A 72089-nucleotide genomic window follows, 5' to 3' on the forward strand; every position below is an offset into this window, starting at 1 on the left:
TAGTGAAGTCATTTGCGCCCCTTGATTGGACAAGCTCGCAGCAGCAACGTACACCTAAGACAGCAGAAAACTCACAAGCTTTTGGTTGGAGAGTCAGTGTGTTTTACCTGCTGGAGTGAGCAGCTGATAAAGTTAGCCTGAAGAAGTGTCAAGGAAGGAGAGAAGACCACAACACAGCTTGTTTTCCAGAAAATCTTCAAAAGATCCTGAGAAGTCCAGTGTGTTAATTCATCTTATCGCATGTCTTTGAAGAAGGCCTGCTAAAATTAATTCTCAGTGCCTTCTGAAAAGAACTGTTCTGAAATACCCTAGTGACCTGTCTACGTATACTCAGAAGTTAGACTGTATTCCAATTTTGGAGCAACGTATCTCATCTGATGTTTTCTTCAAAAATGAGCAATTAACCAGCCCAAGAGTTTTTTTTTGTGTTTGCAACAAAATTTAAAAAATTTTAAAAAAACATCCCTTTTATCTTTTCTGTTAACCGTTGTATGTGTGTGTGCGCATGTGGCTCGAAGATTTTTTAAAAAGACTTTAAAAGCAAAGGTGAAAAGGGAACTTTTAAAATTTCCACCTGTGTGTTTATGCTTTCCTTCATGACCAGTTAAAACTTGTTCTACAATAAATGAATCATTTTGTTGTTCATTATAGAAATCTGGTCAGTGTCTTCTATTCTGGGAAAAATAGAGTATATGATTGACTGTTTCAGTAAGTGGGAAAAGTTGAAATCGATGTTGTGACCTGTGGAGAAGTGGGATGAGAATAAAGAGTGCCCTCCTCTGCCCTTAGTTGTCACAGCATTTGTGATCTGGCTCAGTAGCTTCGTTGGCTCGAGTGTTTGTCCAATAATCAGAAAATCTTGGATTCATATCCTTGCTTCAAAAGTTTAGCTATCAATCGTTTACATCTGTTTTCTTGTGAACTTTAATTTTTCTTATGAATTTTATTCACACAAGAAAACAGCTCAGTGGTTGCCTTTGTGAAGGATGTCAGTTTGAAATGGCTGTTCCTCCTTGTACAAATGTTCAATGCTAATATTTCAACGGCAACTCAATCCCCTACAATTTCTTTGAGAGCAATGTGTTTGCAGTTGCATTGAACCTGGAAAACAGCTCAACATTAATCTCACTGAAGGAAAGTGTGACCGTGTTGTATGTTTCAGACTGTTCGTGCCGTTTTGTGTCTTTTTTAACCAAGACTATAACACGACGCAAAGGGGAGGGTTGATCCGAGGTTTAGAATATATTATTCAGTCAGGAGCAAGAAAAATCAAAAGGAACAAAATAAGAAAACCCAGTCCACAGATTTGAGAATCTGTAGATCCGCTTTGGGAAAGTGAATCAGAGCAGAATGAAGGGTGAACTGTCCGACTGCCCAGAAGAGATGAAGACACAGCTCAGTCAGCATGTTCCCCTGGTTTATGATGCTGGAACATTCCTCACACAGAAATTATTCAATCAATACTCATCTGCCAAGTCGGTCTGAGGCTGTGCCTCTCTGATCATGTGGAATTAAAGCAATTCTTCCAGTCAGTTAGTTCAGTTGTCATTTCATGAGAAATTCTGTCATCATGACTTCGTCAGTGACCTCATGGTTCAGGTGTCTGAGTGATGTTAATCATGATGTGATGAAACGATTGTATGTTCCAGTCTTTCCATGGTGGATTTTCACATTGAGTCGAAACGTGTTGGACTTGGTCTGGAAATGTTTCACACCGCTCCATTCCCAACAGGCCATGACCTGATGTGATGGAAATTGCATTTACTTACAGAAGCTGCATTTCCATCATTGCACATCTGGCTGCACAGCCAGGATCTGCACTGTCCAAACAGCTGGCCAGGTGGTCGAGAGGTTAAGACGGTGGTGTGTTAATGCATTTTGCTTTGCATGTGTGGGTTCGGATCCCAATTTTGTCATTAGTTTATGAAGTGTCTAGTACATTGTTGTGGGGGAGCTTTTGTGGAAAGTTGGCCTGGAAACATGTTCTTGTCAATATCTCGCTGGTGATTCCAGAATTGTTTATACTTTATTTAAATTGAGACAGACAATCGGAATTCTTCACCCAAACTGCACTGGAATGAAGATCAAATAGGGATCACGAAAAGGAGGAAGATTTTTCCCTCCCTCCTTCCTTCCATCTTTACTTTCTCTGGATTTACACCGAATGAAAGACTAACGGGAAAAGCAAATGGCGAGGGAGCAGAAGCAGAACATTATCCTTTGGCAAGAAATTTATTTTCAAATCTTCTTGATAGATTAAGTGAGTGAGCAATGCTTTGGCAGATGGAGCTTAAAATGAGGGGTCATCTAGGACCTACGAAAGATAGATCAGAGTGTTTTTTATCAGTGGTGAGATGTTAGAAACTGGAGAAGCAGAGACCCGAGTGCTGAATCACTAAAAGCTAGTGGACTGGGAGAAAATAATGTGAAAGGCTAATGGAATCTGAAGATTGGAACTCATGTTGTAGTTATATAAAGCTCTGTGCTCCTGAAGTAAATGTCCAAGCCCGGATTGTGGGGAATCTGTGGAGAATAATTTGTTTTTTATTCATTCTTGGGTGTGAGTATCGCTGGCAAGGCTGGCATTTATTGCCCATCCCTAATTGCCCTTGAGAATGTGGTGGGGAGCTGCCTTCTTGAACTGCTGCAGTCAATGTGGTGTAGGAACACCCACAGTGCTATTGCGGAGAGAGTTCCAGGATTTTGACCCAACAACAGTGAAGAAATGGTGATATAGTTCCAAGTCATGATGGTGAGTGACTTGGAGGTGAACCTGCAGGTGGTGGTGTTCCCATGCATCTGCTGCCCTTGTCCTTCGAGGTGGTAGTGATCACGGGTTTGGATGGTGCTGTCGAACGTTACTTAGCGAGTTACTGCAGTGCATCTTGTAGGTGGTACACACTGCTGCCACTGTGCTCTGGTGGTGGAGGGAGTGAATGTTTAAAGTGGTGGGTGAGGTACCGATGAAGAGGACTGCTTTGTCCTGGGTGGTATTGAGCTTTTTATGTGTTGTTGGAGCTGCAGCTATCCAGAAAAGTGGAGAGTATTCCATCACACTCCTGACCTGTGCCTTGTAGACAATGGACAGGCTTTGGCATGTCAGGAGGTGAGATACTTGCTGCAGAATTCCCAATTTCTGACCTACGCTAAAAGCCGCAGCATAGATGTGACTGGTCCAGTTTAGTTTATTATCAATGGTAACCCCCAAGATGTTGCTGGTGAGGGATTCAGTGATGATAATGCTGCTGAGTATTAAAAGGTAGATGGTTTGATTCTCTCTCATTGGAGATGTTCACTGCATGGCACGTTTGTGGCAATCAAGTCGCTTGTCACTTATCAGCTCAAGCCTGAATGTTGTTCAGGTCTCGCTGCTTGCAGACATGGACTGCTTCAGTATCTGAGGAGTTGTGAATCATCAACTAGCATTCCCACTTCTGACTTAAGTTGAGGGGAAACTCATTAATAAAACAGCTGAGGATGGTTGAGCCTAGGACACTACCCTGAGAAACTCCTGAGGCAATGTCCTGGGCTGAGATGATCGGCCTCCACCAACCATAATCATCTTGCTTTGTGCTAGGTAGGACTCCAACAAGTGGACAGTTTTCCCCTGATTCCCATTGATTTCAATTTTTCTTGGGATCCTTGATGCCACACTCACTCAAGGGTAATTACTCTCACCTCTCCTCTGGAATTCCACTCTTTTGTCTCTATTTGGAACAAGCTGCAATGAGATCATAAGAACAGAAATAGTAGCAGGAGTAGACCATTTGGCCCCTCGAGCCTTCTCTGCCATTCAAAAGGATCATGGCTGATCTGATCATGGCATCAACCCCACTTTCTTGCCTGCCCCCCAGAACCCTTGACTTCCTTGTAGATAAAAATCAAAGATGAATGACTGTCTGAGTGAAGAAATACCTCCTCATTTCCTTCTTAAATGGAAAATCCGTAATTCTGAAACTGTGTCCCCAAGTTCTAGATTCCACCACGAGGGGAAACATCCTCTCAGCATCTACCCTGTCAAGACCCTTCAGAATCTTAGATGTCTCAATACGATCACCTCTCATGTTTCTAAACTCCAATCAGTATAGATCCAACCTGCTCAATCCTCCTCAAAAGACAACCCCTTCATCACAGGAATAAATCCAGTGAACCTTCTCTGAACTTTTTTTTTTTCAAAATATACTTTATTCGTCAAAAAAACTATAAAAAGATACATTACAAAACAGTTCAAAAACAGCACCAAGTCAAAAATACAAAGATTGCAAAGGAGATCAGTTTTCTTCAGTACAGGAGTGAATTGCCTCACAACCCTTCCATTTCATTTTACCTGCCATGTACTTTTTGCAGCAAACAAATATTTTTTGGAATAAAAACAAGAAATGCTGGAACCACTCAGCAGGTCTGGCAGCTTCTGTGGAAAGAGAAGCAGAGTTAACGTTTCGGGTCACTGACCCTTCTTCGGAACTGACAAATATTAAAAATGTCACAGGTTATAAGCAAGTGAGGTGTGGGTGGGGCAAGAGATAACAAAGGAGAAGGTGCAGGTTGGACAAGGCCACATAGCTGACCAAAAGGTCATGGAGCAAAGGCAAACAATATGTTAATGGTGTGTTGAAAGACAAAGCATTAGTACAGAATAGGTGTTAACGGACTGAATATTGAACAGCAGCAAGTGCAAACCTGAAAAAAAACAGTGGGTAAGCAAACTGAATAAACTAAGATGAAATGAAATAAATGCAATATAAAAGGTTGTAAAAAATGTAAAAGAGCAAAAAAGAAGAAAGAAGAAAAAACAACTAAAAATGAAAGTAAAATCGGGGGCTGTCATGCTCTGAAATTATTGAACTCAATGTTCAGTCCGGCAGGCTGTCGTGTGCCTAATCGGTAAATGAGATACTGTTCCTCGAGCTTGCGTTGACGTTCACTGGAACACTGCAGCAATCCCAGGACAGAGATGTGAGCATGAGAGCAGGGGGGAGTGTTGAAATGGCAAGAAACCGGAAGCTCAGGGTCCTGCTTGCGGACCGAACGGAGGTGTTCCGCAAAACGGTCACCCAGTCTGCGCTTGGTCTCCCCAATATAGAAGAGACCACATTGTGAGCAGCGAATACAGTATACTACATCGAAAGAAGTACAAGTAAATCGCTGCTTCACCTGAAAGGAGCATTTGGGGCCTGGGATAGTGAGGAGAGAGGAGGTAAATGGGCAGGTATTACACCTCCTGCGATTGCAGGGGAAGGTGCCATGGGATGGGGACGAGGTGGTGGGGGTAATGGAGGAGTGGACCAGGGTGTCGCAGAGGGAATGATCACTTCGGAATGCTGACAGGGGAAGGGAGGGGAAGATGCGTTTGGTAGTGGCATCACGCTGGAGGTGGCGGAAATGGCAGAGGATGATCCTTTGGATATGGAGGCTGATGGGGTGGAAAGTGAGGACAAGGGGAACCCTGTCACCGTTCTGGGAGGGAGGGGAAGGGTTGAGGGCAGAAGTACGGGAAATGGGCTGGACACGGTTGAGGGCTCTGTCAACAACAGTGGGGGGGATTCCTCGGTTGAGGAAAAAGGAGGTCATACCAGAAGCACCGTCATGGAAGGTAGCATCATCAGAGCAGATGCGTCGAAGACGGAGAAACTGGGAGAATGGAATGGAGTCCTTACAGGAGGTAGGGTGTGAAGAAGTGTGGTCGAGGTAGCTGTGCGAGTCGGTGGGCTTGTTATGGATATTAGTAGACAACCTATCCCCAGAGATGGAGACAGACAAGTCGAGGAAGGGAAGGGTCAGAGATGGACCATGTAAGGGTGAGAGAAGAGTGGTAATTGGAAGCAAAGTTGATAAACTTTTCCAGTTCGGGGCGGGAGCAGGAAACGGCACCGATACAGTCATCAATGTACCGGAAAAAGAGTTGGGGGAGGGGGCCTGAGTAGGACTGGAACAAAGAATGCTCGACATATCCCCCAAAAAGACAGGCATAACTAGGACCCATGCGGGTACCCATAGCGACACCTTTGACTTGAAGGAAGTGCGTGGAGTTGAAGGAGAAGTTGTTCAATGTGAGAACAAGTTCAGCCAGGCGGAGGAGAGTGGTGGTGGATGGGGACTGGTTGGGCCTCTGTTCCAGGAAGAAGCGGAGAGCCCTCAAACCATCCTGGTGGGGGATGGAGGTGCAGAGCGATTGGTCGTCCATAGTGAAGAGGAGGCGGTTGGGACCAGGAAACTGGAAATTGTCAAAATGACGTAAGGCGTCAGAAGAGTCACGGATGTAGGTGGGAAGAGACTGGACCAGCGGAGAAAAGATAGAGTCAAGATAGGAAGAAATAAGTTCAGTGGGGCAGGAGCAGGCTGACACAATGGGTCTGCTGGGACGTACCCGTTTGTGGATTTTGGGAAGGAGGTAGAAGCGGGCTGTCCAGGGTTGCGGGACTCTGAGGTTGGAAGCTGTAGAGGGAAGATCTCCAGAGGAGATGAGGTCAGTGACAGTCCTTTGGATGGTGGTTTGATTTTCGGCGATGGGGTCATGGTCCAGTGGGAGGAAGGAAGAAGTGTCTCTGAGTTGGCGCTGAGCCTCTGCAAGGTAGAGGTCAGTATGCCATACAACAACAGCACCACCCTTGTCTGCAGGTTTAGTTTAGTTTCGAGATACAGCACTGAAACAGGCCCTTCGGCCCAGCGAGTCTGTGCCAACCATCAGCCACCCATTTATACTAATCCTACACTAATCCCATATTCCTACCACATCCCCACCTGTCCCTATATATTTCCCTACCACCTACCTATACTAGGGGCAATTTATAATGGCCAATTAACCTGTCAACCTGCAAGTCTTTGGCATGTGGGAGGAAACCGGAGCACCCGGAGGAAACCCACGCAGACACAGGGAGAACTTGCAAACTCCGCACATGCAGTACCCAGAATCGAACCCGGGTGCCTGGAGCTATGAGGCTGCAGTGCTAACCACTGCGCCACTGTGCCGCCCATGGTTTGATGACCATGTCGGGGTTAGACCTGAGAGAACGGAGTGCCTCAAGTTCAGAGGGGGACAGGTTAGAGTGAGTGAGGGGGGCAGAGAAATTGAGATGACAAATGTCTGGCCGACAGTTTTCAATGAAGAGATCAAGAGTGGGTAAGTGGCCAGGGGGAGGGGTCCAGGTAGAGGGAGAATGCTGGAGGTGGGTGAATGGGTCTGCTGGTCGGGAGGAGGACTCCTGGTCAAAGAAGTGAGCCTGGAGGCGGAGAAATATTTTCTGAATTCAGCCCGAGGGGATTTCCATGGATGCAGTCCCTCAGTTCACCTTGGTGGGGGTGCCTTACACAGTGGTCTTCCCCAGTGAACCTTTGCAGCGGCTGCCCCAAGCTGTAGTGCGTCCCTCAGCACGTAGTCTTGGACCTTGGAATGTGCCAGTCTGCAACATTAGGTCGTGGACAACTCTTTGCGCTGGAAGACCAGCAAGTTTCGGGCAGACCAAAGGGCGTCTTTCACCCAATTGATAGTCCTCCTGCAGCAATTGATGTTTATCTCGGTGTGCATCCCTGAGAACAGCCTGTGGAGCACAGACTCCTGTGTTCCACAGCTGCTTGGGATGAACCACGATAAAAACCACTGTATCTTTTTCTACACATGCTTTGCAAAGACAGACAGGGCAGTCCTCTCTCCTCTGTCTTGTTTGTTTGCTGTATTGAACCCTTTGCTGAGTCTATTAGGAAGGATGCAAGCATAAGGGGGTGTTACAATCCGAGGCAGTGGAGTCACTCAGGTTAAAACTTCCCTGTACCTGGATGACGTCGCCGTCTTTTGCTCGGATCCGCTGTCCGTTCGCAGACTGATCAGCATCTGCGACCAGTTCGAACTCGCCTCGGGAGCCAAAGTTAACCACGGCAAGTGCGAGTCCATGTTCTTTGGGAACTGGGCTGACCGATCCTTTGTCCCCTTCACCGTCAGGTCAGACTACCTGAAGGTGCTGTGGATATGGTTTGGAAGGGCTGGGACGTGCACCAAAACCTGGAAGTAGCGAGTAGCCAGGATACACCAAAAGCTGAGCATGTGGGAGCAGCGATCTCTCTCCATTGTGGGTAAGAACCTGGTCATCAGGTGCGAGGCGCTCACGTTGCTGTACATGGTGCAGGTCTGGCCCATACGCCACTCCTGCGCTGTGGCGATCACCCGAGCCATTTTCCGCTTCATATGGGGTTCCAAAATGGACCAGGTCTGGAGGAACACGATGTTCAAACCCCTGGATAAGGGCGGGAAAAATGTACCCAACGTCGCCCTCATCCTGATGAGTACCTTCGTGTGCGGCTGCATCAAGCTGTGCGCAGATCCCCAGTACACAATCTCCAAGTGTCACTACGTGCTGAGGTTCTATCTGTCCCCAGCGTTGTGAAGGATGGGCCTGGTCACATTGCCGCGGAATGCTCCATCCAGTTGGGCGGTGCCGTACCACCTCTCCTTCGTGGGAAAGTTTCTGTGGAAAAACATTTTTGACCACCAATCCTTCAGGTAGTGGTCTGCACGGAATGTCCTCAAGGCCCTACAGGAAAAGGAGATGGTGGATCCAGTCGGATGGTTCCCCGAGCAAACTGCCAAAGTCATTTTGCGGAATGCCTCATCACCAGAACTTTCACACAAGCACCAAGATGAAACTTGGCTGGTGGTGAGAAGAGCCGTCCCCATCAGATCCTTCCTGCACGCCCGAAGTCTCACCCCCTCCGCACAATGCCCTCGAGGTGGCTGTGGTGGGGAAGAGACAGTTGCCCACCTCTTTCTCTGAATTGCCTCCAGTGCAAGTATATCCCTCCTGAAATAAGGAGACCAAAACTGTACACAGTACTCCAGGTGTGGTTTCACCAACACCCTGTACATTTGTAGCAAGACTTCTCTCCTTTTATACTCCATTCCCCTTGTAATAAAGGGTAACATTCCATTTGCCGTCCTAATTATTTGCTCTACCTGCATGCTAACTTTTTGTGATTCATGTGCGAAGACACCCAGATCCTTCTATACCGCAGCATTCTGTAGTCTCTCGCAATTTAAATAATATTTAATTTATCTGTTCTTACTACCAAAGTGAATAACCTCACATTTTCCCACATCATACTCCAGCTTCCAAATGTTTGCCTGGATCCGAGAGGCCCTGGCGGAATCTAAACTGAGCATCGATGAGCAGATTATTGCTAAATGCGTGGTGATTGATAGCACTGTTGATGACATCTTCCATCACTTTGCTGATGATTGATAGTAGACTGATGGGGCGGGAATTGGTCAGATTGGATTTGTCCTGCTTTTTTTTTTATGGACAGGACACACCTGGGCAATTTTCCACATTGTCGAGTAGCTGTTTGTGTTGTAACTCAAAAAAAAATTATCTCAATAAATTATCGGCTGGAAGCACGTTTCTCATCGGGTTGAATAATTTCTGTGTGAGGAATGTTTCAGCATCATAAACCAGGGGAACGTGCTGACTGAGCTGTGTCTTCATCTCTTCTGGGTAGTCGGACAGTTCACCCTTCATTCTGCTCTGATTCACTTTCCCAAAGCGGATCTACAGATTCCCACATCTGGAGACTGGGTTTTCTTGTTAGGTTCCTTTTGATTTTTCTTGCTCCTGAATGATAATATATGCCAACCTTGGATCAACCTTGCGTTGTGTCCCAGTCTTGGTTAAGAGCGACACATAACGGCACCAACACTCTGAAACAAACAACACAGTCACACTTTCCTTCAGTGAGATTAATGTTGAGGCGGTTTCCATGTCGAATGCAATTGTGAACAAATTTCTCACGAAGAAATTGTGGGTGATTTGAGTATTTGCACTGAATTTCTGTGCAATGAGGGACAGTTTCAAACAGCCATTCCGAAATCACTTCCTTCACAAAGACAAAGACTGTGCTGTCTTAACGTGTCACTCAACTTCACAAACAAATTTGAACTCGAAGTTCAGGAGAAGACAGAGTGGTGAATGATTGATAGTGTAATCTTTGGATGAGAAAAGATACTAAACATACAAAATCCAACATTTGAGCTAGCGTAAGATTGATCTTTCCATGGAGATGTTCACTGGAACACTGGAACAGGCCCAAGACAGAAATGTTGACATGAGAGCAGGGGGGAGTGTTGAAATGGCAAGGAACCAGAAGCTCGGGGTCATGCTTTCGGACTGAGCCGAGGTGTTCCACCTAATCTGCGTTTGGTCTCCCCAGTTTAGAGGAGACCACATTGTGAGCAGTGAATACAGTATACATAATTGAAAGAAGTACAAGTAAATCGCTGCTTCACCTGAAAGGAGTGTTTGGGCTTTAGATAATGAGCAGAGAGGAGGGAAAAGGGCAGGTATTATATCTCCTGCGATTGCATGAGAAGGTGCCTTGGGAAGGGGACGAGGTGTCAGGGATAATGGTGGAGTGGACCAGGGTGTTGTGGAGGGAACGATCCCTTCGGAATGTTGACAGGGGAGGGGAAGATGAGGTAGGTGGTGGCAACACGCTGGAGGTGGCGGAAATGGTGGAGGATGATCCTTTGGATGTGGAGGCATGTGGGGTGGAAAGTGAGTCGCAGTTCTGGGAGGGAACGGAATGGGGAGGGCAGAGGTTGAGGGACCTGTCAACTACACTGGGAGGGGGGTGGGGCGGCAGGGTTGAAATCTAGTGATGTTGTTGAATTTAATTTCAAACACCCCTTGAACTCTCTGCCGATGAAGTCTGAAAAAGGGAAGAACAACCACACAACAAGGGTCTCAAATCCAAGACCCTGAGATTAAAGGTCTCATGCTCTACCAACTGAGCTAACAAGGCCTGATACAGTACTACTACTCTGTCTGTTATTGGACGGATGCAGCTGTTGGCTCCACCCCAAGGGTGAGAATTTGTTCCCACCAAACATGAAGCAGTTTCCTATCAATTCCCCAGATTATCAGTATATCCACTTACAGAAGCCCCAAAGTGTGATATATTCCTCTCACTCATCAATAATAAAACTTTCTTTTCACCTTCCAAATGCTGCCATCTATTTTGTCAATATTTATTTCTCTCTCCTTTTTATTTAATTCATGCATTCCTTAGGAATTTTTTCCCAATTATTTCTGAGGGAAGAAATGAACAGATCTGGCAGGTCAAAACTGGGCATCCATGAGACACTGCGGGTCATCAGCAGCAGCAGAATTGTATTTAAACACAATATGTTACCTCCTGGCCTGGCATATCCCTCACTCTACCATTACCATCAAGCCAAGGGAGCAATAGTGGTTCAATGAAGTGTGCAGGAGGGCATGTCAGGAGCAGCACCAAGCAGACCTAAAAATGAGGTGTCAACCTGGTGAAGCTACAACACAGGATTACTTGCATGTCAAACAGTGGAAGCAGCATGCAATAGACAGAGCTAAGCGATCTCACAACCAACAGATCAGATCAAAGCTCTGCAGTCCTGCCACATCCAGTCCTGAATGGTGGTGGATAATTAAACAATTAACAGGAGTCACAGAGATTCATAGAGTCGTACAGCATAGAACCAGGCCCTTCGGCCCACCGCGTCCATGCCGACCATAATGCCCATCTGTACTAATCCTACCTGCCTGCATTAATTCCATATCCCTCTATGCCTTGCTCATTCAAGTACCTGTCCAGATGCCTCATAAATGTCACTGCTGTTCATGCCTCCACCAGGCAGCTCATTCCAGATACCCACGATTCTTTGTGTGAAAAATGTACCCCTTTGATCCCCTTTAAACCTCCTCCCTCTTAACTTAAATCTATGCCCTCTAGTTTTAGTCACCCCTACATGGGAAACAGACTCTGGCTATCTACACTATCTATGCCTCTCATAATTTTATATACCTCTATCATGTCCCCTCTCAGCCTCCTTCACTCCAGGAAAAACAGACCCAGCCTATCCAATCTCTCTTTATAACTCAGGCCCTCCAAACCAGGCAGCATCCTTGTGAATCTTTTCTGCACCCTCTCTAGCTTAATCACATCTTTCCTGTAGTGCAGCCACCAGAACTGCACACAGTACTCCAAATGCGGCCTAACCAACGTTATGTACAACTGTAACATGACGTCCCAACTCTTGTACTCAATGCCTCAGCCGATGAAGTCAAGCATGCCAGACGCCTTCTTCACCACCCTGTCTACCTGTGTTGCCACTTTCAGGGAACTATGTACTTGCACCCCAAGGTCTCTCTGCTCAACAACACTCCCCAGGCCCTGCCATTCAGTGAAAATGTCCTGCCCTGTTTTAACTTCCCAAAATGCATGACTTCACACTTGTCCGCGTTAAATTCCATTTGCCAATCCCTTGCCCACTTTTCCAGTTGATCTATATCCTGTTGTTAACTTAGACAACCTTCTTCACTGTCCACTATACCACCAATTTTGGTGTCATCTGCAAACTTACTAATCATGCCCCTTACATTCACATCCAAGCCATTAATATATACGACAAACAACAGAGGGCCCAGCACCGATCCCTGCGACGCACCACTGGTCACTGGCCTCCAATCTGAAAAACAACCCTCCACTACCACCCTCTGCCTCCTATCACCAAGCCAATTTTGTATCCAATTGGCTAGCTCACCCTGGATTCCATGTGTTTGAACCTTCTGGACCAGCCTACCATGCAGGACCTTGTCAAAGGCCTTGCTAAAGTCCATGTAGACAGCATTCATCGGCCTGCCCTTGTCAATCCTCTTGGTCACCTCCTCGGAAAACTCAATCAAAATCATGAGTCATGATTTCCCACGCACAAAGCCATGCTGACTATCCCTAATCTGACCTTGCCTTTCCAAATGCATATAAATCCTGTCTCTCAGAATCCCTTCCAAGAACTTTCCCACCACTGATGTAAGGCTCACCGGCCTGCAGTTTCCTGGCTTATCCCTGCTGCCCTTCTTAAATAAAAGCATAGCATTAGCTATCCTCCAGTCTTCCGGTACCTCACCTGTGGCTAACGATACAAAAATCTCGGCCAGGGCCCCAGCAATCTCCTAACTTGCTTCCCATAGCATCCTAGGATACACCTGGTCAGACCCTGGGGATTTATCCACCTTAATGCGCTTCAATACCTCCAACACCACTTCCTTTGTAATGTTGATATGCTTCAGGATATTGCTGTTCCCTCCCTTGAACTCACTGGCTTCCATGACCTTCTCCACGGTAAATATGGACGAGGAATATTCATTTAAGACCTCGCCCATTTCCCGTGGCTCCACACATAGATTACCACACTGATCCTTAAGGGGACCTACTGTCTCCCTGGCTACCCTTTTACTCTTAATATACTTATCGAATCTTTTAGGATTCTCCTTTATCTTATCTGCCAGGGAGATCTCATGGCCCCTTTTCGCCCTCCTAATTTCCTTCTTCAGTGTAGTCCTACATCCCCTACACTCCTCGAGGGTCTCGCTCGATCCCAGCTGCCAATACCTGACATATGCCTCCTTCTTTATCCTGACCAGGCCCTCAATACCCCTAGTCAACCAAGGTTCCCTAAACTTGCCAGCCTTGCCCTTCCATCTAACAGGAAATTGCCAGCCCTGAATTCTTCCGATCTCACTTTTAAAAGCCTCCCACTTGCCAGATGTCCCTTTACCTGTAAACAGCCTCTCCCATTCAACTTTTGAGAGTTCCTGTCTGATGCTATCAAAATTAGCCTTCCCCCAATTTAGGACTTCAACCTGAGGACCAGTCCTATCCTGTTCCGTAACGATCTTGAAGCTAATAGAGTTATGGTCACTGGTCCCAAAGTGCTCCCCCACTGACACATCAACCACCTGCCCATCCTCATTTCCTAAGAGGCGGTCAAGTGTAGCCCCTTCTCTAGCAGGGCCATCCACATACTGCTTCAGAAAACTATCCTGGACACATTTAACAAATTTTTCCCCATCTGACCCCTTAGTACTAAGGCAGTCCAGTCAATATTAGGGAAGTTAAAATCACCTACTATTACAACCCTATAATTCCTACACCTATCTGTGATTTCCCTACAAATATGCTCCTTCAATTCCCCCTGACTATTGGGGGACCTATAGTATAATCCCATCAAAGTGATCACACCTTTCTTATTTCTAAGTTCTACCCATATGGCCTCGCTTGTCATTCCCCCCGGGATATCCTTTCTAAGTACTGCCGTGATGTCCTCCCTAATCAATAGTGCAACCTCCTCTCTTACCTCCATCTCTGTCACGCTGGAAGGATCGGTACCCCGGAACATTGAGCTGCCAGTCCTGCTCATCCCTCAACCACGTTTCCGTAATAGCTATAATATCACAATCCCATGTACCGATCCATGAGTTCATCTGCCTTACTGTAAGGCATCTTGCATTAAAGTAAATGCAGTTTAGTCTACCAGACCTTCCACGCTCCCCGTCCTGCATCTGCCCAGCCTGCCTACTGGACTTGTTTGCTTTGACCTCTATATTTGCCTCAAATATCACATCAGAGAGACCACTACTTTGGGTCCCACCCCCCTGCCAGACTAGTTTAAACCCTCCCGAGTAGTACTAGCAAACCTCCCTGCAAGGATATTGGTCCCCCTCCAGTTTAGATGCAACCTGTCCCTCTTGTACAGGTCACCTCTGCACCAGAAGATCCAAGTACCTGAAGCCCTCCCGGCTACACCAGCTCTTCAGCCACGCATTCATTTGCCTAATCCTCCTATTCCTACCATCACTAGCACGTGGCACAGAAAGTAATCCTGAGATTACAACCCTAGAGGTCCTGCTTTTTAACCTTCTGCCTAACTCCCTATATTCACTTTGCAGGACCTCAACTCTCTTCCTGCCTATGTCGTTAGTATCAATATGGACCACGACCTCGAGCTGCTCACCGTCCCTTTTCAGAATGTCCTGCAGCCACTCCGAGACATCCTTGACCCTAGCACCAGGGAGACAAGATACCATCCTGGAGTCTCGTTTGCGGCCGCAGAAATGCCTATCTGCACCCCTTATAATGAATCCCCTATCACTAAAGCTCTTCCAAACCTTTTCCTCCCCTGCAGTGCTGCAGAGCCCTCTGTGATGCCACAAACTCGGCTGTTGCTGCTTTCCCCTGGGAGGTCATCCCCCCAACAGTATCCAAAGCGGTATATCTGTTTGAGAGGGGGATGGCCACAGGGAACCCCTGCACTACCTACCTGCGCCTACTACTCCATCTGGTGGTCACCCATCTATTTTCTGCCTATGCAGCCATTACCTGTGGTGCGACCACCTCACTAAACGTGCTGTCCACGACTTCCTCAGCATCGCGGATGCTCCACAGTGAATCCACCCGCAGCTCCAGCTCCCTAATGCGGGTAGCCAGTAGCTGCAGATAGATACACTTCCCGCACACGTGGTCATCAGGGACACTGGAAGCGTTCCTGATTTCCCACATAGCGCAGGAGATGCATATCACGGGGCTGAGCTCTCCTGCCATGACTTACCCTTAGGTTAATGAGTTACTCCCTTAATTAAAAAATACTAATTATACTAGAGGCCTTGTTCCACCCACTTCAACCCAAAGTCCTTAAAAAAAAACTTTCGTAGTACTCACCTTAACACCAGAGTTTTTTTTTCCAACAAAAAAAAACAACTTTCCCCTTTTTTCAGAGCTGCTACCACCAACCAATCAGCATGCAGCTCTCCTCTGACATCACTGTTTGCCTTTTTTTCCAAAACTCCGGCGCGCTGGAAGAGGTTCAACTGCTCTCTGGTCCTGGAAGGTAAGGAGGACAAGGCTCCACAAATGCCCCCATCCTTAATGATAGGGGAGAACACCATATCAGTGCATAATACAAGGTTGAATCATTTGCAAACTTCTTCAGCCAGAAGTGCCAAGTAGATGATCCATCCCGGCCTCCTCCTGAGGTCCCCAGCATCACAGGTGACAATCTTCAGCTCATCCAATTCACTCCACATGATATCAAGAAATGGCTGAAGGCACTGGATACTGACAACATTTCTGCTGTAGTGCTGAAGATTTGTGCTCCAGAACTAGCCGCACCGCTAGCCAAGCTGTTCCAGTACAGTTACAACACTGGCATCTACCCGGCAATGTGGAAAATTGCCCAGGTATGTCCTGTACACAAAAAGCAGGACAAATCCAACCCGGTCAATTCCTGCCCCGTCAGCCTCCTCTTGATCATCAGTAAAGTGATGGAAGGTGTCGTTGACAGTGCTATCAAGCAGCACTGACACAGCAATAACCTACTCACCGATGCTCATTTTGGTTTCTGCCAAGGCCACTTGGTTCCTGACCTCATTATGGCCTTGGCTCAAATCTGGACAAAAGAGCTGAATTCAGGAGGTGAGATGAGGTAACAGTGACTGCTCCTGCCAAGGGCATCAAGGAGCCCTTGCAAAATTGAAGACAATGGCAATCAGGGGGAAACTCTCCACTAGTTGGAGTCATACCTAGCGCAAAGGAATATGGTGATGGTTGTGGATGGCCAATCATCTCAGTCCCAGAACATCGTTCAGGAGTTGCTCAGGGTCACGTCCTAGGCCCCAATCAACTTCAGCTGCTTCATCAATGACCTTCCCTCCATCATAAGGTCAGAAGTGGGGATGTTTGCTGATGATTGCAAAATGTTCAGTCACATTAGCAACTCCTCAGATACTGAAGCAATCCGTGTCCATATGTAGAGAGACCTGGACAACATTGGGCTTGGGCTGATAAGTGGCAAGTAACATGCACGCCACAAAAATGCCAGGCAATGACCATCTCCAACAAGAGAGAATCTAACCATCTCCTCTTGACATTCAATGACATTACCATTTCTGAATCCTTCACTATCAACACCCTGGGGATTACTATTGAGAAGAAACTGAATTGGTTCAGCCATATAAATACCGTAGCTGCAAGAGCAGGTCAGAGGATGGTAATTCTGCTGGAAGTAACTCACCTCCTGTCCACCATCTACAAGGCACAAGTCAGGAGTGTGATGCAATACTCAGCACTTGCCTGGATGAGTGCAGCTCCAACAACACCAAAGAAACTCAACACCATCCAGGACAAAGCAGCTCACTTGATCAGCACTCCATCCACTACTTTAAATATTCACTCGCTCCACCACGAGTGAACAGTGGCAGCAGTGTGTACCATCTACAAGATGCACTGCAGCAACTCACCAAACCTCCTTCTGCAGCACCTTCCAAACCCCCGATCTCGACCACCTAGAAGGACATTGGATGAATGGGAACACCACCATCTGCAAGCTCCCCTCCAAGTTACACACTGTCCTGACTGGGAACGATATCACCATTCCTTCACTGTCACTGGATCAAAATCTTGGAACTCACTTCCTAACAGCACTGTGGGTTTACGTACAACACATGGACTGCAGCAGCTCCAAAAAGGCAGCTCACCACCACCTTCTCAAGGGCAATTAAGGATGGACAATAAAGGCTGCGTTTGCTGACAACGCAACCACAAAGTGGCACAACTCGCTTTCTCCCCCTCCTTCGCACTGGCCACTTCAACCCTCCACAGCCGCTCACACCAGTCCTCACTGCTCTACCCCACTTCCCTGGCCGATTGTCCTCTGATCGCGCCACCCCATTCTCTGGTCACTCGTTCCCCACCCCACCCCCTCCCCTCCAGCTGCAAGCTCTAGGTCGTGCTGCTTCCCTTCTCTCGGCCTCTTGCTCCCACGTTTGTCCAGTCTCCACGCGCCGCCCGAAGAAGCAAGGCGGGCTGTAAAGTGTGACGTAGGAGCGAGTAGTGAGTGGCCGAGAGGAAGGAAGTGGTACGGCCTAGAGCTAATGGCTGGAGCGGGGTTTGGGGGGCTGGGAGCGAGTGGCAGGAGAGCTGGGTGACGCGAGCGGGGAACAATCGGCCAGGGGAGCAGTGCGGTGCAGAGCGAGCGGCTGAGGGGAGGAAGCATCGAGGCGTGGAGCGAGTTGCCGAGGGGGGAGAGCTCCAGCCTCAAAGTCTCCTATTCAGCTGCTTCCTCCAGCTGAGTGAGAGGCTGGATACCTGATGATGCTGCAGCGTGCATGTGCGAAGATGGACCAGGCGCGGATATGCGATGACGTTGGCGCTGAGCCATGACATCATCCTGCGCATGTGCAACTTAATCCTGGCAAGATGGAGCTGTGCCTATGAGCAGCTTGGCGCTCTCCGATGATGTCAGCGGGCCGCTCCATTGACAGGAATCACATTGTGTCAGCAGTGCCCACATCTCATGAAAGAATAAAAAAGAGATTTACCACAATGGTAGCAGGGTGAGGGATTTCAGTTATGTGAAGAGATTGGAGAAGCTGGGGTTGTTCTCCTTGCAGCAGAGAAAGTTCAGAAGAGATTTGACACATTTGTTCAAAATCATGGAGGTTTTCAATAGTTTAAATAAGGAGAAACTGTTTCCAGTGGTAAAAGGGTCAGTAAGCAGAGGACACAGATATCAGGTGATTGGCAGAAGAACCAAAGATGACATGAGGAACTATTTTTAACACAGCAATGTGTTGTGATAAAGAAAGAAAAGACTTGCATTTATATAGCACCTTTCAAGACCACTGGATATATCAAAGCACTTTATAGACAATGAAATACTTTTGAAGTGTAATCACTGTTGTAATGTCAGAAATGCAGCAGTTAATACCCACAAACAGCAATGTGATAATGACCAACTGATCTGAGGGGCAAATATTGATCACAACACCAGGGAGAATTGCTCTTCACTTGTTTGAAATTGCAGCATGGGATCTTTTACATTCACCCAAACATGCAGACCAGGTCTTGGTTTAACATCACACCTGAAAGGCAGTACCTTCAACACCCTCAGTGCTGCACTGGAGTGTCAGCTGTGAAATCTGAACCCAGAAGCTTGTGATTTCGAGGTGAGTGTGACCAACTGAGCCACAGCTTTTACCTGAGTCTCAATCCTTCTACCAACAGTTTCTCTCTATCGGGTCTGTCACGGCCCCTCATGATTCTGAACACCTCTATCAAATCTCCTCTCGAAGGAGAACAACCCCAGCTTCTCCAATCTATCCACATAACTGAAATCCTAACCACACGTTGCAGAAAGGAATTTTTCCTCAAGTTCCTTCTGGTTTTGTCAGTCACATTAAATCTGTAACCTTTGGTTATTGACCATTCAGCAGTTAGAAACAGTTCCTCAGTATTTACTTGACCCCAAACCTTCAAGGAAGCTCTGCAAAGTAACTGAAAATCTAGTTGTCAGAAGTGGGATTTAAACACATGCCTCCAGTGAAAGCTGCAACCTGAACAGAGAAGCTGAAACCACTCAGTCACCTCAACTGTTCAGACCTTTTTGACCTCGTCATCACTTCTGTACTTTGAAAGGTTCACTCAGTTCAGGAACTTGTTCAATGTTACTGGAATGCTCAGTGATTGGGATATTAACTCCCCCGGGTTTTCCTGAGCTTGTTCTCGGTCTATGGGGATGTTTGTCCTGGACCGTGGAATCTTGCATCCCTGTAATGGACATTAACCCACTGATTGAATCTGTATTCACTGCTTTCCACTGGTGCTGGGTAATTGCAGAGTGAGTGGCTGGAATGTTGCTGCTTGTCCCGGCCTCACACACTCTGGGAAAGAGTGAATAATTGATGCATCTGTTTCCGTATCTGAAATGTGGCTTAGATAAACAAACAAACAAAGAACAAAGATAATTACAGCACAGGAACAGGCCCTTCGGCCCTCCAAGCCTGCGCCGATCCACATCCTCTCTCTAAACATGTCGCCTATTTTCTAAGGTTCTGTATCTCTTTTCTTCCTGCCCATTCATGTATCTGTCTAGATACATCTTAAAAGACTCCATCGTGCCCGCATCTACCACCTCCGCTGGCAATGCGTTCCAGGTGCCCACCACCCTCTGCGTAAAGAACTTTCCACGCATATCCCCCCTAAACTTTTCCCCTTTCACTTTGAACTCGTGTCCTCTAGTAATTGAAACCCCCACTCTGGGAAAAAGCCTCTTGCTATCCACCCTGTCTATACCTCTCATGATTTTGTACACCTCAATCAGGTCCCCCCTCAACCTCCGTCTTTCTAATGAAAGTAATCCTAATCTGCTCAACCTCTCTTCATAGCTAGCGCCCTCCATACCAGGCAACATCCTGGTGAACCTCCTCTGCACCCTCTCCAAAGCATCCACATCCTTTTGATAATGTGGCGACCAGAACTGTACGCAGTATTCCAAATGTGGCCGAACCAAAGTCCTATACAACTGTAACATGACCTGCCAACTCTTGTACTCAATGCCCCGTCCGATGAAGGAAAGCATGCCGTATGCCTTCTTGACCACTCTATTTACCTGCGTTGCCACCTTCAGGGAACAGTGGACCTGAACACTCAAATCTCTCTGGACATCAATTTTCCCCAGGACTTTTCCATTTACTGTATAGTTCACTCTTGAATTGGATCTTCCAAAATGCATCACCTCGCATTTGCCCTGATTGAACTCCATCTGCCATTTCTCTGCCCAACTCTCCAATCTATCTATATTCTGCTGTATTCTCTGACAGTCCCCTTCACTATCTGCTACTCCACCAATCTTAGTGTCGTCTGCAAATTTGCTAATCAGTCCACCTATACTTTCCTATACAGATCTGCTGTTATTATCCGAGGCAGCGCTGCAGAAGGATCTGTTAATAATCTCTCACTAATCAACTGCAAACAGTCAGAATGTGTAACTTTGAGCAGCGCTTTCTGCACCGTCAGGGCTGGAAATTTGAGGGAGGGAGAGACACTGTCAGTATCTGAGTGTGGACAGCACTGTACAGAGAAAGAGCCAATATACCGGGGCTGAGACACAGTGCATCTTTTCACATTTAATCACAATAATATCCACAGTCAGGAACGGAAAAGGATGAAAACCCGAATAGCAAGAGCAAAAGTAAGAAAAGTAAGTAATTATAGATTAGCTGATCAGCTTTCTCTGTGTTACCTGGTAGTCTACAGTTTTATATTCAAAGCTTTCTCAACTGTGGCCAGGGAATGATTTCTTCTCAAGGGCTGAATATTAACAAAACTTCTTGGAATTTAAAATCTTTCAAAAATAATTCCATGGAGCTAATGGGGAAAAATCAAATAACTGCATCAATTATAGGAGAGCTGGTTAGTGATGACCTGGATGTGTCTGCAGTGTGCAGGACCAGACTGTTTCTGTAGGTTCACAATGAATGTTCCACCCTTTATTTGTAACAGTAAAGCTGATAGTGGACAATGGCTATTCTGGTTGCAGCAACCTGAAGATTTAACTGACACCCTGCTTTCGGGTAATCTAGAAAGCACAACATGCAGCTCTGTCAGTTAGTGTGCTTGTTTGTTAACCCACAATTTGTTGGTTCAAGCACTTAAAAGGATGAGGCTTTATTAACTTAATAACTTCTGCATCTGCTGTATTACTCTTGCTGTTGGTTCTTCAAAGATAAGGTTAATCAAGACTTTCTTTGTGAAATCCATGCTGACTGTGCTTTATTATATTTTCATTTTCATATGTATTTTCTACTTTTGGGGATTACAGGATATTGTCTTTTTATTGATTTTATTGCATTTATTGCCCATCCCTAATTCCCTCGAGAAGGTAGTGGTGAGCTGCCTTCTTGAACCACTGCAGTCGATGTGGTGCTGTTAGGAAGGGAGTTCCAGGATTTTGACCCAGCCACAGTGAAGGAATGGTGATATAGTTCCAATTCCAGGGTGGTGTGTGGCTCAGAGGGGAACTTGCAGGTGGTGGTGTTCCCATGCATCTGCTGCCCTTGTCCTTCAAGGTGGTAGAAGTCACGGGTTTGGAAGGTGCTATCTAAGGAGGCTTGCTGCCTTGCTGCAGTGCATCTTGTGGATGGTACACACTGCTACCACTGTGCGTCAGTTATGGAGAGAGTGAATTTTGTGAATGAGGTGCCAATCAAGTGGGCTGCTTTGTCCTGGATGGCGTCGAGCTTCTTGAGTGTTGTTGGAGCTGCAACTATCCAGGCAAGTGGAGAATATTCCATCACACTCCTGACTTGTGCCTTGTAGATAGGGGACAGGCTTTGGGGAGTCAGGAGGTGAGTTACTCGCCGCAGGATTCCTAGTGTCTGACCTGCTCTTGTCGCCATGATATTTATATGCTTATTGCAATTCAGTTTCTGGTCAATGGTAACCCCCAGGATGTTGATAGTGGGGGGATTCAGCAATCGTAGCACCGTTGAATGTCAAGGGGAGATGGTTAGATTCTCTCTTGTTTGAGATGGTCATTGCCTGGCACTTGTGTGACTCGAATGTGAAGTATACTTATTGTAGGGTATTGTATTGCACTGCAGAGTGACAACACTTGGAAAGTCCTTCATTGGCTGTAAAATGCTTTACAAAGTCCTGTGGTCGTGAAATGCATGTGTTGCTTTTTCCATTGTTATCAATGTCATTTTGATCAAAAGATAGGATTCGTGAGCACAAAGTTTAAATCAATGTTGATTCAAGTAATGTAAAAGCATCTATATTCTTGCACTATACTTAATAATCACCATCTTCCTATCCTTACAGAGTACAATGTCTTTGACCCTGAAATTGATTCCACAATCTCAGTCCCTCAGTCAATTTCAGCCCAGTTCTGATGAAAGGTCACAGATCTGAAACGTTAACTCTGTTTCTCTCTCCACAGAAGTTGCCAAACCTGCTGAGTATTTCCAGCATTTTCTGTTTTTATTTCAGATTTCCAGTATCTGCAGTATTTTACTTCTGTGTTACTTTGAAAGTTAAAACTGACCCACCTGTCTACAATTCACACTTGCGTCTCCCATGAAATGATTCTGTATAATGTTAATGTAATGAATACAGATTCCGAGCACTGAGCTTCCTGTGGGGAATTGGGGATATGAAAACCAGCAGACTCTGCAGGAATTTCCACTGGGAGCACAAATTCACAAAATCTACCTTATATATATTGATTCATTTTGATTGTCCTTCTGGAAAATTATTTTGAAACAATTTAAACATCAACCCACAGCTCCATGACTTGGTCAATTATGAGGTCATCCTCTGACAGGTCATGTGACAGCTGGAGCCACAAGACATCAGAACCAGATTTGTGACTGGATTAAAACCCGGAATCCTGTCACAATGGCTTTTCAAAAAAAGCTGTTGCTGTTTGAAAACACAGCAGTTAAACTTTCTGCCTGACCATGAGGGGAGCTAGGGAGAAATTTACAAAACTAAATCCTTCAACAAAATAGTTCATAAACCATTAATATCGAAATCATGTGAGAATTCATATGCAGTAGAGAAACAAGCAAAATACAGAAAGTGCAGAGGAGAGCTGAAAAAGGAAAAGCGATCAGCAAGAGAGTGTATGAGAAAAGATTAGCAGGTCACATAACTGGGAACACTGAAGTCTTTTACCAACATATGGCCAGTCAATGAAAGGGTGGGTCAATTAGGAGATCCTGTGGAGGCAGAGGGTGTGGCTGAGGTACTAATTAAGTACATTTCATCTGTCACAAAACAAGCAGATTGTGCAAATGTCACAGTAAAGGAGGAGGTTGTGGAGAAATTGGACGGGATAAAAATAGATAAAGAGGAGACAATTACAAGGTTGGCAGCACTCACAGTAGAAAAGTCACCCGGTCTGGATGGGCTGCATCCTGGGTTGCTGAGGGAAGTAAGGGTGGAAATATCAGAGACTCGAGCCACAATGTTTCAATCCTTCTTGAATATGGGAATGTTGCCAGAGGACTGGAGGATGCAGGTCAGCTTGGGTAGTTCGATCTCAGTTTAACTTGACCATTTTTATAATGTATCCATTGTAATAACTAACAACGTTAAGAAAGCCATTTTATAATGAACACATGACCAAAGGAACCATTTTGTGTTCAGTACTAACGTTTATATCCTTTATAATTAATGAGTAGCTACCCATCATGAAACAGATGATTGTAAAACCAGCGGCGATGCCAGATTGGATTTGGTACTGGGTAATGAACCTGGCCAGGTGTTAGATTTAGATGTAGGTGAGCACTTTGCTGATAGTGATCACAATTCGGTTAGGTTTACCTTAGCGATGGGCAGGGACAGGTATATACCGCAGGGCAAAAATTATAGCTGGGGGAAAGGAAATTATGATGCGATTAGGCAAGATTTAGGATGCGTAGGATGGGGAAGGAAACTGCAGGGGATGTGAACAATAGAAATGTGGAGCTTATTCAAGGTGCAGCTACTGCGTGTCCTTGATAAGTATGTACCTGTCAGGCAGGGAGGAAGTTGTCGAGCAAGGGAGCCGTGGTTTACTAAAGAAGTTGAAGCGCTTGTCAAGAGGAAGAAGAAGGCTTATGTTAGGATGAGACGTGAAGGCTCAGTTAGGGCGCTTGAGAGTTACAAGCTAGCCACGAAGGATCTAAAGGGAGAGCTAAGAAGAGCAAGGAGAGGACACGAGAAGTCATTGGCGGATAGGATCAGGGAAAACCCTAAGGCTTTCGATAGGTATATCAGGAATAAAAGAATGACTAGAGTTAGATTAGGGCCAATCAAGGATAGTAGTGGGAAGTTGTGTGTGGAATCAGAGGAGGTAGGGGAAGTGTTAAATTAATATTTTGGGTCAGTATTTACAGTAGAGAAAGAAAATGTTGTCGAGGAGAATACTGAGATTCAGGCTACTAGGCTAGATGGGATTGAAGTTCACAAGGAGGAGGTGTTATCAATTTTGGAAAGTGTGAAAATAGATAGGTCCCCTGGGCCAGATGGGATTTATCCGAGGATTCTCTGGGAAGCTAGGGAGGAGATTGCAGAGCCTTTGCCCTTGATCTTTATGTCATCATTGTCGACAGGAATAGTGCCGGAAGACTGGAGGATAGCAAATGTTGTCCCCTTGTTCAAGAAGGGGAGTAGAGACAGCCCTGGTAATTATAGACCTGTGAGCCTTACTTCGGTTGTGGTTAAAATATTGGAAAAGGTTATAAGAGACAGGATTTATAATCATCTTGAAAAGAATAAGTTCATTTGCAATAGTCAGCACGGTTTTGTGACGGGTAGGTCGTGCCTCACAAACCTTATTGAGTTTTTCGAGAAGGTGACCAAACAGGTGGATGAGGGTAAAGCAGTGGATGTGGTGAATATGGATTTCAGTAAGGTGTTTGATAAGGTTCCCCATGGTAGGCTATTGCAGAAAATACAGAAGTATGGGGTTGAAGGTGATTTAGAGCTTTGAATCATAAATTGGCTAGCTGAAAGAAGACAGAGGGTGGTGGTTGATGGCAAATGTTCATCCTGGAGTTTAGTTACTAGTGGTGTACCGCAAGGATCTGTTTTGGGGCCACTGCTGTTTGTCATTTTTATAAATGACCTGGAAGAGGGTGTAGAAGGGTGGGTTAGTAAATTTGCGGATGACACTAAGGTCGGTGGAGTTGTGGATAGTGCCGAAGGATGTTGTAGGGTACAGAGGGACATAGATAGGCTGCAGAGCTGGGCTGAGAGATGGCAAATGGAGTTTAATGCGGAAAAGTGCGAGGTGATTCACTTTGCAAGGAGTAACAGGAATGCACAGTACTGGGCTAATGGGAAGATTCTTGGTAGTGTAGATGAACAGAGAGATCTTGGTGTCCAGGTGCATAAATCCCTGAAGGTTGCTACCCAGGTTAATAGGGCTGTTAAGAAGGCATATGGTGTGTTAGCTTTTATTAGTAGGGGGAACGAGTTTCGGAGCCACGAGGTCATGCTGCAGCTGTACAAAACTCTGGTGAGACCGCACCTGGAGTATTGCGTGCAGTTCTGGTCACTGCATTTTCGGAAGGATGTGGAAGCTATGGAAAGGGTGCAGAGGAGAATTACTAGGATGTTGCCTGGTATGGAGTGAAGGTCTTACGAGGAAAGGCTGAGGGACTTGAGGTTGTTTTTGTTGGAGAGAAGGAGGAGGAGAGGTGACTTAATAGAGACATATAAGATAATCAGAGGGTTAGATAGGGAGGATAGTGAGAGTCTTTTTCCTCGGATGGTGATGGCAAATACGAGGGGACATAGCTTTAAGTTGAGGGGTAATAAATATAGGACAGATGTCAGAGGTAGTTTCTTTACTCAGAGAGTAGTCGGGGCGTGGAACGCCCTGCCTGCAACAGTAGTAGACTCGCCAACTTTAAGGGCATTTAAGTGGTCATTGGATAGACATACGGATGGAAATGGAATAGTGTAGGTCAGATGGTTTCACAGGTCGGCGCAACATCGAGGGCCGAAGGGCCTGTACTGCGCTGTAATGTTCTAATTCTAATTCTAATTCTAAAAGTAATGAACCTTGATTGAGTTATAATTAATGAATTAATAATCATTTTAGAGAGAATGGGTTTTCATTTAAAGTTAGTTCAATCGAATTACTGTGAGTTTCTGTGTCTTTGTGGGAAAGGGCAGTTTCAGCTAAATGTATTCAAACAATGGACCTTTCTCGGACCCCTGATAAAACCCATGGTATGTTCCATCGTGACCTTCAAAAGTCTAGATTCAATGAAGCGGAAACTTGTTTCAGATCAGATTGGGAGACAGTGTGAAACCACTCCATTGTACTCATGTCTGAGATTTTGAGGACAGTTGGCTGTTAGTGGAAGACATCATTAAGAACTAATTAAATGTACCTAGCAAATGCTCGGAACAATTATTATTTTACAAGGTGGTGTGATGGCAATCCAGGGGTTAAAAGTAGGGATCTTGAAAGCTTTCAATGTGCAGGAACACTAGAAGAGCTCAAGGGTAAAGGCTCAGATCATCAACCAAGTTCTCCACCTGATGAGGGATCTAGGCTGGACAAAGAGGACCGTGACACTCTGAGACCAAGCTCGACCATTCCGCACACCTGCTGGAGCTGTAAAGTTATATTCCCCAAGTTTGTTAAGTATAATTTTACTTTCAATTATTGAGTACTATTTTACTCTCAATAAAAGTTCTGGACTTATTAATCAAGTATCCTGTTGCCTTAATTGGTTAAAGTCATGCCCAAAGAGATTGTCCACAATAGACTTTTCAGAATTAAAAGATAAGTCTGCAAGGGTTGCTAATTTTACAGCCCTGATTAAAAAGAGAGATAAACCCAGGAACTACAGACCAGTTAGTCTAAAGTCGGTGGTGGGGAAACTTTTCGAGACAATTATCCAGGAGAAAACTAACTGTCACATGGTAGAACATGGGCTAATAAATGACAGCCAGTACAGATTGGTTAACAAGATTGTGTCTGAATTAATGAATTAATTTCTTTGATGAAGTTTCAGAGAGAGTTGACCAGGGTAGTGGGGTTGATGGTGTGTGTCTGGACTTCAAAAATGTGTTTGAAAAAGTACCATAAAATAGACTTGTTAACAAAATTGGAGCAGATGGGATTAAAGGGGCAGTGGCAGCGTGGATAAGGGGCAGAAAGCATAAAGTAGGGTGAATGCTTGTTTTTCAGAATGGAGGGACTAATACAGTAATGTCACTGTTGTTGCAGTGTGTGCAGTGTCTGACCCTGAGCTGTCCTAGGGAGGGGGCTGTTTGTGATGTTCCTGTGGGGTGCATTATCATCAGGGTCTCTCTCTGAGCTGTCCCAGGGATGGGGCAGTGTGTGATATCCTTGTGCATGTCATACAGGCCCACTGGCGTGTGGTTCCATCCTGAAGCCAAGAAACAGAGCCCCAGATATGGGCAAAAAGTCTCACTTCTCTATCGGTACCTTGAGAAGACACAGTGGCGCAGTGGTGAGCACCGCAGCCTCACACCTCCAGTGACCTGCGTTCGATTCCGGGTACTGCCTGTGCAGAGTTTGCAAGTTTTCCCTGTGACTGCGTGGGTTTCTGCCGGGTGTTCCGGTTTTCTCCCACAGCCAAAGACTTGCAGATTGATAGGTAAATTAGCCATTGTAAATTACCCCTAGTGTATGTCGGTGGGAGGGGAATTGAGGGGATGTGGTAGGAATATGGGATTAATGTAGGATCAGTATAAATGGGTGGTTGATGGTTGGCACAGACTCGGTGGGCTGGAAGGGCCTGTTTCAGTACTGTATCTCTAATTAAATAAATAAGAAGGCTGAGGGAGTAAACCTGGACAGTAAATCCGGAGTGGAGTCCTGGAGGCGGATACCTGTGACTTATCAGGCAGTTTGACAGCAATTCCTACAGCAGATCTGGTAACAAACAGTACTGGTATTTTCCTTTCCTCTGGACAATACCAGCAATGCTGACAGGGGTTCCTGATGCTCAGGGTCTCCATACTATTTGCCCAGGCCTGTGCACTGGAGAGGTCACTCCAGCTTCATGGTTAAACATTAGCACAACCCGGGAATAAACAGTTACTGATTGTGAGCTCTCATTCAATTGGTGCAGAGTATGAGCGCCAGGGGTTATCTCGGACAGTGGGAGAGCTCTTAGTGTCTCATTGGATAGCTACCATTCACTCCAAGCTGGGCAGCCCCCAGTCAGTTAGGTGCTGTCCTGCCACGACCTGCTTACTTCAATGGGTGCTTGAAGCTTAGAGAATCATCTCTGAACAGACGGATTGATAATCTATGCACCAAGAAAAACAAACTCAACAAAGAAGACACCAGTCCTTCGCATCACAAGCTGGAATGTGAGGAACATGTGTCCTGGCCTTACCGACAACCTTCTGCAGGTTGATGACACACACAAGACAGCTGCGATCGACAAGGAACTCACAAGGCTCAATGTGGACGTTGCAGTGCTGCAAGAAACTAGACTCGTTCAAAGTGGATCCCTCAAAGAGAAACACTACACCTTCTTCTGGCAGGGGAAAGCCCAAGAGGCAAGTCGTGAGCATGGAGTGGGTTTCACAGTAAAATACACGCTACTTGAGATGAGTGAACCACCCACAGTAGGCTCAGAGAGAATTCTTACTCTTCACTTGTCAACACGTGTGGGCCCAGTTAATCTCATGTGCATCTATGTCCCGGCACTCACCTCCACCCCAGATGTCAAGGATCAATTCTATGTGACACTTGACACTGCCATCAGTAGAATTCCCAGCACTGAGGGACTGTACCTTCTAGGAGACTTCAACACAAGATTGGATACTGACTACACAGCTTTGCCAATGTGCATAGAGCACCAGGGGATTGGCAAGATGAACGTAAATGGACAGAGATTGCTTGAGCTATGCTGTCACCATGGATTCTGTGTGATGAACAGCTACTTCCAGGTCAAGCTGTGCTACAAGGTGTCCTGGAGACATCCGAGATCATGCCATTGGCACCAGCTAGACCTTATCATCACCAGACATACCACCCTCAGCAGTGTCCTCATCACTCACAGCTATCACAGCGCTGACTGTGACACTGACCACTCCCTGGTGTGTAACAAGGTCAGGCTTCAGCCAAGGAAGCTTCATCCATCCAAGAAGTAAGGTCGTCTTCTGATCAACACTTGCCGAACCACTGACCCAGAAAGGACCCAGGAGTTCCTCAACATCCTCGATCAGGCTCTTTCAGACAACAATGCTCACGGCTTCAGTGCAGTGTCAAAGTGGAATCATCTGCACACCACCATCTACAACTCTGCACTCGCTGTGTATGGGAAAAGAGATGGGAGGAATGCTGACTGGTTTGAGGCTTATCGGACTGAAATGGAGTCAGTGACTGCAACTAAGAGGAGAGCTCTCATGAACTACAAACAAGTCTCCAGCAAACAACATCTAGATGCCCTCAGAGCTGCCAGAAACAAGTCTCTGCAGACTGCTCGGCACTGCACCAATCAATACTGGTTAAAACTCTGCTGCTGAATCCGGGGATGCTGGAGGGATGTATGAAGGAATTAAGAAAGCAATGGGCCCAGTAGTAACTAAATCAGCACCTTTTGAAGACAAAGGGAGGGGTGATCATCACTGAACCTAACAAGCAGATGGAAAGGTGAGTGGAGCATTACCTTGAACTCTACATAACGGAGAACATTGTGATTGAAGGAGCTCTCAGTGCCATTCCAGACTTCCCTGTCATGGAGGAACTGGACAGTGAGCCCACCATAGTCGAGCTCAACAAGGGCTCAAAACATGCGTGATGCAAACATTGTCACCTTGTACAAAATTAAGGGGGATCGCAGTGACTGCAGCAATTATCGGAGCCAGCTGCTCAGTTCCACTCACCTGCTCGATCCCTTTCCTCCTGCAAGTTCCTTTGCTTCAAGTATCCATCCAATTTCCTTTTCAAATCATTGATTGTCTCTACTTCAACCACACTCGTGGGTCAGGACATTACCACTCACAGCATAAAAAATTCCACTTCACCCAAGGATGGGAAATATTTATATCTTCTATATTTAGCTTATTCCCTATCTCTACCAGAATAGAATGGCAGTCAACATGAAAGGGAACCCAAAAATCTTCGAGCAGTATATAAATAATAAGCAGGTAGTCAGCGGTGAAGTGGGCCCCATTAGGGACCAAGAGGGTAATATATACTGTGAGCTGCAGGGCAATGTTAATCTAGTTAATGAGTAGCTTGTATCAATGATCACTAAGGAAGTGGAATTTGACAAAATATCAGTAGAAGTGGAGAGTGTAGAGGCAATGGAGAGGGTACAAATTGAGAGAGGGGGTACTGAAAAGGCTGGTTATGCTTCAGGAAGATAAATTACCTGGTCCGGATGGCTTTCATCCCAGATTGCGAAAGGAAATGTGGATGCAGATAACAGAAAGGCTTGCTATAATCTTCCAATCTTCCCTGGATACGGGGGAGGTGTCAGAGGATTAAACAGTTGCAAATGTGACACCCTTATTCAAGAAAGGGTGTAAGGACAGTCCGGCTAACTACAGGCCAGTTAGCTTAACAGCAGTGGTGGGTAAGGTTTCAGAAAGAACAATCAGGGAAAAAATCAACAGTCACTTGTAGAGGTTTGAGTTAATTAAGGAGAGTGAGCATGGATTTATAAATGGGAGTTCATGCTTGACTAATCTAACTGCATGTTTTGATGAACTAACAGAGAAGGTTTATGAAGGGCATGCAGTGGATGTTGTTTATGTGGATTTTAAGAAACGACACATAAAAGGGTGATTAACAACATTGAGGTTCATGGAATAGGAGGGTCAGTGTCCAATTGGATAGAAAATTGGCTTAAGGACAAAAAACAGCAAGTCGTAATAAATGGTTCATTCTCAGACTGGAAGGTTGTCGACAGTGCTGTTCCCCAAGGGTCACTGCTGGAACCACTGCTTTTTATTTGCTACAGATAAATGACTTGTATCTTGGAATATAGAGTAGAATCTCAAAATATGCCGATAACACTAAACTTGGAGAAGTGGCAAACAGTGAGGATGAAATGAACCACCTGCAACAAGACAGTGATAGGGTAGAAGAATGGGCAGACAGGTGCAGATGGATTTTAGTAGTGACTAGTGTGAGGTGATGCATTTTAGCAGAAGGAATAGGGAGAGGCAATATACACTTAATGGCACAGTTCTAAAGAGTGTGCAGGAATAGAGGGACCTGTTCACTGTCACGTGAACAGTCACTTCTTGTTGTGTGCTCTCAGATTTGCAACCTTCACTGTACTGGAGTGAGGTGACATCTACTGGCAGGAAGCAAGAACTGCAATCAAGCAGCATGAGCTCCATCGTCTGTCAGGGTGAAAGAAACATTGCAATGTGAGGAAATAGTGAATGGGTTTGATTGGGTTGATGGAGACATGATTCCACTTGTGGTGGAGTCCAAAGCAAAGGCCAGAAATATAAAATTGTCATTAATAAAAGAAATGAGGAATTCATGAAAAATGTAGTAACGGAGTGAATGGTTGGAATGTGGATAGAATAGAAAGTGAGATTGGATGGACAGAAGCAGTCTGAACGGATGGCTGAAACAAAAGGTGAGTGCCCTGAAATGTTAATTGTGTTTCTCTCAGCACAGATGCTGCCAGAGTTTCTGAACATTTCCAACACTTTCTGTTTTAATTTCAGAATTTGCAAGATGTTGCTTTGCTCTGAAAAAAAATGGATGATCGGCTTTGGCTGCCAGTGAAATTCCACAGGAGACAAAAGGAAGTTCTGATATCAGTGGCATGTTGATCTAGGGGTATGATTCTTGCTCAGGGTGAGTGATTAATTAATGTGTGAGAGATCCTGGGTTTAAATCCTGGACAAGCCCTTCTTCTTTGGCATTTTTAGTTTAAGGTCATTGATTGGTTTCAGCCTTGCAGAAGGCGGAATTGATTTCCATATGGAGCCTGCTTGAGGACCAGAGGGCTGGATTCAAAGAGCTTGTCGACAAAATTGGAATGAATGAAATGTACAGAGAGCCAAGTGGGAATATAAAGTTGTAAATTTAACTGAAGCCTGGCTCCAAAAAACAACAGAACTGGGTTCTGGTATGGAAAGGAAACCTTTCCCATTTCTGTTGTTTGGCTTGCATTGACTCATCGATTTTCTTGTTTTTCACTTTGTTGATGCCTTTGAATAATTGTGGATACTTCCTCAGGGTGTTTTCTTTCACCAGGTAGTTCTGACCTCTGATGATGATGATCGTAATGAGCTTCAACTCACTGATAGTTTTGGAACTGAGCAGATTTCCTTTGCTTGAGTCTACAACATGGAACTCAGTCTGACATGTGGACTCATGGGAGGTTTTGAATGCCACCCCTGCGTTGAAGAATACAGTTGCATCCATCCAATAAGAGACCGAGTAGAAGTGACAGTTCAGTCAGTCGAACATGAAACTTTTAATTTCAGGGTGGTGAGTTGGAGTGCCATTTTGTTTTCCCCTTTTTTACGGCATCATGAGCAGAGAGTACAAGGAGTGTTTGAAATGAAATTCAGCAAAAGTATGAGAACGTCTCACGTTGATTCGGGACTCTTATCTCTCTGCAGCATCTCGCTGTGAAAGATTGAACTTCATCTCATTTCATTCCCAGCTCGGGGTCAGTGCGGCACAGTGGGACTTCTGGCTGTCTCCTGCTTCACAATCCATCAGTGCTGAGAAAGCAATGGGGAATATTATTCACGGCTCTGTAACCAGAGGACACCGATTTAAGGTGAATGGCAAAGGAACCAAAGGCAACATGAGGAAAAACTTCTTTTGCACAGCGAGTGGTTAAGATCTGATATGCACTGCTTGAGAGTGTGATGGAGGCTGATTCAACCATGGCTTTCAAAATGGTATAAGATAATTATCTGAAGTGAAAAAAATTGCATGTTTTCATGGAATACATGAGTCTGTGGCATGAGCTGAGTTGCTCGTGCAGAGAAGCAGCACAAGCACAATAAGCTGAATGGCTTCCTTTTGTTCTGTAACTATTCTATGATCTATGATTCTTTTCAGAGTGAAATCAACACTCACATACAAGAAACTGACAGGTACAATGAAAACCCCACACTAACAGACCAGCGAATGCTAGGGACAGAGTAAAATCAATCAGTCCCAGACTAGAAACTGACAGGTGCACAGTAAACTTCGCATTACCAGACAAGAAATTGACAGATACAGTGTGAAACCCACAGTCACTTTGCAGCAGTTGGCAGGTAACGTGTAAAAATCTTTCTTTCATATCCCAGCTGCAAGGTACAAAGAAAATTAGGTGCAAACCCAGGCTCACACTTCAAAGACTGAGAGATACAAAGCAAAACACATACTCACCTACAAGTACAGAGAAGAAGACACACTCAGAGGAGGTGCAGATTAAAGACACATGCATGTAACAGAAACTGATAGGGATAGAATCAAACCCTTTCTCACTTCTCAGAAACTGATAGATATAGACAAAAGCTGATGCTCACATACAAGTTGTTGAAAGATATGTGGTGAAACTCACATAGCAATAGCAGAAACAAACAGGTACTGAATAATACCCACAGTCACAGACCAAAAACTGAAATATACTGAGGTAAACACCACTTTCTCACACCAGAAACTCATGGCTACAAAGTGAAGCTGACTCTCTCCTCCCAGGCATTGACAGGTGCAAACGAAAACACTCACGACGATTCCAGGTCATGAAATGTACGGAATAAAACCGATCAGCTGAAAGAATAGCATTAATGACAGGTGTGATACCCAGAATGCTCAGCGGCCTAGAATCCGCCCGATCTGTGACAGGAGCGGTGCGCGCAGGCGCAGTAGAGACAGCTCTGTCAGCATCTGGAGCTGCGGGTTCGGAGTTGGAGCGGGATATTCACAAAGTGCGAGAAGACCGCGCCCTTTGCGGGCTCACACAGCTGGAGCAGGACCTCCGGGCCACAATAACATGGAACAATCCCATCTGTATCTCTGCGGATGGTGGCGGTGAAGCTTTTCCCGGTGAGGCTTCCCGAAACCGCGTCTCTAAATGGATAAGAATTGGGGATTGGGCAGGGAGGGTCTCTAAATGAATAAGATTTGGGGACTGGTCAGGGAGCGTCTGTAAATGGATAAGAATTGGGGACTGGTTAGGGAGCGTTTTTTATTCTTTCGTGGGATGTGGGCGTCGCTGGCTCGATCTCAGCTCGAGTAATGTGTCCAGTTCTGGGCACCAGGCTTTAGAAAGGACATCAAAGCTTCTGAGACAATTCAGAGGGTATTTACTAGAATGATCCCAGAGATGCGGGGTGTCAGTTCTCTGGACAGGCTGGTGAAGCTGGGATTGTTCTCTTCAGAGCAGAGAAGGTTAAGGGAAGATTTAATGGAGGTGTTCAGAATCATGAAGGATTTTCATAGGGTAGAGAGGGAGAAACTGTTTCCACTGTCCTGGGGGTCAGTAACCAGAGGACACAGATTTAAAATAATTGGCCAAAAATGTCAAGGGGAGGTGTGGAGAGATCTTTTTACCCAGTAACTGATTTGGATTTGGAATGAATTGTCTGACAGGGTGGTGGAAACAGATTCAATTATAACTTTCATAAAGGAATTGGACAAATATTTCAAAGTGAAATTCTCCAGGATTATGGGGAAGTCGGCAGGGGGTTGGACTAATTGCATCTTTTTGTGAGAGAGTCATCAGAGGCACAATGGGGCTGAATGGCCTCCTTCTGTGCTGTATGATTCTATGAACATAGGAACTAGGAGCAGGAGTCGGCAATTCAGCCACTCGAGCCTGCTCTGCCATTCAATACAATCATGGCTGATCTCATCACGGCAGTTCTTGGTTCTTGCCAGTAGATGTCACTTCACTCCAATACAGTGAAGTTTACAAATCGGAGAGAGACACAACAGGAAATAATTGTTCACATTATAGTGAATGTGTGGGATTTAGAAATACTAGGAGTGGAGACGAGTTATTACTTGTCTGCTCGATCTCCATAGCCCTGTAAAATTATTTCCTTCAAGTGCCCATCCAAATTCCTTTTGTAATCCTCGATTGTCTTCATTTCCACCGCCCTCGTGGGCAGCGAGTTACAGATCATCACCAGTCACTGTGTAAAAAAGTTCTTGCACACATTCCCCCTGTACCTCCTGTCCAAAACCTTCAATCTGTGTCCCCTAGTCCTTGTACCAATAGTTAACGGGAACAATGTTTCCTTGCCAACTTATTTAAAACTGTCACAGCCGAAAACACATCTATCAATTCTCCCCTCACTCTCCTTTGATACAGGTAGAACAGCCCTAGCTTTTCCAACCTAACCTTGTAACTAAAATCCTCCATCCCTGGATCCATTCTGGTGAATTTCCTCTGCATCCTCTCAAGGACCCTCACATTCCTTCTTAAGTGTGGTAAGCAAAACTGGAAGCAACACGCCAACTGGGGCCTAACCAGAGTTTTATAATGGTTCAGCATAACTTCACTGCTTTGTACTCAATGCCTCTATTTATAAAGCCCAAGATCCCATATGCTTTGCTAACCACTCTCGCAATATGTCTTGCCACCTTCAAAGATTGATGCACATGAACCCCAAGTCCCTCTATTCCAACACATACTTTAGAACTGTGCCATTAAGTAAATATTGCCTCTCCCTATTCCTTATGCCAAAATACATCACCTCACAATTGTCACTATTAAATTCCATCTGCCACCTGTCTGCCCATTCTGCTAGCCTATCATTGTCCTGTTGCAGGCAGTTCATATCATCCTCACTGTTTGCCACTCCTCCAAGTTTGTTGTCATCGGGATATTTTGAGATTCTACTCAATATTCCAAGATCCAAGTCATTTATCTTTCGCAAAAAAAGCAGTGGTTCTAGCACTGACCCTTGGGGAACACCACTGTCGACTATCCTCCAGGCTGACAATGAATCATTTCATAAGACTCGCTGTGTTCTGTGATTCAACCAATTTTCTATCCAATTGGACACTGAACCTCCTATACCACGAACCTCAATTTTGTAAACCACCCTTTTATGTGGTACCTTGTCAAACGCTTCCTTAAAATCCATATAAACGTCATCCACTGCATTCCCTTCATCAAGCTGCTCTGTTGGTTCATCAAAAAATGCAGTCAGATTAGTCAAGCATGAACTCCCATTTATAAATCCATGCTCACTCTCCTTAATTAACTCAAACCTCCCCAAGTGACTGTTGATTTTTTACCCTGATTATTCTTTCTAAAACCTTACCCACCACTGCTGTTAATCTAACTGGCCTGTAGTTAGCCGGACTGTCCTTACACCCTTTCTTGAATAAGGGCGTCGCATTTGCCACTGTTTACTCCTGGCACCTCCCCCGTATCCAGGGAAGATTGGAAGATTATCGCAAACTCTTCCATTATCTGCATCTGCATTTCCTTTTGCAACCTGGGATGCAAGCCATCCAGACCAGGTGATTTATCTACCCTAAGCACAGCCTGCCTTTTTAGTACCTCCCTCTCTCAATTTGTACCCTCTCCATTGCCTGTACTCTCTTCACTTCGACTGATATTTTGTCAAATTCCACTTCCTTAGTGATCACTGATACAAAGTACTCATGAAGTAGATTAACATTGCCCTGCACCTCTAAGCATATATTATGCTCTTTGTCCATAATAGGCCCGACTCAACTTCTTACTACCCACTTATCATTTACATGCTGCTCGAAGATTTTTGGGTTTCCTTTCATGTTGACTGCCAGTCTATTCTCATAGAAATAGAGAATAAGCAAATATAGAAGATGTAAGTATTTCCCATCCTTGATGAGGTGGAACTTTTTTATGTTGTGGGCAGTAATGTCTTGGCCCACGTGTGTGGTGGAAGCAGAGACAATCAATGATTGAAAAGGAAATTAGATGGATACTTGAAGGAAAGAAACTTGCAGGAGGAAAGGGATCGAGCTGGTGAGTGGAACTGACTAGATTGCTCCGGGGAGAGCCAGCATGGACGTGATAGGCCAAACGACCACCTTCTGTGCTGTAAATGACTCTGTGTTGTTTCTCAAATTCAATCCACTGGTGCTTGGTAAATAATTTCAAAGTAAATTGTGCAACCGGAAAATCAGAACCAAGGCAAGGGACGCATAAGGAAGCAAAATTGCTGAAACCCGGGATCTTTAGATCTTCAGTCTAACGCTCTCCCAACTGAGCTATTTCAGCCCTACATTGACAGTGGCTTGGTGTCCTTGTTTTGGAAGAAAATACATATATTCAAGTTTTCCAAAAAATTAAAGAACACAACATGTGAGTAATATTCCCCATTGCTTTCTCAGTACTGATGGATTGTGAAGCGGGAGACAGCCAGAAGTGCCACTGAGCCGCACAGACCCCGAGCTGAGAATGAAATGAGATCAAATTCAATCTTTCATAGTGAGATGCTGCTGAGAGGTAAGAGTCCTGAATCAAAGCGAGACTTGCTCATTTCAAACACTCCCTGTACTCTCTGCTCATGAAGCCTTAAAAAAGGGAAAAACAGAATGGCACTCAAACTCACAACCCTGCCATTAAAAGTCTCATGTTCGACTGACAGAACTGTCACTTCTACTAGGTCTCTTATTAGATGGATGCAACACCAACGCAGGGGTGGCATTCAAATCCTCCCATGGGTCCACATGTCAGACTGAGTTCCATGTTGTAGACTCAAGCAAAGGAAATCTGCTCACTTCCAAAACTATGAGCGAATTGAAGCTGATTACAATCAACATCATCAGAGGTCAGAACTACCTGGTGAAAGAAGACAATCTGAAGAAGGATCCACAATTATTCAAAGGCATCGACAAAGTGAAAAACAAGAAAATCGATGAGTCAATGCAAGCCAAACAACAGAAACACTGAAGAATTCCATTCCATTCCAGTCCAGAACCCAGTCCTGTTGTTTTTTGGAGTCAGGTCACAATTACAGCAACAACTTTGTATTCCCACTTGGCTATCTGTACATTCAGTTAATTGCAATTTTGTCGACAAGCTCTTTGAATCCAGTTGTCTGGTCCTCAAGCCAGATCCGCATGGAAGTCAATTCCACTTTCTGGAAGGCTGAAACCAATAGATAACCTTAATCTAAAAATGCCAGCAGACCAGGGCTCGTCCGGGACTTGAACACGGGATCTCTCGCATGTTAATTAATCATACTCCCGAAGCGAGAATCATACCCCTAGACCAACGAATCACTGACAGGTCAGGTTTTGTAGCTGCTGTGGAATTTCACTGGAACCCCCCCCCCCCCCGTCAATCATCCATTTTTTTTCAGATCAAAGCAACATCCTGCAAATGCTGAAATAAAAACAGAAAGTGCTGGAAATGTTCAGCAGCCCTGGCAGCATCTGTGCTGTGAGAAACACAGTTAACGTTTCAGGGCACTCATCTTTTGTTTCAGCCATCCTTTCAGACTGCTTCGGTCCATCCAATCTCACTTTCTATTCCATCCACATTCTAACCATTCACTACGTTACTACATTTTTCATGAATTCCTCATTTCTTTTATTAATGACAATTTTGTATTTCTGGCCTTTGCTTCAGACACCACCACAAGTGGAATCATGTCTCCATCTGCCCAATAAAACCACTTCGCTGTATCCTCACATTGCAATATTTCTTTCACCCTGACAGACTGTGGAGTTTCTGCTGCTTGATTGCAGTTCTTGCTTCCCGCCAGTAGATGTCACCTCACTCCAATACAGTGAAGTTTCCAAAACTGAGTGAGACACAACAGGAAATAATTGTTCACATTATAGTGAATGTGTGGGATTTAGAAATACTAGGAGTGGAGACGAGTTATTATTGCACTCTGCTATTACATCTTTTATAATGGACTACAGCATTTTCCCCACGACTGATGTCAGGCTGACCGGTATATAATTCGCTGTTTTCTTTCTGCCTCTTTTTTTAAATAATGGAGTTACATTAACTACCGTCCAATCCATTGGAACTGTTCCAGAGTCTATAGAATTTTGAAAAAAGACCAGAAATGCATCTGCTATTTCAAGGGCCACTTCCTTAAGTATTCTGGGATGTAGATTATCAGGCCCTGGGGATTTATCGGCCTTCAATCCCATCAATTTCCCAAACATTCCCTATTAATACTGATTTCATACAGTTCCTCCTTCTCACTGGACCCTATGTTCCCCAACATTTCTGGGAGATAATTTGAATCCTCCTTTGTGAAGACAGATCCAAAGTATGTATTTAATTGGTCTGCCATTTCTTTGTTCCCCATTATAAATTCCCCCGTTTCTGACTGTAAGGGGCCCACATTTGTCTTCACTAATCTTTTTCTCTGCACATATCTATAGAATCTTTTATAGTCAGTTTTTATGTTCTCTGCTAGCTTACTCTCATACTCTATTTCCCCCTTCTTAATCAATCCTTTTGTCCTCCTCTGCTAAATTCCAAACTGCTCACAATCTTCAGGTTTGCTGCTTGTTCTGACCATTTTATATCTCTCCTCCTTGGATCTAATACTTTCCTTAATTTCTTTTGTAAGCCACAGTTGAGCCACCCTTCCTGTTTTACTTTTGCACAGACAGGAATGAACAATTGTTGTAATTCATCCATGCACTCTTTAAATGCTAGCCGTTGCCTATCCACTGTCAACCCTTTAAGTAACGTTCCCCAATCTATCATAGCCAACTCCCGCCTCATACCTTCATAGTTTTCTTTGTTTAGATTCAGGACCCGAGTCTCGGAATCAACTCTCTCACTCTCCATCTTAATGAAGAATTTTATCATATTATGGGCGTACTTCCCCAAGGGACCCCACACAACAAGATTGTTAGCTAATCCTTTCTCATTACACAATACCCAGTCCAGGATGGCCTGTTCTCTAGAGGTGTTATACACCTCTATCAATTCTCCACTCAATCTCCTTTGATATAGGCAGAATAATCCTAGCTTTTCCAACCTAACCTTGTAACTAAAATCCCCCATCCCTGGATCCATTCTGGTAAATCACCTCTGCGTCCTCTCAAGGACCCTCACATTCTTTCGAAAGTCTGCTGAGCAGAACTGGAAGCAACACTCCAATTGGGGCCTAACCAGAGTTTTATAATGGTTCAGCATAACTTCCCTGCTTTTGTACTCAATGCCTCTATTTATAAAGCGCAAGATCCCATATGCTTTGCTAACCACTCTCGCAATATGTCTTGCCACCTTCAAAGATTGATGCACATGAACCCCAAGTCCCTCTATTCCAGCACACTCTTTAGAACTGTGCCATTAAGTATATATATTATGGAAAGCTGTCGGAGCAACAGGGTGGTGGTGATAGGAGATTTTAATTTTCCCAACATTGACTGGGATTCACTTAGTGTTCGAGGTCTAGATGGAGCAGAATTTGTCGGGAGCATCCAGGAGGGTTTTCTAGAGCAGTATGTAAATAGTCCAACTCGGGAAGGGGCCATACTGGACCTGGTGTTGGGGAATGAGCCTGGCCAGGTGGTTGATGTTTCAGTGGGGGACTACTTTGGGAATAGTGATCACAATTCCGTAAGTTTTAGAATACTCATGGACAAAGACGAGAGTGGTCCTGAAGGAAGAGTGCTAAATTGCGGGAAGGCCAACTGTACCAAAATTCGGCAGGCGCTGGGGAATGTAGATTGGGAGCAGCTGTTTGAAGGTAAATCCACATTTGATATGTGGGAGGCTTTTAAAGAGAGGTTGATTAGCGTGCAGGAGAGACATGTTCCTGTGAAAATGAGGGGTAGAAATGGCAAGATTAGGGAACCATGGATGACAGGTGAAATTGTGAAACTAGCTAAGAGGAAAAAGGAAGCATACATAAGGTCTGGGCGGCTGAAGAAAGACGAAGCTTTGAAAGAATATCGGGATTGTAGGCGCAATCTGAAATGAAGAATTAAGAGGGCTAAAAGGGGTCATGGAATATCTTTAGCAAACAGGGTTAAGGAAAATCCCAAAGCCTTTTATTCATATATAAGGAGCAAGAGGGTAACTAGAGAAAGGATTGGCCCTCTCAAGGACAAAGGAGGAAAGTTCTGCGTGGAGTCAGAGAAAATGGGTGAGATTCTAAATGAGTACTTTGCATCGGTATTCACCGAGGAGAGGGACATGAGGGATGTTGAGGTTAGGGCCAGATGTTTGATTACTCTCGGTCAAGTCGGCATAAGGAGGGAGGAAGTGTTGGGTATTCTAAAAGGCATTGAGGTGGACAAGTCCCCAGGTCCGGATGGGATCTATCCCAGGTTACTGAGGGAAGCGAGAGAGGAAATAGTTGGGGCCTTACCAGATATCTTTGCAACATCCTTGAACACGGGTGAGGTCCCGGAGGACTGGAGAATTGCTAATGTTGTCCCCTTGTTTAAGAAGGGTAGCAGGGATAATCCAGGTAATTATAGACCGGTGAGCCTGACGTAAGTGGTAGGGAAGCTGCTGGAGAAGATACTGAGGGATAGGATCTATTCCCATCTGGAAGAAAATGGGCTGATCAGTGATAGGCAACATGGTTTTGTGCAGGGAAGGTCATGTCTTACCAAATTAATAGAATTCTTTGAGGAAGTGACAAAGTCGATTGATGAGGGAAGGGCTGTAGATGTCGTATACATGGACTTCAGTAAGGCGTTTGATAAGGTTCCCCATGGTAGGCTGATGGAGAAAGTGAAGGCGCATGGGGTCCAAGGTGTACTAGCTAGACGGATAAAGAACTGGCTGGGCAACAGGAGACAGAGGGTAGCAGTGGAAGGGAGTGTCTCAAAATAGAGACGTGTGACCAGTGGTGTTCCACAGGGATCCGTGCTGGGACCACTGTTGTTTGTGATATACATAAATGATTTGGAGGAAAGTATAGGTGGTCTGATTAGCAAGTTTGCAGCCGACACTAAGATTGGTGGAGTAGCAGATAGTGAAGGGGACTGTCAGAGAATACAGCAGAATATAGATAGACTGGAGAGTTGGGCAGAGAAATGGCAGATGGAGTTCAATCAGGGCAAATGCGAGGTGATGCATTTTGGAAGATCCAATTCAAGAGTGAACTATGCAGTAAATGGAAAAGTCCTGGGGAAAATTGATGTACAGAGAGATTTGGGTGTTCAGGTCCATTGTTCCCTGAAGGTGGCAACGCAGGTCAATAGAGTGGTCAAGAAGGCATACGGCATGCTTTCCTTCATCGGACGGGGTATTGAGTACAAGAGTTCGCAGGTCATGTTACAGTTGTATGGGACTTTGGTTCGGCCACATTTGGAATACTGCGTGCAGTTCTGGTCGCCACATTACCAAAAGGATGTGGATGCTTTGGAGAGGGTGCAGTGGTGGTTCACCAGGATGTTGCCTAGTATGGAGGGCGCTAGCTATGAAGAGAGGTTGAGTAGATTAGGATTATTTTCATTAGAAAGACGGAGGTTGAGGGGGGACCTGATTGAGGTGTACAAAATCATGAGAAGTACAGACAGGGTGGATAGCAAGAAGCTTTTTCCCAGAGTTGGGGATTCAATTACAAGGGGACACGAGTTCAAAGTGAAAGGGGAAAAGTTTAGGGGGGATATGCGTGGAAAGTTCTTTACGCAGAGGGTGGTGGGTGCATGGAACGCATTGCCAGCGGAGGTGGTAGACGCGGGCACGATAGCGTCTTTCAAGATGTATCTAGACAGATACATGAATGGGCAGCAAGTAAAGAGATACAGACCCTTAGAAAATAGGCGACAGGTTTAGATAGAGGATTTGGATCGGCGTAGGCTTGGAGGGCCGAAGGGCCTGTTCCTGTGCTGTAATTTTCTTTGTTCTTTGTTCTTTGCCTCTCCCTATTCCTTCTGCCAACATACATCACATCACACTTGTCACTATTAAATTCCATCTGCCACCTGTCTGCCCGTTCTGCTAGCCTATCACTGTCCTGTTGCAGGCAGTTCATATCATCCTCACTGTTTGCCACTCCTCCAAGTTTGGTGACATCGGCATATTTTGAGATTCTACTCTGTATTCCAAGATCCAAGTCACTTACCTTGAGCAAGAAAAGCAGTGGTTCTAGCACTGACCCTTGGGGAACACCACTGTCGACTATCCTCCAGTCTGACAAAGAACCATTTAATAAGACTCGCTGTTTTCTGTCCTTGAACCAATTTTCTATCCAATTGGACACTGACCCTCCTATACCACGAACCTCAATTTTGTTAACCACCCTTTTATGTGGTACCTTGTCAAACGCTTCCTTAAAATCCATATAAACAACATCCACTGCATTCCCTTCATCAACCTGCTCTGTTAGTTCATCAAAAAATGCAGTGAGATTAGTCAAGTATGAACTCCCATTTATAAATCCATGCTCACTCTCCTTAATTAACTCAAACCTCTCCAAGTGACTGTTGATTTTTTACCCTGATTATTCTTTCTAAAACCTTACCCACCACTGCTGTTAATCTAACTAGCCTGTAGTTACCCAGACTGTCCTTACACCCTTTCTTGAATGAGGGCATCGCATTTGCCACTGTTTAATCCTCTGGAACCTCCCCGTATCCAGGGAAGATTGGAAGATTATAGCAAGCCCTTCCGTTATCTGCATCCGCATTTCCTTTCGCAACCTGGGATGTAAGACATCCGGACCAGGTGATTTATCTACCCTAAGCACAGCCAGCCTTTTTAGTACCTCCCTCTCCTAATTTGTACTCTCTCCATTGCCTCCACTCTCTTCACTTCTACTGATATTTTGTCAAATTCCACTTCCAAAGTGATCACTGATACAAAGTACTCATTAAGTAGATTAACATTGCCCTGCACCTCTAAGCTTATATTATCCTTTTTGTCTCTAATGGGCCCTACTCAACCTCTTACTACCCACTTATCATTTACATGCTGCTCGAAGATTTTTGGGTTCCCTTTCATGTTGACTGCCAGTCTAGTCTCATAGAAATAGAGAATAAGCTAAATATAGAAGATATAAGTATTTCCCATCCTTGATGAGGTGGAACTTTTTTATGTTGTGGGTGGTAATGACTTGGCCCACGAGTGTGGTGGAAGCAGAGACAATCAATGATTTGAAAAGGAAATTTAATGGATACTAGAAGGAAAGAAACTTGCAGGAGGAAAGGGATCGAGCTGGTGAGTGGAACTGACTCTATTGCTCCGGGGAGAGCCAGCATGGACGTGATAGGCCAAACAACCACCTTCTGTGCTGTAAATGACTCTGTGTTGTTTCTCAAATTCAATCCACTGGTGCTTGGTAAATAATTTCAAAGTAAATTGTGCAACTGGAAAATCAGAACCAAGGCAAGGGACGCATAAGGAAGCAAAATTGCTGAAACCCGGGATTGAATCAGGGACCTTTAAATCTTCAGTCTAACGCTCTCCCAACTGAGCTATTTTACATTATTCTGCATTAACAGCACCTTGCTGTCCTTGTTTTGGAAGAAAATACATACATTCAAGTTTTCCAAAAAATTAAAGAACACAACATGTGAGTAATATTCCCCATTGCTTTCTCAGTACTGATGGATTGTGAAGCGGGAGACAGCCAGAAGTGCCACTGAGCCGCACAGACCCCGAGCTGAGAATGAAATGAGATAAAATTCAATCTTTCATAGTGAGATGCTGCTGAGAGGTAAGAGTCCTGAATCAAAGCGAGACTTGCTCATTTTCAAACACTCCCTGTACTCTCTGCTCATGAAGCCTTAAAAAAGGGAAAAACAGAATGGCACTCAAACTCACAACCCTGCCATTAAAAGTCTCATGTTCGACTGACAGAACTGTCACTTCTACTCGGTCTCTTATTGGATGGATGCAACTCCAACGCAGGGGTGGCATTCAAATCCTCCCATGGGTCCACATGTCAGACTGAGTTCCATGTTGTAGACTCAAGCAAAGGAAATCTGCTCAGTTCCAGAACTATCAGCGAATTGAAGCTGATTACGATCAACATCATCAGAGGTCAGAACTACCTGGTGAAAGAAGACACCCTGAAGAAGGATCCACAATTATTCAAAGGCATCGACAAAGTGAAAAACAAGAAAAACAAAAAAATCAATAAGCAAGATGCCGGAGAGAGTTAAGAATCACAGAATCATAGAAAGTGTAGCGCACAGAAAGAGGCCACTAGGCCCATCATGTCTGTGGCGGCTGAAAAACGATCCACCTGTTCTAATCCCACCTTCCAGCATTTGGTCCGTAGCCCTGCAGATTACGGCACTTGAGGTGATTATCCAGACTCCTTTTGGATGAGTTGAGGGTTTCTGTCTCAACCACCCTTTCAGGCAGTGAGTTCCACACCCACACCATCCTCTGGGTGAAAAGGTTTTTCCTCGTCTCCCCTCTAATTTTTCTACCAATCACTTTAAATCTATGCCTCCTCGTCACTGACCTCTCTGCTAAGGTGAATAGACCTTGCACTTCCACTCTATTTAGACCGCTCAAAATTTTGTACATTTCAATCAGATCTCCTCTCAGCCTTCTCTGTTCCAAGGAGAACAGCCCCAGCCTATCCAGTCTTTCCTCATAGCTGCATTTTTCCAGTCCTGGCAACATCCTTGTAAATCTCCTCTGTACCTTCTCTAGTGCAATTGCATCCTTTCTGTAATGAGGTGTCCAGAACTGCACACAGAACTCAAGTTGTAGCCTAACCAATGAGTTATACAGTTGCAGCATAAGCTCGCTGCTCTTGTATTCTATACCTCGGCTAACAATGGAAAGGATTCCATCTGCCTTCTTAACCACCTTATCGACCTGTCCTGCCATCTTCAGGGATCTGTGGACATTCAATCCAAGGTCTCTCACTTCCTCTATACTTCTCAGTATCGTGTATTCTGTTGCCTTGTTTGACCTCCCCAAATGCATCACCTCACACTTCTCCAGGTTGAATTCCATTTGCCACTTTTCTGCCCACCTGGCCAAACCATCAATATCTTCCTGCAGCCTACAGCAATATCCTCATTATCTACCTCATGGCCCATCTTTGTGTCGTCTGCAATGGTCTTGATCATGCCCCCTACATTGACTTCCAAATCGCTAATATGTACCACAAAAAGCAGGGGACCTGGTACTGAGCCCTGCAGAACACCACTGGAAACAGCCCTCCAGTCGCTAAAACACCCGTCAACAATTACCCTTTGTTTCCTGCCACTGAGCTAATTTTGTATCCACCTTACTGCATTTCCCTGGATCCCATGGGTTTTTATTTTTTTAACCAGTCTGCCATGTGGGACCTTGCCAAATGCCTTGCTAACATCCATGTAGGACACGTCAGCTGCACTACCCTCATTTATCTTCCTTGTTACTTCTTCAAAAAATTCCATCAAGTTGGTCAAACAAGATCTTCGCTTAAAAATCCATGCTGACTATCCTTGATTAACCTGTGCTTTTCGAACTGACAGTTTATTCTGTCTCTCAGAATAGGTTCCAGTTATTGGGCCATGACTGAGGTTAGTCTGACAGGCCTGTAATTACTCGGTCTTTCCTTCGCTCCCTTTTTCAACAGAGGTTCAACCTCTTTTGTAGCAGACTATTGTAAATTTCACAATTCGCATGGGAAAAAGTATTAAATACTTCACTTGCAAGTTCTAATGTTACTGGCGAAATGAGGGCTTATGTATGATTTGAACCCAGGACCTCACACAAATACGCAGCAGGAATTCTGCTCCTTTACCAAAAAGCCATCTCCTTTATAGAGATGTAAATATGTAATATTGGAAGAGTGGAGGACTTGGGACCAGGACAGTGACTTTGACTTTTCTGCCTGTCTTCCAAATTCTGCAAGGTTCCATACAGACAATTAATGAATTGTCAGGGTGTTACTTTATTCCATTCTTCTTCTTCTTCTTCTTCTTAGGCAGTCCCTCGAGAACGAGAATGATTTTCTTCCACTTCAGGGTTCTGGGTCCTGTGACGAGATGTCTACTTAAATCGCAGAGAAATTAAACACTTCTCAATTTGTCTCACGACATAAATAGCAACATTTGCAGATATTTCACAGCTGTATGATTGGATGCTGCTAACGTTGTTACACTCAGTACACATGGCACCTTAATGTTGCAATAAATATTATAATATCTATTCAGGTAACTGTCATCCCACAGCTGCAAAATTTCACTGGTTCAACATTCTCATCAAATACTAAAGCATTCCACAAAGCAATGCTCACAAATTCAACACCAGTTTCTCTTTTGGAGTCTCTCTGGTGTAATCTGATCTCTGATAGATTACTGGTGATCATCCTCCACATGAGCAGTCGTCCTAATCCCATGTACCTGTCCTGTTCCCACCTCCCTTTCCTGTATCCACCACAGAATTCCATACTGCTGATATATGCTGGTAAACACTTTCCTTGTTGTATGAAACTGTGATTACAGTGGAAATCCGCAAGAGAGGAAGCTATTGTTGGCACCTTTAACTCTGCAGCCAGTGACCAGAAGAATTCTCACTCCTGAACGAGGACTGTTTCAATTTCCTTTTGGAAGATCACATCATCACATGAAGGAAGTGAAGTGTTTTTGTATCACAGTGACCACAGAGGAGTTTTAAAACAAACTATTAAATTATGAATTCATATTTTATTTTGAATGCTACGTTGGAGGTTAATTTCACAGACAGTCCTGCAGTTTATGATTTGTGTGAAATCAGTGAGATTGTGAGTTGGGTCGACCCCTCCCGATCAGAGTCACCAGGACAAAGGGAGTGTTTAGTCATCGACATCTTGCTCAGTTCAGCATTTTGGTGGCTGGCTCTTGAACTCACACCGTCTCCTGACAGTGACAGGAGTAAACAAGTTATCACTGAGGATTTCAAGTGCTATTTAAAGATTAATCACCTTTTCCTGTTCACATACTGTTGGAGGTTTGAAGAGGACATTTGAAACACGTTGGGAGACTTTCTGGGAAACTTTGTCAAGACTTCACCAACACTCTGTCAGCATTTACTCGGGAAATACTCTGAGGATTTCACCTATAAAGAGTAAGTGCTGTGTTACTCCACCTTATTGGAAACTTTATAGGAATCAGCAGGAGAAAGGGAGCGTTTGGTCATTGACATCTTGCTCGGTCTGCGGGAGGAATGGGAGGAGGACACGAGGCCAGGCTGAGCAGCACCAGCCGCGGCAGGAGAGAAGGACAGGAGAGACAGGAGAGGGAGGTGGACTCCTTCTCCTCTGTAAGTACAGGACATTCCTCCTCCTTTGGACCTCCTCCATCAAGACCTCCAGTACTGTATCTGTGAACCTGTGCCTTCGTTCCCTCAGTCCCTGAGTGATCCTGAAACATGCTGCTGTGTGTCAGACAGCACACTTCACACCTTCAGTGGAAATGTGTGTGTGGAACCCACTAAAACTGCACCAAGAACATTGCTTCGAATCAGCACTCGAGTGATGAACTGCAGCTTTCTGTTTTCATGCCTCCAGGCAATTTCAAATTATGGTCATCAGAATGTTGTGTGAAAACCAGATTTCAAACAGGCGAGTCTTATTATCACAGCACCCGTATCCCAAAATCACCAGCTGGAATTTCCTTCTGAAAACCACCCACTTCTGGGAGCTGGTCTGGCAAGTGAAGTGGGACACGGCCCCTCAGCAAAACTCCACACCAGAAGTGACCACTGGGATTTCTGCCATGATTTCCCTCTCTGAGCCTCTGTAACTCTGATCATTTTGTGACAGTGCACCCACCAGAATCAAATGACTGGGGCGACGGGGGGGAAATGGCTAAATGTGAACACACAGTGGGCTAATTCTGGATCAGGGATTTACCTGGAGTTATGTCAATGATGATGAAACTGCAGTTTCTGAGCAGTCAAGGCTACGTTGTCAGAATGCCAGCTATGGAAGCAGTAACTGTTGTCACTGTAGAAGTGACCAGAGCTCTTCTACCCTCCTCCTAATGTCTGGTTGGCAGCTACATTGATCTCCCGGACGGCCAGTGCCCAGGGTCTTCCTCACTTCATGTGTTGCCTCCCTCATTGTGTTGTCGGTGTGAGTTCTGGACTCCTCCAATTGTCCCGTCATCTGCACCAGGAGAGAAGAGACTGTCTCCACAGCCTGTGTGTGAGACCAATGCTCATCAATCATTGATCTTTACCAGCCGAGGCCTCGGAGATCTTGCTCTTGGAATCCTCAGCTGAGACCTCCTGCTTCTGTCACCCCCGGGGGAGAGACAGATTTCTCCTCAATGTTATCCACAGTTCCTCCTGCTCACTGCTGCTCTGTGTCAGGAATACTGCCTCCCTGAATGGGTTTGAAGATTCACCAATAGTTACAATAACACAACAGAATATTTATTTAATTACAATCCATACATTTACAAATGTGTAGGTCATGTTGAAAGAATGATCAGTTTGTTGTTCTGAAGAGGAGGAGGTGGAGGAGGATCGGGGTCTGTGTCTTTAGGTTTCATTCTGGTGGGGGACAGCAGCAGTTCATTACACAGCTCGTCCACCAGGTAACCCACCGGGCGGGTCAGACACGTTCCAGCTGCTGCAGGAGTAAAGTTGAAAAGGTCACTGCGTGTTCTCGGAGCTGCTCCTGCTCATTATTGAAGAATAACTCACAATCCATGGTATAGGAATTGATCTTTCTCTGATCAATGGTTTTGTTTCTGAGAGTGAATCACAGCAGAGAGAATTCACAGCTCAATTTCAAACATCTATAAGTAGGGATTTGTGTGTCAAAAGTGTGGAGACACTAAAGATCCCTTTGAATCAGACAATTATAGAGACGGAGCTGAATACATGGAAAGAAATGGAGGATGGGAACAGATGATGAACCTCTGCAAATTCAACAAGGGGGTTGTTCTGCTGCCAGAGCAATGGTGGAATATGTTGGTCCCAGTCTGCCTGGTATTGTGGAGCAGCTGGCTTCTCACATCCTTAAGATCCAACACTGTCAGGCAGTCACTGTGACTGTCTTCCTTGGAGAACTGATAAAAGCTCCACAGGTTTCGAAGCATCTTAAACTAACTGCTGTGATAGGTATCTGAGGAAGTCCATGTAACTCCCATTGGGCTCCTCTAGATATCTATGAGGAAGCCTCAGCAGATCCAGTAAGTGGCAAGATCATCCACAGTGTTGACCTACAAGATCTGATGATCTCCTCACTCTTTCCATCCAAGTGCAACAATAAGTGAACGAGTTTGGAATGGACCTGTTGGTAGAAGAAAGATCTTCACCCTCAGGTTCCACTTGGTCAAGTTTCCCAACACATTGGAACATTTCCACCAGTACTTTCTCACACCTTCCCTCAAAGAGTGACTGAATTCTGCTGAGAATTGTATCGACAAAGGGTGGATTAGTGTTTGCTCTCAACTGAATCATGTTCTTCGACAGGTATGACAGCACCTCAAGCGTTAGCATCTCTTTGTTCTGCTTATTCGTCAACAGGATAATGATTGAGTCCAGCACCCTCCAAAACTATCCAGCATCTCCAAAGGTCATGTTCTCCAGGCCCCTGCCACACTGCAATGAGAGAAGCAAACAGCAAATACCTCAACAATCTGCTCACCAGAGTGATTGTGAGTGGTTGCGAAGAGGATGGAAGGACAGCAAGTGACAATATTAGCTTGCCCAGCGGAGACAGAAATTGATGAAACCTGGTGGTGTTTGGAGGATCCCCCAGCTCCAAAACTTGAACAGAGACAGGGAATGAGGCCACCGTTCCCTTTCTCACCCCCTTTGTCATCTCCGACTTCGGAGCACCAAACCTACATGGTTCAAGTGGTGACTGAGGTAACTGCAGCAGCCCCGACAGTGTCTCTCGTTGAAATTAGCTAACTCAGCCAAGAGTGGGAATCAAACCTGAGATCCTCTGGTTCATATGGTTGAATGTCAGGTGAACGGCAGTACCTTTACGAGACCATTGGGGAACTCGAGAAACTGCGTTTCTAAATTAAAAAGTGCAATTTGTTTCCAGCAGCTTAAAAAACACAGATTTAGTATATTTTCACAATTCCCTGTCTGGTTTTTACACAAATGCACTGAGTTCCCATTGAGCCTTGAGGATAGAGTGTAATTAGTCTACAAAAGCAGACAGGTCAAATGGCTCCTGATTGGGACAATCCTATTAATGTCATTTGAGAATTATAATAACTTAAATCTCTGGGAAGGAGAGGAACTTATTACACTGGGTTTTAAAAAATCTACAATATATGTGATTATGTTTGTAAACGGTTTCAAAGCAGCTGTTTACAGAAGTTAAAGGAACTCGGTTATGAATTATAGTCATCTTTTTGATGAGGCATTATTAGAGGTCATGCAAGATTAACGCTGGTGTTTTGTCGAACCACGGTTTCTCTGGCCTCAAAATTCCTCGCGTTCTACCACAATGTTGCTCATCAACACACTTAGCCTTTAGATCCTTAACTATTTACAAACATCTCCCACCCCCCTAAAAATTTTATTCCATGTGCTTGAATGGATCAGATTGTCCGACGGCTCTAATCTTGATTACCTCATGTTTTTTCATGCTTGTAGAGAAAGGGAACACATTTACAAAAGGTCAGGGATGAGTTTTGTTTGACCTGTGGGTTCTGGATTTCTTCGGTAAGTTGTATGGTCTGTTTAGTAGTGCAGTCTTCGGAAGGCAAGCCTGCTTTTGCTGCAGAGCCTCTGCTGGAAGCACAGCAGCTCAGTGAAGTGCTTGAAGACTCAATATCATCTGTCAAGCTGCTGTCTTCTAGATCTGGGGAGTAAAAAACACAATCACATGAATAAAAAGTTACTGTGCTGAGAATGTTTCAGGTTATTGAAGTGTTGTGACTCAGTCTGGGTTCAACAAACTCCATAAGAGAAACAAGCAGTTTGCAAGAACCAGTTTCTCAATTGTATAAAAACCGTCATTCTTCAACTCAACCGAAAGCGAAACAAATGTTACATTCTGTAGAAAAAAATTATTCCCTTATTGCTCGGGCTGTCAACACAGGCCAAACCCATGCATACGAGGGAGTCAGTGTGACTGCATGGTGTCACAAGTGTTTCCACCCGGACCATTGAGGCCAGACTCCTTTTCTTAAAGATGGTCTTTTTGCATCTTCCCCATGCCCTGCACCATAATTCACTCCTCGCCAAGTGCACAAGTGACCTTACACACTACAAATTAGCAGCACTAGAACAGAACCGTGTGGGGCACTGCTACCCACTTCCATCCCCTCGGAGAAACTGCCCTTAACTCCTACTCTCCCCTCCCTCAGAACCAGTTTTTAATCCCATTTCATCCCATTCCCCTAATTCCAAAAGTGTTAATCTTCTCCAATGGTCTCCTCTCTACTAACTTTTCCAAGGCATTCCGAATGTCCCTGTACACACGGCCACCATTATCTGTCACTTCAAAAGAACTCTATTGGGTTTTGTCGAGCACGATTTTCCTTTATGAAACCAGTGTTTCTACTTCTAATAATTTTCTCACTTGGATATTGAGTAATTTTATCTTTAAAGATTCTAAACATTGACCTAGAAAATAAGAAATAGGAGCGGGTGTAGATTGTACGGCCCCTCGAGCCTCTCCACCATCCAATAAGATCATGCTTGATCTTCTACCTCAATCCATTTCCCACCCTATCCCCATTTCCCTTGTTTCCATTCATGTCCAACACTCTACCAATCTCAGTCTTGAACATACTCACTCAACTAACATAGATGTTAAATTAACTGGGCTGCAATTATTCGGCTTAGTTCTGTCACCCTTTTCGAAGATGGATATTACATTACCTCTGAATGAAAATAATAAAAGTGTCAGTGCAAAGTTGAAACCACTTCACACTGATCGAAAATGCAGTCTAAATACACCCAAAATGCAAGAGGGATCTTCAGGATTTTGACCACAAAGACTTAATAATGGATCCAGTTGATGTGAGGATTAGTGAAATAGATTCAGAAACACATTTGTGAATAAGATCTTGGGTTTTACAAAGAGGTGATGTAAAATACATACAGGTTTTCCAAATCTATTTTGAAGATCTGTTAGCTGTACCTTGAGCTCGCAGTTTTGTGTCCTCACCATGCTTATCATAACCTTGTCACTGCATGAGAGGGAGTCTCATGTAGGTGAGTTACCTCTTTTCCATTGGTTGTTTTGCCCATGCGAGACACTTCACTCAGACTACGAAGCAAACAGATAACCTATCCCCAGACATATAGCAATTCAGCCTTACAGGTTATAAACATTGGGATTCTGAGGAATGCCATCTGGCCTATTCAAGCTCATTGATGCAGAAAGAACTGCATCCCTCACTCCCACACTCTCCAACTGTTTCTTCAGTGTTGACAAGCTTTTTTGTCTTCACTTCCCTATCTGGAAGTCTTTTCCACACGGCGATCACTATTTGTGTACGGAACTTCCTGACATCAGTCCTAATTTTGCTTTCTACCAGTTGAACCTGTGTGTCTTAGTTTGCTAAAATAACTGGCACTCGCTTTCATGTCCTAGGCTGACACTCCAATTTCACTTTCACTTTCACTGAGGAGCCTCCTAGTCTGTAGATGGAGAATATTACTGCTGGGCACTTACGGGTTCAAACCCACATCATGTTGTTTTGTTGCAGCATGAACTGTTGCATTATATATAACTTTACAAACAGCATTTCAATTATTTTATCCAATCATTGTTTTTCTCCTCCTCTGGTTGTTGAGTCCTCACTGGGATTATGATCCATGGGTTTGGTCAGCCTTCTAGAACATTCTTCATGTGTGAGCTGAGAGAGCCATTGTTGACAGGCTGCTTGAAGCACATCACAAGTTGAGCTTAATCTCTCCCTTGCCTCAGGTCCATCCCTGTGTAATTGACATCAAGTCACTGAATTGCTATTAGGAGGAGGAATCCTGGCTTCGTTTTCCCATTCTTAAACTAAGGACAATGAGACTAAATGTGGTACGTCAGCTCAGCACAAATCTGGGCAAATCTACCTTGTGGTTTCCGAGTTTCCATCATTCCATTGCCACGCCACATACACCCATTAAACCTTTAGGGGAGGTGGAACAACAAACAGCGGCAAATAATTTTGATCCCGTTTCTCCAGTTGAATGTGTCCAGTGCATTTCTTTCTTTGTTTTAAAGAACATTTTTTCCTCAAGCCCCAAGAGAGTGGGAAAAGGAACTGCATTGTTATCTCACAACATTCTGTGCAGTTCAGTTCAGTCAAAACTCTGAATGGATGTGTTCTTTGAGATTTATGTCTTCTGGGAAAGCCATTCCTCCTCCCCCTGCCCTAAATGAAGAGGGAGCCCCTCTTATCTGTGCAGGGATAGGCACTGACATGTTGATGTTGCACCATGGACATTTGACAAAATTATTGACTCAGCCATGGACATGGGGGCAATTAATCTGTATATAAATTGTATAGCCAATCTGATGCCTTCAAAACACAGTCTGATTTAAAACATATTTTCTCCCTATAAATAATGCAGCATACAAACATCAATGGAGAGCAGCAAAATGCATTAGCTAGCAAGCAAGCAATATAGTATGTAATGCCAATGCGGATTACTTTCATTGATAGAATAAAGCTAGCTACACCATGTCACGGGCTTTAGATGGACCTTATCGATGACTTCTGTGGATTCACACTGTGTCAGGACTGCAAATTCATTCAATAAACCAAGAAACCCAAGGAGATGATTGTTATTGTGGTTATTGAGGTGAGGCAATAGAAAAATCAGCAGGAAAATGGACCATTTCTCATACTACTGATGTTCTTGTGTTCTTGTGTCTGGACAGAGTAGATAGGGAGAAACTGTTCCCATTGCTGGAAGGATCTACAACCAGAGGACATCAATTTAAGATGATTGGCTAAAGAATCAATGGCAACATGAGGAAAAACTATTTTAAGCAGCGAGTGGTTAGGATCTGGAATGCACTGCCTGAGAGTGCGGCGGAGGCAGGTTCAATCGAGGCCTTCAAAAGAGAATTGGATAATTATCTGAGGAGAAAAACTTGCAGGGCAATGGAGAAAAGGCAGGGGAGTGGGACTGGGTGAGTTGCTGTTGCAGAGAGCTAGCATTGACACGATAGGCTGAATGGCCTCCTTCTGTGCTGTAACCAGTCACTGATTCTATGAGTTTATCACCTTAAAGCCCTGTTACATTTGCTCTTCCTTTCATCCATGTTAAACTCGAACATTTTTGATTTCTTGTGTTAAATACTGCTTACATGCTTATTTGCACAAATCTATTATTTATTCAGGTTGAACTGTCTTATTCAAAAAAATTATCTGTTTATTTATTTCTGTTTTATTTATTAATAACACCTAAGTACATTTATACACAAAGATACACACAAATATATTCCAAAACCACACACACAGACATACACATTTATTCATAATGAGCCCATTGATGCACTCCCGGCTACAGTAAAATAGTGGTAATATTTACTGCACTAGTAATCCAGAGGCCTGGACTAATAATCTGGTGACAGTGATTTCAAATCCCAGCAATAATCTGATGACAGTAATTTCAAATCCCATCGCTAATCTGGTGACAGTGATTTCAAATCCCAGCAATAATCTGCTGACAGTGATTTCAAATCCCATCAGTAATCTGGTGACAGTGATTTCAAATCCCATCAGTAATCTGGTGACAGCGATTTCAAATCCCAGCAATAATCTGGTGACAGTGATTTCAAATCGCATCAGTAATCTGGTGTCAGTGATTTCAAATCCCAGCAATAATCTGGTGACAGTGATTTCAAATCCCATCAGTAATCTGGTGACAGTGATTTCAAATCCCAGCAATAACCTGGTGACAGTGATTTCAAATCCCATCAGTAATCTGGTGACAGTGATTTCAAATCCCAGCAATAATCTGTTGACAGTGATTTCAAATCCCATCAGTACTCTGGTGACAGTGATTTCAAATCCCAGCAATAATCTGGTGACAGTGATTTCAAATCCCATCAGTAATCTGGTGACAGTGACTTCAAATCCCATCAATAATCTGGTGACAGTGATTTCAAATCCCATCAGTAATCTGGTGACAGTGATTTCAAATCCCATCAATAATCTGGTGACAGTGATTTCAAATCCCATCACCACAGTTGCAGAATTTAAGTTCAGTTAATGAAATAAATCAACAATAAATAGCTTGTATCAGTAATGGTGACAATGAAACAACTGGAGTATTGGTTCACTAATGTTCTTAGGACAGGAAATCTGTTCTCCTCACCTGGTCTGGCCCATGTGTGACTTCAAACTCACAGCAATGTAGTTAACTCTTTACTGCTCTCTGAAATGCCCGAGCATACCGTTCATCTGTTTCAAATGAATAACTACAAGAAAAACTGCAAATCCACACGGGCTGCAGCTGTTCAGGAAGCCGGTTCAGCACCAGCATCTCAAGGGCAAGTCAGGATGGGCAGTAAATGTTGGCCTTGTAAACGATGTCCACATCCAATGGATGATTAATAAAACTCACCATTTACAGGAGCACAGTTTCAATCATAGATATGTATAATATATTACAGATTAGAAACATAATGAAAATACATTTACAACTGATACCATCATAACTTCAGCACTCATTTTGTATATAAATGTGACACCCACATTCACACACTGACAGTTTATATTGTCACAAGGTACTATTTGCAGCTCTGGGAAAAGTCTACACACCAGACCTTTACAAAGCCAAATGCTGCAGTTGTAGAAAATGTGAAATTAGGATGGGAAATGTTCATCGAGTCATAGAATAGTGAACAAAGACCATTTGGCCCATCATGCCAGTGCTGTATCTTTGGCTGTGTTCTCCAATTAGTCCAACTGCTCTGCTTCTTCCTAAAAACATCTCAAGGTGATCCTCCCCTGTTCTGGCAATATATCCACGTTACATTCATTTTACAGAAACTTTGCATGTATGTCAGCCAATGACCAGGAGAGGGCAGCATGAACCGCCATTGCAGCTGAACATATCGGGCTGAATTTTACCAGCCTTTCGATGTCATGGGTCACGGCAGGAGGGGGCCATAAAATTCCGCGGGAAGAGACCCGCCGCGACCCCCGACTTCGGGAAAGGCCCGCCGCTCCCCCACCCCTCACCTCCCCACCGCCCCCACCGGCCGCTTGGCAGTGGGACCAAGTGTGAGATTCTGAAACCAGTTTTCAGTCTTCAAAATATGTTCAATGGGGAAGAAGAACAGTCAGAAGTCGTGGTCTATTTTGGAACCAATGACATGGGTATGAAAAGGGTTGAGATCCTACAATCAGAGTTTTAGGAGCTGGGAAGGAAGTTAAAGAGCAAGACCACAAAGGTTATAATATTTGGATTACTCCCATGTGTATTAGTGAGTATAGGAATAGTAGGATAATACAGGTTAATGCATGGCTGGAGAAATGGCGGATGAGGCAGGGCTACAGCTTCCAGGAACATTGTCACCACTTCTGATGTTGATGTGACCTGCAAAAGATGGACAGGACAAATGACCTCGCTGTCACTTTAACTAATGCTTTGTGAAAGGATTTATACTAATTTGGCTGGGGGAGCGGCACAAGGATGAAGCATTAGAGAATAGATACAAGGTGCACCGAGGACTGAGAGAAACAAACAGCATTCGAATAAAGAATAGTTCAGAAACACAAGACTCAAACAAGAGACAAATGCAAGGCAGACTGAGATAGGTTTAGAGTGCATGTTTGTAAATACTTGCAGCATGGTAAATAGGATTGGTGAGCTGCAGGCACAAGTAGCCACATGGGATTGTGATCCAGCTGCAATAACAGAGACATGGATCAAACAAGGGGAGGAATGGGAACTTAATATTCCTCACTGCGATGTATTCAAGAAAGATAGAGAAGAAAAATAGGCAGAGGATTGTGTGGGTGCAGCTGTATTGATCAAAGATACTGTTACAGCACTAGGAAGAGAAAATGTACTTGAGGGTTGAAAGGTAGAATCTATTTGTTTAGAATAATGCATCAACAGAGGAGTTATTCCACTGCTCAGTGTATATCCAGGCCACTAAATAGTAGGAAGTGGATAGAGGAGTAAATTTGCAGGCAAATTGTCGAAAGATGCAAGAACCTCTGAGTAATGCTAATGGGGATTTCAATTATCCGAATGCAGGCTGGGAAAATAACTGTGTGAAGGGCAAAGAGGTAGAAGAATTCCTGGAATGTGTGTAAGAGAACTTTCTGAATCAGTATATTTCCATCCAATGGGGAAGGAGATGGTACTGGATCTAGATTTGGAGAATGAAGTCAGGTGAATGAAGTATGTTTCAGTCGGAGAGGATTGTGTGCAAGAGTCATTAAAATATCATTCGTTTTAGAGTAGCTGTGAAAAAGGACTGTCTGTGTAGGTATAAGAACATAAGAAGTAGGAACAGCAGTAGGCCATTCAGCCCCTTGATCCTACTCCGCCATTCAATAAAATCATGGCTGATCTGATCGTGGTCTTAACTTCACTTTCCTGCCCCCTCATAACCCTTGGCTCCCTTGTCAATCAAAAATCTGTCTAACTCAGCCTTGAATATATTTATTGACCCAGCCTCCACTGCTCGCTGGGAAAGAGAATTCCAAATGCTAATGACCTACTGAGAGAAGAAATTCCTCCTCATCACCATCTTCAATTGGAATCACCTTAATTTGAAACTGTGTGCCCTATTTCTACATTCCCCCATGAGAGGAAACATCCTCTCAGCATCTAGCCTGTCGAGCCCCCTCAAGATCTGATATGTTTCAATAAGATCACCTCTCATTCTTCTAAACTCCAATGAGTACAGGCCCAACCTGCTCAACCTTTCCTCATAAGACAAACCCCTCATCCGAGGAATCAGCCTAGTGAACCTTTTCTGAACTTTTTCTCCCCCCAAAAATATGCTTTATTCATAAAAATCTGTTAAAAAAAATGCTTGACAAAACAGTTCAAAACAGCACCAAGTTGACATTCCAGAGATGTAGAGGAAAGGATAGCGAAGATGATTCTCGACAGGGGCGAGAGTAACAGGCTAGTTGTTATGGGGGACTTTAACTTTCCAAATATTGACTGGAAATACTATAGTTCGAGTACTTTAGATGGGTCAGTTTTTGTCCAGTGTGTGCAGGAGGGTTTTCTGACACAGTATGTAGACAGGCCAACCAGGGGCGATGCCACATTGGATTTGGTACTGGGTAATGAACCCGGCCAGGTGTTAGATTTAGATGTAGGTGAGCACTTTGGTGATAGTGATCACAATTCGGTTAGGTTTACCTTAGCGATGGGCAGGGACAGGTATATACCGCAGGGCAAGAATTATGGCTGGGGGAAAGGATATTATGATGCGATTAGGCAAGATTTAGGATGCGTAGGATGGGGAAGGAAACTGCAGGGGATGGGAACAATCGAAATGTGGAGCTTATTCAAGGAGCAGCTACTGCGTGTCCTTGATAAGTATGTACCTGTCAGGGAAGGAGGAAGTTGTCGAGCGAGGGAGCTGCGGTTTACTAAAGAAGTTGAAGCGCTTGTCAAAAGGAAGAAGAAGGCTTATGTTAGGATGAGACGTGAAGGCTCAGTTAGGGCGCTTGAGAGTTACAAGCTAGCCAGGAAGGATCTAAAGAGAGAGCTAAGAAGAGCAAGGAGAGGACACGAGAAGTCATTGGCGGATAGGATCAAGGAAAACCCTAAGGCTTTCTATAGGTATATCAGGAATAAAAGAATGACTAGAGTTAGTTTAGAGATACAGCACTGAAACAGGCCCTTCAGCCCACCGAGTCTGTGCCGACCATCAATACTAATCCTGCACTAATCCCATATTCCTACCACATCCCCACCCGTCCCTATATTTTCCCAACCACCTACCGACACTAGGAGCAATTTCGAATGGCCAATTTACCTGTCAACCTGCAAGTCTTTGGCATGCGGGAGGAAACCAGAGCACCCGGAGGAAACCCACACAGACACAGGGAGAACTTGCAAACTCCACACAGGCAGTACCCGGAATTGAACCCGGGTCGCTGGAGCTGTGAGACTGCGGTGCTAACCACTGCGCCACTGTCCCGCCCCAGATTAGGGACAATCAAGGATAGTAGTGGGAAGTTGTGTGTGGAATCAGAGGAGATAGGGGAAGCGTTAAATGAATATTTTTCGTCAGTATTTACAGTAGAGAAAGAAAATGTTGTCGAGGAGAATACTGAGATTCAGACGACTAGGCTAGATGGGATTGAGGTTCACAAGGAGGAGGTGTTATTTTGGAATTTTGGAAAGTGTGAAAATAGATAAGTCCCCTGGGCCAGATGGGATTTATCCGAGGATTCTCTGGGAAGCTTGGGAGGAGATTGCAGAGCCTTTGTCCTTGATCTTTATGTCGTCATTGTCGACAGGAATAGTGCTGGAAGACTGGAGGATAGCAAATGTTGTCCACTTGTTCAAGAAGGGGAGTAGAGACAGTCCTGGTAATCATAGACCTGTGAGCCTTACTTCGGTTGTGGGTAAAATGTTGGAAAAGGTTATAAGAGACAGGATTTAGAATCATCTTGAAAAGAATAAGTTCATTAGCGATAGTCAGCACGGTTTTGTGAAGGTTAGGTCGTGCCTCACAAACCTTATTGAGTTTTTCGAGAAGGTGACCAAACAGGTGGATGAGGGTAAAGCAGTGGATGTGGTGTATATGGATTTCAGTAAGGCGTTTGATAAGGTTCCCCACGGTAGGCTATTGCAGAAAATACGGAAGTATGGGGTTGAAGGTGATTTAGAGCTTTGGATCAGAAATTGGCTAGCTGAAAGAAGACAGAGGGTGGTGGTTGATGGGAAATGTTCATCCTGGAGTTTAGTTACTAGTGGTGTACCGCAAGGATCTGTTTTGGGGCCACTGCTGTTTGTCATTTTTATAAATGACCTGGAAGAGGGTGTAGAAGGGTGGGTTAGTAAATTTGCGAATGACACGAAGGTTGGTGGAGTTGTGGATAGTGCCGAAGGATGTTGTAGGGTACAGAGGGACATAGATAGGCTGCAGAGCTGGGCTGAGAGATGGCAAATGGAGTTTAATGTGGAAAAGTGTGAGGTGATTCACTTTGGAAGGAGTAACAGGAATGCAGAGTACTGGGCTAATGGGAAGATTCTTGGTAGTGTAGATGAACAGAGAGATCTTGGTGTCCAGGTACATAAATCCCTGAAAATTGCTACCCAGGTTAATAGGGCTGTTAAGAAGGCATATGGTGTGTTAGCTTTTATTAGTCGGGGGATCGGGTTTCGGAGCCACGAGGTCATGCTGCAGCTGTACAAAACTCTGGTGAGACCGCACCTGGAGTATTGCGTGCAGTTCTGGTCACCGCATTATAGGAAGGATGTGGAAGCTTTGGAAAGGGTGCAGAGGAGATTTACTAGGATGTTGCCTGGTATGGAGGGAAGGTCTTACGAGGAAAGGCTGAGGGACTTGAGGTTGTTTTCGTTGGAGAGAAGGAGGAGGAGAGGTGACTTAATAGAGACATATAAGATAATCAGAGGGTTAGATAGGGTGGACAGTGAGAGTCTTTTTCCTCGGATGGTGATGGCAAACACGAGGGGACATAGCTTTAAGTTGAGGGGTGATAGATATAGGACAGATGTTTGAGGTAGTTTCTTTACTCAGAGAGTAGAAGGGGCGTGGAACGCCCTGCCTGCAACAGTAGTAGACTCGCCAACTTTAAGGGCATTTAAGTGGTCATTGGATAGACATATGGATGAAAATGGAATAGTGCAGGTCAGATGGTTTCACAGGTCGGCGCAACATCGAGGGCCGAAGGGCCTGTATTGTGCTGTAATGTTCTAATTCTAATTCTAAAAAAAAGTTGTAAAAGAAATCAGTTTTCTTCAAAGCAGGAGTGAGTTGCCACACAATCCTTCCATTCCTTTTTTCATGTCGTGTACATTTTACAGCAAACCCACATTTGGTGTATACAGCCCGAGGGGTTTCCCATGGGTCCAGCCCCTCAGTTCACTATGGTGGGAGGACTTTACACTGTGGTCTTTCCCCATTGAGCCTTTGTGACGGCAGCCCCAAGCTTGAGTGCATCCCCCAGCCTGTAGTCCTGGACCTTGGAATGTGCCAGTTTGCAACACTCGGTGGTGGACAACTCTTTGCGCTGGAAGACCAGCAAGTTTCGTACAGACCAAAGAGCGTCTTTCACCAAATTGATAGTCCTTCAGCAGCAGTTGATGTTTATCTCAGTGTGTGTCCCTGGGATCAGCCCACAGAGCACAGACTCCCGTGTTACAGAGCTGCTTGGGATGAACCTCGACAAATGCTTTTCCACACATGCTTTGCAAAGACACATTCCAGAAGGAGTCTCTTCCCCACTGCAGCCACCTCAAGGGCAGCGTGTGGAGGGGGATAGACTCCGGGTGTGCAAGAGGGATCTGACGGGGAGGGCCCTTCTCACCAGCAGCCAAGCTACATCCTGGTGCTTGTTTGATGGTTCTGGTGATGAGGCATTCCGCCAAATGACTTTGACGGTCTGCTTGGGGAACCATCCGACCGGATCCACCATCTCCTTTTCCCATAGGGCCTTGAGGACATTCTGTGCAGACCACTGCCTGATGGATTGGTGGTCAAAGGTGATTTCCCCCAGAAACATTCCCACATAGGATAGTTGGTATGACATGGTCCAACTGGATGGAGCGTTCCGCGGCAATGTGACCAGACTCATCCTTCACAACAACGGGGACAGATAGAACCTCAGCACGTAGTGACACTTGGAGTTTGCATACTGGGGGTCTACACACAGCTTGATGCAGCCGCACAAGAAGGTGGTCATCAGGATGAGGGCGATGTTGGGTACATTCTTCCCGCCCTTATCCAGAGGTTAGAACATCGTGTCCCTCCGGACCTGGTCCATTTTAGACTTCCAGATAAAGCGGGAAATGGCTCGGGTGACCACCACAGCGCAGGAGTGGAGAATGGGCAACTTGCGCCACGTACAGCAACAACGTGAGCACCTCGCACCTGATGACCAGGTTCTTACCCACAATGGAGAGATTGTTGCTCCCACATGCTCAGTTTATGGTGGACCCTGGCTTCCCTGAACTTTTTTTTAATTTCCAAAATATACTTTATTCATAAAAATCTGTAAAAAATTGCATGGCAAAACAGTTCTAAACAGCACCAAGTCAAAAATTACAAATAGTGCAAAGGAGGTCAGTTTCCTTCAATACAGGAGTGAGTTGCCTCACAACCCTTCCATTTCATTTTTCATGCCATTTACATTTTACAGCAAACGGAAATTTCCCAAAACAGTTCGAGGGGTTTTCCATGGAGCCAGCCCCTCAGTTCAGCTTGGTGGGGGGACCTTACACTGTGGTCTTTCCCCATTGAGCCTTTGCTGCAGCTGCCCCAAGCTTTAATGCGTCCCTCAGCACGTAGTGCTGGACCTTGGAATGTACCAGTCTGCAACATTCGGTAGTGGACAACTCTTTGCGCTGCAAGACCAGCAGGTTTCGGGCAGACCAAAGGGCGTCTTTCACCGAAATGATAGTCCTCCAGCAGCAGTTGATGTTTGTCTCGGTGTGCGTCCCTGGGAACAGCCCGCAGAGCACAGACTCCTGTGTTACGGAGCTGCTAGGGATGAACCTCAACAAAAACCACTTCATCCCTTCCACACCTGCTTTGCAAAGACACATTCCAGGAGGAGGTGGGCAATCATCTCTTCCCCACCACAGCCACTGCGGTGGGAATTGCGCGGAGGGGACGAGACTTCGGGCGTGCAGGAAGGATCTGACGGGGAGGGCCCTACTCACCACCAGCCAAGCTACATCTTGGTGCTTGCTTGAAAGTTCTGGTGATGAGGCATTCCACCAAATGACTTTGACGGTCTGCTCAGGGAACCATCCGACAGGATCACCCGTCTCCTTTTCCCGTAGGGCCTTGGGGACATTCCGTGCAGACCACTGCCTGATGGATCGGCGGTCAAAGGTGTTTTCCCGCAGAAACTGCTCCACGAAGGATAGGCAGTACGGCACGGTCCAACTGCATGGAGCGTTCCGCGGCAATGTGACCAGGCCCATCCTTTGCAACACCGGGGACAGATAGAACCTCAGCACGTAGTGACACTTGGAGTTTGCGTACTGGAGATCTACACACAGCTTTATGCAGCTGCACACGAAGGTGGTCATCAGGATGAGGGCCACGTTGGGTACATTTTTCCCGCCGTTGTCCAGAGATTTGAACATCGTGTCCCTCCGGATCCAGTCCATTTTAGATCTCCAGATGAAGCGGAAAATGGCTCGGGTGACCGCCACAGCGAAGGAGTGGGGTATGGGCCAGACCTGCACCACATACAGCAACAAAGTGAGCGCCTCGCACCTGATGACCAGGTTCTTACCCACAATGGAGAGAGATCGCTGCCCCTCCCTTCCGAACCATATCCTCAGCACCTTCAGGTAGTCTGACCTGACGGTGAAGGGGACAAAGGATCGGTCAGCCCAGTTCCCAAAGAACATGGCCTTGCTCTTGACATGGTTAACTTTGGCTCCCGAGGCCAGTTCGAACTGGTCGCAGATACTCATCAGTCTGCGCACGGACAGCGGATCCGAGCAGAAGACGGCGACGTCATCCATGTACAGGGAGGTTTTCACCTGAGTGCCTCCACTGCCTGGGATTGTCACCCCTCTTATGCTCGCATCCTTCCTAATAGACTCAGCAAAGGGTGCAATACAGCAAACAAACAAGACCGGGGAGAGAGGACAGCCCTGTCTGACTCCAGATTTGATCGGGAAACTTTCCGATTCCCACCCGTTGATTGAGACTGCGCTACTGATGTTTGTGTCGAGCAGTTGGATCCAATTGCAGATTCCCTCCCCAAACCCCATTTTGGAAAGCACGTCCATCATGTCGGTGTGCGATATCCTGTCAAAAGCCTTCTCCTGGTCCAGGCTGATGAGGCAGGTGTCCACCCTCCTGTCCATACATAGGCGATCGTATCCCTGGGTAGTGCGAGACTATCAGAGATCTTCCTGTCGGGTACAGTACAGGTCTGATCAGGGTGAATCACCAACTCCAGAGCAGACTTGACTCGACTGGTGATGACTTTGGACAGAATCTTGTAATCAACATTAAGCAGTGAGATGGGCCTCCAATTTCTGATTTTTGCCCTCTCCCTCTTCCGCTTGTAAATGAGGGTGATGATGCCTTTCCTCATGGATTATGCCATGCTGCGGGCCAGGAGCATACTCTCGTATACTTCCAGCAGGTCCGGGCTGACCCAGTCCCACAGGGCCGAGTACAACTCAACCGGTAAGCCGTCGCTCCCGGGAGTTTTACTCGTCTCGAAGGACTCAACGGCCTTTGTCTGCTCGTCCAGAGTTAGCGGCTTGTCCAGTCTCTCCCTCCTGCTGTTATCTAAGACCTCTGTGATAGATGATAGGAAGGACTGGGAGGCTCTGCTGTCTGTGGGCTTCGCGTCATGCAGCCCAGCATTAAAGTATTTGCTAATCCTTAGTATGTCGGACTGTGAAGACGTGACTGAGCCATCCTCTTCCTTCAGGCTGCTGATAACAGAGCTCTCTGTGTATACCTTTTGGAAGAAGTAATGCGAGCACATCTCATCCTGCTCAATGGAGCGAAATCTGGACCGGAAGATGATCTTGGAGGCCTCCGTGGCAAAGAACGAGGCCTGCTGGCTCTTCAGCTCTTGGAGGTCCTCCTTGACCTCGACCCCCATTGATTGCAGCCGGAGCAGATTTTGCATACTTTTCTGGAGTCGGGACATTTCCCTCTGTCTCTCTCTCGCCCTCTGAACACATTTGTGGATGAACAACCTCTTGATGTTCTCCTTGATCGCTTCCCACCACTGAACTGCAGACTCAAAGAGAGGTTTCACGGTCCTCCAACCTTTGTTATCCCTTTTGAGTTCCTCAACGTTCTCTGGGGTCAGCAGTGTGGCATTGAGCTTCTACCTCCCTCTGCCAACCCGCTGGACGTCCTGAAAGTGACAGTTGGCCAGTAAGAGGCAGTGGTCGGAGAAGAACACCGGCTTGACATCGGTGGATCTGACCGTGACAGCACGGGACACAAACAGGAAGTCAATCCTGGAACGGGCAGACCCGTTCGATCTTGACCATGTGTATCTGCGCTGCGCTCCGTCTGCAGGTTTGCTGAAGACGTCGTGCAGTTTGGCATCTTTAACTGTTTCTATTAGGAATCTGGACGTAGTGTCCAGTTTGCTGTCGTCACTGCTGGATGGTCCAGCCGCATTGATGATGCAGTTGAAGTCACCGCCTAGGATGACTGGCCTGGACGTCGCCAGCAGCAGTGGGAGCTGCTGGAAGACGGTCAGCCGCTCGCTGCGTTGTACCGGGGCGTACACGTTGATCAACCGGAGCGGAGCGTTGTTGTCCATTACGTCTGCTACGAGGAGGCGACCGCCCACCACCTCCTTAACTTCGGAGATGGTGAAGTTACCTCCCCGCAGCAGAATACCCAGGCCGGAGGAACGGCAGTCATTACCCCCCGACCAGATCGATGGCCCATGGGACCACCATCGTGACCACTGCCTGTAGGTGCTGAGATGTGGTATTCCACACTCCTGCAGAAACAGTATGTCAGCTTTGACCTTGGCAAGGTAATCCAAGGTTGAAACATATCGCGTAGTGGATTTAATGCTACGCACATTTATGGAAGCAATCCTTATACCCATTTTTTAAAAGTTGGTTGTTGCTTCCCATACCATTTGTCCTTGCTAGTCCCAGTCCTTCGGGATGTGCCTGCATAACCATAGTATACGCAAGCTGTTTCACATTCGTTGGGCTCAGAAACCCCTCCTGGTTTTTCATGCAGGGTTTGTTCCGCTGGGTTGACATCGGGGGGGTCTTGTAGGCAGTAAGGATAGGGTTGTCCTCTGCTGTTCCCCTCTGTTCCTCCTCGAAAACATCACTGCTCCCTGCTTCCCGGAGCTGAGGTGCGCCAGACGTGTCTTTGCTCTCAGTGTCCCGGAGCTGGGATGCGGTGGCCATTTCGTTAGGTGTGGCACTTTGGGGTTGGGGCTCGTCAGGCCTATCACATCTTCCTGTGTCCGGGGGCTGGGGGGCGTTATCTTCCAGCTCCTTGGAGCTCTGCCGCTTCTTTTGAAGGGGCCGTCGTTCCAGCACTTCCTCATCCAGTGAAGAGTAGTTGTTGTAGTCTGTCTCAGAAGGTAGTCTCCTCTTGCCACTGGTTTGGGTGGTGACCTGTTCTGCTTTTGGAGGTCTTTTCTTTGTGGTTTTCCTTTATACCACTTTCCACTGACCGGTTTGTCCATCTGCTGCCTCCTCCGCCATTGATTCTGCCTGTGGAGGAGGGGTTTCTGGGTGCAGGGGAGGTGCTGGGTCGCTGGTTTCAGCTGCCTCCCCTTTGTTCTCTTTCTCAGGGAGAAGTTCCTCACTGCGGAGAAGGTTGCTTGTCTTCTTTCCAGCACCGGACGCCTTCGTCGAACCTTCTCCCGGCCTTTCCTTGGACCTTGCCGCCTGAGCATAACTGAGGCAGCGTTTGGGGCAGGTTTTGTAGAGATGGCCTGCCGCACCGCACAAGTTGCAACACTTAGTCTGCTTACAGTCCTTGGTCTGATGGCCTTCCTCCTTGCAGTTCTTGCAAACAACCATGCTGCAGTTAACTGCCGTGTGACCAGATTTGCCACAGGTGCAGCAAAATCTGGGCTGCCCAGCGTAGACCAAGAAGCCTCGACTTCCCCCGATAGCGAAGCTGGAGGGAGGGTGGATAATGGTTCCACTGCATCGACCTTCAAGGTCACCTTGACCTGCCGCTTGCTGGTCCAAATCTCAAAGGGGTTCTTGACATCAGTGCTGCTGCCGGCCACCTCGACGTACTTGGCGAGAAAGGTGAGTACATCCACCACCGGAACATGGGGGTTGTAGAGGTGAATCGTCACCACCTGGTCACGTTGTGAAGAGTGCCTTCACTGTGAGGATCGACAACGGCGCCTGGTCCCCTTTCTCCTTGAACGCCTTCAGGAACTTGATGCATCCTGCCACATTCTTGAACATCATGTCGAAATACCCACTGCTGGGGAAATCCTGCAGGCAGAAGATGTCCGAAGCTCGAAATCCACAGCAATTGATGAGGATTTTCTTGATGAAGAAGGTGCGATCGACCAGTGCATCTCCTTCCTTGTCCTTCACCACCACCCGAACGGTGTTCCGCACTCCCTGGCCTGAAGCGCGAAGATTGGTTATAGCCATTTTACTCAAAGCCTACCCAGGATCAAAAGCCAATGATCATGCATTCTTCTCTTCCAAATAAGCACCGATAAGAACAGATACTACACTTGATCTTAGCCAAAAGGCCCTTATTTATGTTTAAAATACTAGTCTGGGACCCACTCTTCTCTCCCTCAAACTGAATGTAAAATTCAATCATATTATGATTGCTACTACCTAGGGGCACCTGAACTATGAGGTCATTAATTAATCCTATCTCGTTGCACAATGCCAGGTCTAGTATAGCCTGCTCTCTGGTTGGCTCCAGAATGTTTTGTTCCAAGAAGTTATCCCAAAAACATTCTATGTATTCCTCATCTAGGCAACCTCTGCCCATCTGAATTTTCCAGTCTATATGTAGATTAAAACCCCCCATAATTATCGCTGTACCTTTCCGACAAGCTGCCATTATTTCTTCCTTTATACCCCATCCTACAGTGTGGTTAATGTTAGGTGGCCTATACACTGCTCCCACAAGTGACTTCTTGCCTTCATGATTTCTCATCTCTACCCAAACTGCTTCTACATCCTGATCTCCTAAACTTAGGTCATCCCTCTCTATTGTGCTAATACCATCATTAATTAACAGAGCTACCCCATCACCTTTTCCAAGCTTCCTGTCCTTCCTAAATGCCATGTCACCTCCAATATTCACATCCCAATCTATGTCGCCCTGCAGCCAGCCATGTCTCTGTAATGACTATCAGATCGAGATCGTACTTATTTATGCTATTTGTGCTCTCAGTTCATTTGTTTTGTTTCGAATGCTCCATGCATTCAGATACAGAGCATTTAGTTTTGTCCTTTTATTATTTTTGTCACCTCTAGCCTTATCTGTTGATTTACTCTTTGATTTGTATGCTTTGTCTCTTCCTGTCTCGGTCTCTTTATCATTTCCCCTATTTATACCTTTCTCTCTTGCCTTGTCTCTCCTCCTTGATTCACCATATCTTCCCAAATTTGATCCCTTGCCCCCACTATTCAGTTTAAAACCGTCTCTACTTCCCTAGTTATGTGGCTCGCTAGAACACCGGCCCCAGCATGGTTCAGGTGCAGACTGTCCCAACGGTGCAGCCACCTCTTTCCCCAGTACTGGTGCCAATGCCCCACGAACCGGAACCCACTACTACCACACCAGACTTTGAGCTGTGCATAAGTTTCTCTAATCTTATTTGTCCTATGCCAATTTGCACGTGGCTCAGGTAATAATCCAGAGATGATTACCTTTGAGGTTCTGCTTCTTAATTTGCTGCCTCGTTCCTCATACTGACGATGCAGAACCTCTATCCTTGTCCTGCCTATGTCGTTGGTACCGACATGTACCACGACAACTGGATCCTCCCACTCCCATTGTATGTTTCACTCCAGCCCTGAGCAGATGTCCTTAATCCTAACACCGGCAGGCAACACAGCCATCTGGACTCTTGCTCTTTGCTGCAGAGAATAGAGTCAATCCAACTTACTTTTCTGTCCCCGACTACCACTACGTTCCTTTTTTCTCCCTCTTTGAGCCGCAAACACTTACTGCAGACGTGTTTGCCCTGGATCACACTGGCATCAAGGAGCTCCCACATGCTGCAGCTGTGACACATCACCTGTCCTGTCATCCTTAAAGTGTTCTAATTAACTACTTAATTATTTTATTCAATTATTTATTTTATTGTATATTTTATTAAGCTTACCACTAGTTTGTTTACTATTTTAAACGTTAGGACTAAAATGGACCTAAATCACTTACCAGATAGTCATCAAACATGCAGCTTTTTCCAAATCAATGAACTACCTGCTTGCCTGTGATGTCACAGCTTCCCAGATCCTCACCAAACAGCTCCTTCCACTGCACCGAAGCAAGAACCAAATCCTGTATCCTCACCCCAGCGGCTCTCTGTTTCCCTGCTCTCACTCTCCATTGTGATGTCACTCCTGCCTTGCTCTGTCTCCAAGTCTGTGCTTTTGACGCACTTTTTATCTCTCTGTTCTGTCGTGCTCCTGTGTCTCTGGTCCAAAGTTAGACTTTGGTGAGACTCGAACCCACACCTTTGAATATTTTCTCTATCATTATTTACAAGGTCCAACACGCTATCCATTGCACCACAGAGACACATATGTTTTAAGGAACATCACCAGGGCCTTTGATCTTGTCAGCAGAGATGGTCTCTTCTTCTTTCCACAAGAACATGCACAGTTCCATCAGTTCCAATGGAGCAACATCAGACACTTTCAAGATCAGCAGTGGGGTAATGCAGGGCTGCGCACTGGCGCCAACTCTCTTAGGAACAGAGGAACATCGGACTAGGCCATTCAGCCCGTCGAGCCTGCTCGACCATTCAATTTGATCATGGCTGATTATCTACCTCAAAGCCCCTTTCCCCTGCTATCCCCATATCCCTTGATATCATGAGTATCAAGATTTCTATCAATTTCTGTCTTGAACATGCTCAATGATTGAGCTGCCACAGCCCACTGGGGTACAGAATTCCAATGATTCACCACCATCTGAGTGAAGAAATTCAACCCTATCTCAGTTTGAAATGGCCTACTCCTTATTCTGAGACTATGTCCCCTGGTTTTAGACTCACCAACAAGGGCAAACATCCTGTCGACACCCACACTATCACGCCCTGTACGAATTCTGTCAGTTTCAATGAGATCACCTCTCATTCTTCGAAACTTTATGGAATACAGGCCCAGTTTCCTCATCAGACAATCCCACCATCCCAGGGATTAGTCTGGTGACCCTCTGTTTCACTCCCTCTATGGCATGTATATCCAACCTTAGATGAGGAGACCAAACTGTACACAATACTCCAGTGCGGATTCAACAGGGCTCTATACAATTGCAGCAAGACATCTTTACTCCTGTACTCAAGACCCCTCGTGTGAAGGCCAACATACCATTTGCCTTCCTAATTGATTGCTGCACCTGCACAAGAGCTTTTAGTGTCTCATGAACAAGGACACCCAGGTCCCTTTGGACATCAACACTTCCCAACCTCTCACCATTTAAGAAATACTCTGTCTTTCTGTTTATTCTACCAAAGTGGAGAACTTCACACTTACTCACATTATATTCCATGTTCTTGCCCATTCACTTAGCCTCTCCAGGTCCCCTGGAAGCCTCTCTGCATCCTCCTCACAACTCACACTTCACCGAGCTTTGTGTCATCTGCAAACTTGGAAATATTACATTTAATCCCCACATCCAAATCATTTATATAGGTTGTTAACAGCTGTGGCTCCAACACTGATCCTTGCAGCACCCCAATAGTAACAGCCTGCCATCCTGAGGAGGACCCGTTATTCCTGCTCTCTGTTTTCGGTCTGTTAACCAATTCTCAATCCATACCAGTATATTATCCCCAATCCTATGTGCTCTAATATTGTTTACTCACCTCCTGTGTGGGATCTTACCAAAGGAAAATGCAAATACCACACATCCACTGGTTCTCCTTTATCTGTTCTACAGGTAACATCCTCAAAAAACTCAACAGGTTTTTCAAACCTGTTTTCCTTTTCATAAATATATGTTGACTCTGCCCAATCATATCATTATTTTCTAACTGTCTAGTTATCACATCCTTTACAATTGGTGTATTCTTCTCCATGCTGCTATTGTACACTTTCAGTGACTCAGATGGGGGTGTTCACCTGCACATCAGAGCTGACGACAAGCTGTTCCACTTGGCAAGACTGTGCGCCAAGACCAAAGTGGGTAAATTCCTAGTCTGTGAGTTGCTGTCCACCACTGACCACCTCCAGGCGCGTATCCATTGTCTCTCGAGATAAGGAGGCCCAAAAGAAAGAAGAAAGAAAGAAAGAGTTGCTGTTTGCTGACGATGCTGCGCTGACATCCCATAATGAAGTTCAGTCACAGCAGCTTGCAGATCGGTTCTCCCT

The sequence above is a fragment of the Heterodontus francisci genome, unplaced genomic scaffold (assembly GCF_036365525.1).
Source record: "Heterodontus francisci isolate sHetFra1 unplaced genomic scaffold, sHetFra1.hap1 HAP1_SCAFFOLD_43, whole genome shotgun sequence".
Lineage (NCBI taxonomy): Eukaryota > Metazoa > Chordata > Chondrichthyes > Heterodontiformes > Heterodontidae > Heterodontus > Heterodontus francisci.